The 71,318-nt window shown below is 40.6% G+C and overlaps 3 protein-coding genes and 1 pseudogene across 6 annotated transcripts; all 4 read left to right on the forward strand.

The window, feature by feature from the left end:
- The first annotated feature begins 3,140 nt into the window (after window positions 1–3,140).
- ZMYM6 (zinc finger MYM-type containing 6) lies at window positions 3,141–47,245 on the forward strand. 4 transcript variants are annotated; one of them, XM_065916704.1, is made up of 16 exons: window positions 3,141–3,280; window positions 4,396–4,562; window positions 14,136–14,220; window positions 15,034–15,283; window positions 18,939–19,113; window positions 19,210–19,401; window positions 24,270–24,420; window positions 25,042–25,157; window positions 25,994–26,266; window positions 26,431–26,581; window positions 27,167–27,339; window positions 28,786–28,936; window positions 31,495–31,629; window positions 32,071–32,111; window positions 43,220–43,364; window positions 45,325–47,245. In XM_065916704.1, the coding sequence occupies exons 2-16, from the start codon at window positions 4,470–4,472 to the stop codon at window positions 47,154–47,156; spliced, it is 3,963 nt and encodes a 1,320-aa protein (XP_065772776.1). In that variant the 5' UTR covers window positions 3,141–3,280; window positions 4,396–4,469; the 3' UTR covers window positions 47,157–47,245. The 4 variants fall into 4 exon arrangements, with proteins under 4 accessions (XP_065772776.1, XP_065772783.1, XP_065772779.1 ...); XM_065916711.1 differs by lacking the exon at window positions 3,141–3,280 and adding an exon at window positions 3,380–3,469; XM_065916707.1 differs by lacking the exon at window positions 3,141–3,280 and adding an exon at window positions 3,387–3,683.
- LOC136153898 (ribonuclease P protein subunit p20-like) lies at window positions 12,032–12,438 on the forward strand (annotated as a pseudogene).
- Window positions 47,246–48,706: 1,461 nt separating the features above from the next.
- On the forward strand, window positions 48,707–52,033 carry TMEM35B (transmembrane protein 35B). Its single transcript, XM_065930388.1, has 3 exons — window positions 48,707–48,887; window positions 50,325–50,505; window positions 51,457–52,033. The coding sequence occupies exons 1-3, from the start codon at window positions 48,780–48,782 to the stop codon at window positions 51,552–51,554; spliced, it is 387 nt and encodes a 128-aa protein (XP_065786460.1). The 5' UTR covers window positions 48,707–48,779; the 3' UTR covers window positions 51,555–52,033.
- Window positions 52,034–56,502: 4,469 nt separating this feature from the next.
- On the forward strand, window positions 56,503–57,861 carry LOC136151853 (platelet-activating factor receptor-like). Its single transcript, XM_065913320.1, has one exon. It carries the CDS (start codon window positions 56,503–56,505, stop codon window positions 57,859–57,861), a length of 1,359 nt encoding a protein of 452 aa, XP_065769392.1.
- Window positions 57,862–71,318: the final 13,457 nt, after the last annotated feature.

The raw sequence follows: 71,318 nt of genomic DNA on the forward strand, positions 1-71,318 counted from the left end.
TGAAGTCTTAACCACTGGACCACCAGAGAAGTCCTGAAAAAAATCTTAAAAAGATATGAGTTTGCTACACTTAAAATGTATAAAACATTATTGAAATTATATACATTTTAAAAAATGGAGAGATATACCATTTTCATGGACTGGAAGAGTCAACCCTATATAGTGCTATCTTAGACTCCTGGGCCTCCTGTTATAAAGTGCTACAATAAAAATTTACCGTCTCACAGTTCTAGAAGCTTAATATCCAAAATCAAGGTATCAGTGGAGCCATTCTCTCTCTGAAATCTGTATGGGAGAATCTTTCCTTGCCTCTAACAGCTTCCGGTGTTTATCACCAATTCTTGACTTTCCTTATCTTGTAGCTACAGCACTTTAATCTCTGCCACAGCTGTCACCTGGTGTTCTTCCCTCATGTGTCTGTCTCTACATTTCCTTTTCATATAAGGACAATAGTTATATTGGATTAAGGGCCAACTCTACTCCAATATGACTACATCTTAAATAATTATATCTGCAACAATCCTATTTCCAAATAAGGTCACATCTGAGGGTTAGGACCTCAACATATCTTTTTGGGGGACACAATCCTACACAGTGAATAACAAATGCCAATTCTCCAAAACAGGCCTACAGCTTTAGTGTAATCCTAAACAAAATCCTAACTGATTTTAAAATGCATATAGATATGCAAAGGATCAAGAAGAGTCAAGACAGTCTTAAAGAATATAATGGGATGTAAAGGACCAAGAAGAGTCAAAACATTCTTAAAAACATAATGGGAAGAAGGATTTTTACTGCTAGATATCAACATTCAGTGGATCTTCCCAGGTGGCTCAAATGGTAAAGAATCTGCCTGCCAATGCAGGAGATGCAAGAGAGTCGGATTCGATCCCTGGGTTGGGACGATGCCCTGGAGTAGGAAATAGCAATCTAGTTCAGTATTCTTGCCTGGAAAATTCCACGGACAGAGGAGCCTGGTGAGCTATAGTCCATGGGACTGCAAAGAGTAGGACATAATGGAGCACATACATCAAGATTTGTCATAGTTATTATAGAAATTAAGCCAGAATCATATTTCTACAAAAAAAGACAAAAAGAACAGATTACATAGTCTTCAAATAAGCTAACACATTTATAGACAACTTATATATGTAAAGGTAATGATAAAGAACAGTGGGGGAAAGGATAGAACTTTAAAAAATAGCACTTAATCAGTTTAATATTCACATTGAAAAAATGAAACCTGACTTATCTTACACCCATACACAAAACGCAACTGAAGATGGACTGTAGATCTAATGAGAAAGGCAAATTAATGATAATTCTATAAATTAGTCAGAACCTTTGGTAGGAAAAAATTTTTTGACACAAGACACAAGAAACACTTAAACATAAATGTCTTTTATATACATCAAAGTGAAAGTCACTCAGTTGTGTCTGACTCTTTGTGACCCCATGGACTATATAGTCTATGGAATTCTTTAGGCCAGAATACTGGAGTGGGTAGCCTTTCCCTTCTCCAGGGGATCTTCCCAATTCCAGGGATTGAACCCAAGTCTCCCACATTGCAGGTGGATTCTTTACCAGCTGAGCCATAAGGGAAGCCCATGTTCATCAAAGGACACCAATAATAAAGTGCAAAGGCTGGCAACAGAGTGGGAGAAGATAGTTGCAACACACATATTCAACAAGGAACTCATATCCGTAAGAAAATAGCAGACAATCCAATACAAAAATGAGTAAGACACATGAACAGGCACTTCATGAAAGAGGCTATCCAGATATCAAAAAACAGAAAAATGGGTTCAGTCTCATGAGAAATCTGGGAAATCCAAATTAAAATCACAATAAGATACCACTATCCCCACCAGAATGTTTAAAATTTAAACAGTAGGGTCAGGGAAGTCTGGTATGCTGCAGTTCATGGGGTTTCAAAGATTCAGAGATGACTCAGTGACTGAACAACAACAGTAACAGTAGTAATTATCTGCAGGGACGTGGGGCGACTGGAATTCTTGTAAATGGCTGATGGGAGTACAAATCAAAACAACCATTTTCTAAAGTTGTTTGAGGACCTCCCAAAGCAGGGTGCCCAGGTTCAATGGAAAGTAGATCTTGCATGTCACAGCTTAAGATGCTTCATGCCCCATTCAAAAGATCTTGCACATCTTAAGGAAGATCCCATGTGGTACAACTAATACGTGTGTCCAACTCTTTGCGACCCCATACACTGTAGCCCACCGAGACCTAGGGCAACTAAATAAATAAATTAAATTAAATCTTAAAAAATAAATTTGAAACTATTTGTTAAACTTTCATATAAACAAAACAAGCAATTTCACTGCTACGTATAAACCTAGCATATGTGTCACAAGAGACAAGAATGTTCACAGCAGTATTATTTCTAATAGCCAAAAATTGGAAATAACTCAAATGGCCATCAGTAGTAGATGGTTAAATTGTATCACATTCATAAAATGGAGTACTATACAGCAGTAAAAATTAATCAATGAAAGCCTCACAAATCATAGCTGTATCTCCAAACCAATGTTGAATGCAAAAGTACCAAATCTTGACTTCGAACAAGTTCATTAATCTCTTCATTTACAACTCCCAGAGAAACATTTGTACCATTGGAGTTGTGGTCAGGAAGAAGTGGAAAGATTCATATCAAGTGTTTACCAAACACTTGACTTAATAAATATTAGCTATTACTTATTCAATTTATTGAATAAATATTCAGTTCAGTTCAGTTCAGTCGCTCAGTCGTGCCCGACTCTTTGCGACCCCATGAACCCCAGCACGCCAGGCCTCCCACCAACTCCCAGAGTTTACCCAAACTCATGTCCATTGAGTCGGAATAAATATTAGCTATTACTTATTCAATTCAACTTCTCTTAGTAGGTCACCTTTCCCGAAATAAGAATGGTGCAAAGCACTTACAGTGTCATCTTACGCCCCTTAGGTTCTCCCACAAATCCCTTCCTCTACCTTCTCATTATTGGGTCTCTGTGTCTTTAAGAAGTCAACCATAAATGAGCAGAGAGAATGCTGGGAAATCTGCTCAGCTCTGATCTGAAGCATGATGGGAAAGGGCGAGGGGGGCGGGGCGGTAACCAGGGCTGCACACGCGCAGCTGTATGGTTGTTGCGTTGCAATGGATAGTGCAGAAGAATTTCAGTAAGAGAAAGTAATCATTGTCCCGGGGTGGGGCCCCCAGGTTCTATCCCCGTTTCCCGGAGCGACGAGGGTTCCCCAGGAGCGACGAGGGCAGCAGAAGGTGAGCGCGGTCGATTGCAGCGGGAGGGGCCGTATGGGGCGGGGCGTTGGCCGCTCCACGTGATAAGGCGGGCGCAGGGCGGAAGCAGCGCAGACTGGCTGGGTGGCTAAAAGGTTGGGGTTTCGCCGCAGAGATGGGCTGACAGGCATATGCGGGTCGTGTTCCCTCCATCAGATACAGCGATGCAGTGTTTGTACTCAGTGACAGGCGTGGGAGTTACTGGTGGGGGACGAGATTTGGGGAGCGAATAAGACATGAGCGCTCATAGATTGTTATAACTGTGGCAAGTGGGCATATAAGTTCTCATCTCTCGCACTGGCTTTTAAGCCTGGCGTTGACCATTTCCATGCCTGGCTTGACTGTTTGGATCAAGACAACTTCGCAGAGTTTTCGTTTGCTTCAGGTGTACTACGTTCTGTTTAGTATGTTGACTCCTAGGGGAAGGGAAGTCTGCTGAATGACTAATTTTGTTTACAAGAAGACGATTGGGCAGTGGAGCTCAGAGGGGCTGCTTTCTGGGCATGGACCCCATGAGACCCTGAAAGGTGCAGGTGGACCATTTTAAGGGCATACCAGTTCATTTGGTGGCATCTTGAGCTTAGAGCTTGTTGTAAGGCCAGAGATGCGGCCCCTGTGGAGACCTCCAGTGAAGGCTGAGTTAGACGTGGGGGTGGGGAGCTTGGTGTGCCCCATTTGGAGACATCTAAGCTGGAGGTGTGCTTCAAGTACTAATTCTCATGGTCTCAGAAACTATATTTCTAGGTCCTTTCTTCCAAGAGCTTGGTAACTTCCTCCCCCGTCTTGGTCTTCTAGTCTCAGTTCCAAAGTAACTTTCAACGTACAAAAAATCAAGTGTTTCTCTTTAAAGATATCAGGGAAGTGGGAACTATTGTTCTAAGACTTTTTTTTTCTTTTTTTTTAATGTGAAGGCAGCTACTGAAGGAGCAGAAGGCAGGAAGGAGTATAGTCATGGCCTCAGAAGAGTTGTTTTTTCAAATGCTTAGCCCTAAAACCTTGCGCTCAACACAGAGCTTTTGATACAGATAAACATGAAGGAGAAAAAAAAAAAACAACAAGAATAAGCTTGAGTACCAATCCTTTATGTTGTGTTTTAGGAATCCAGCTATCTACCACCAAGAAGAAATCTAGTAATTTTAGACTGAGGAATCCCTTTACTTAAAAAATTAGGATGAAAGAACCTTTGGATGGTGAATGTGGCAAAGCACTGGCACCACAGCAAGCCCTTCTGGACAAAATTAAAGAAGAACCTGACAATGCTCAAGTAAGCATTTCAGCTTTCATTAAAAAATTGTTGTTTTAAATTTCTTTTCTTCTATCTGTTGAATTGAAATTTTTGGTTAAGTTTCTGCCTTGTAACCCAAATTGATTCCCCCATCCCCCATTAGATGGGTAAATTACCTCATGTTTCTTCAATGAAAAAAGATCTTGATAACGCTTTCTTTTTGTGAGAGGAAAGTAATGTGTATTACCCTTTTCCCATTATTTGGTACCTTTACAAAGAATTATCATGTATCTGATAGCAGTTTTCTTTTATTCTGTAAGTATTTGTGGTCTACTCTATGCCAGGCTTTGGAAATCCAGCAGTGAGCAAGGTCAGTTTAATCTCTTCCCTCGTAGAGCTTGCAGGTTAGTAGAGGAAATGGACATTACACAAGTAATTGACCACATCGTATAAATATATATAATTACAAACTGTGACAAATGCTGTGGAAAAAAGGCCTAAAGTGGGGAATCTGGCCTAATTTTGATTGGCGGGTGTGGGCTGGAGGAGGATTTGTAAGCTGAATTTTGCAGAATGAATTGACTAGGCAAAGGCATGGAGGATAGTGTTCCAGGCAGAGTGATCTGCATAGAGGAAAGCTCTGATTTGGGAAGATGCATGGTTCTTTTGAAGAACTGCAAGACCAGTGGGCCTGGAACATAAAAACTGAAAATGGTGATGACTATGATAATGGTGATCATAATGACAATACTAATAGTGGTATTGATATATCAGTATGTAGAGTATATCATAATAACATGACATTGTAAATACTAACTTGTTAAAACTTACATGTGCCTAGACTGTGATGAGCACTACTCTTACAACCTTATCATTATCCCCATTTTTGAGATGAAGAAACCAAAGTACACAGAGACCAAGCAGTTTACCACAGATCATCGCTCCTAAATGGCAAAAACTGAATTCAAATCCAGGTATCAGACTTCAGAGCCTGTGCTATCTTGCTTCTAGGATGAGGCACTGTAAGTAATTTGAGGCCAGATTATGCAGGACTTTGTTACAAATTTTGGTCTTATGTCGGTCTTATCATGAGAACTTTGTGAAGCCATTGTAGGGTATTACTTGGTAGAATAAGATAAACATGTTTGGAAAGATTGTATGGCTACCCTTTAGGGACCCAGATTAGAAATCTGTGGAGATCAGCTAGTTGTTTTGGCAAAAGGTGATTTTTTTCTGTCTTGGACAGTTCCTTTGCTGTATACTCCAGTTACTGGCTTTATTGCGTAAGCAAACCAATAATACTGAAAATATAAATAATAATGATAATTTTTTCTTTCTTATTTTATCTCAAAGGGCAGTATCATTCCAGGACAGGGATGTGAAATAATTTATTCATCAACTCCATGCCTTCCTAAAGGGCTGTGCTGTGAAGTGTTCTAAGGGAGTGTCTGCAGGATGTGGGGTGGGGGATGGTGGTATCTGTGACACTTATTTTCCCTCCAGATAGTAATTCTTCGTCTTCCTTTGCCAAAAGTAACCATTTGTTTGCCAAGTTTTGTGGATTCTACCTTTTAAGAGTTTTCCACTCTTCCTCTCTGTTTCATTATTTCTCATCTGGACTTTTATAACACTGAGTTTCTTATTAAACATCATCTCTTCAGTCACATTCAATGAAAATCCTGTGTAGTGATACCATGGTACTCTTTCTCTCTTTTTTTTTGAGTAACAAGAGCCAAGTTTTTAATTAAATCATTTCTTCTATTAATATTAGAAGTGCCCCTCCATGACATCCTTTGCTTGAGACTCTTTGCTATAGTCCATAACCACCACACAACTGCAACTACTGTTTTACAGGGTTTTTTCCCCCTTCTCTTGTCAGTTATATAGAGGCCTACCTGTTCTTCCTTGTGGCTCAGGTGGTAAAGTGTCTGCCTACAGTGCAGGAGACCTGGGTTTGATCCCTGGTTTAGGAAGATCCTCTGGAGAAGGCAATGGCAACCCACTCCAGTACTCTTGCCTGGAAAATCCCGTGGACGGAGGAGCCTGTTGGGCTACAGTCCATGGGGTCAGTGACTTCACTTCACCCGTTCTTCTGGTTTTCTGTTATCATTGTCCTTAATTAGGTTGATTTGTCATTCATCACAAGGGCCTTCATCAACTTGAGATAAGCTCATCAGAGTTAGATTCAAACACAAAAAGATGGGCTTCAAACACAAAAAGATGTCCAAGGCTTTGGTAGCTTCGAAATCCCCCATGCTAGGCCATCCTGGGGAAGGGTGGCCTCCAGCAGCTCTTGTAAAGCAGCATTAATGTCCGTTACAGCTCCAGCAGGAATGCCTTCCTCCACCAAGGTGCGGTGGGGTATAGCTATGGTGCCGTGGCAGTGGGTGGAGCCGAATCTTGAATGCACCTAAACCTCTGCCTCTCATGTGACTCCACAGCCATAGGGAAAGAGCTCTATGGTACTCTTTACAAATTTGATGACATTGCTCTCTCTAAAGACCTTGTCTCCTCATGTGGGATAAAACATAAACTTTTTAGTGTTACATCCAAACTATCCATATTTAGACCTTTGTTTCCCTCTTCACTGTTGTCACTCATCCTTCCCACCTTTTCTAACACATGATCCTGCAAACTGTTTGCATTTCACAAAAAGGTATATTCTGTTAATTTTTGTTTCCTTGCCTTTGCACGTGCTATTTCTTCTGCCTTTGTATCCTAAACTAGATAGCTCGGCAGAAAGTTTCTCCTCTTTTAAGATAATAATTTAACTGTCTTGTCGCTTAGAATTAGCCAGTCTCTCTTTTTTCTTTAAATTGTGTCTAGTGCTTTCACTTTTATCATGGCATCTGCAGCTCAGTGCGTTTTGTTTTCAGAGTCTGGTCTTATTTGGCCTCAGCTCCTGGCACAGTGACTGCACATGCTCAGTAATTAAAATAAAAGAGCCTACGTTTCACAGATGAGGAAACTGAGCTTGAAGGAGTAAGTGACTTCATCAAGGTCTCATGGCAAAGCTGGCATACAAAACCAGTTCTTAAAAATTCCAAATCCAATATTTCTTTCATTGTACCTTGCCTGTAGTCTAAAAATTTAAGAAATATTGAACTATGACTTAATTGAGTATTCTTTCTGAATATAAAAATTGTGGTAAAGAAAATCCCATTGACAGCTTACAATGTACATTTAAGTGGATGGGGGCTTATTCAGTTCTCTTTAGATTACATTAATGCATGAAGGTGAATGGGCTATAATTTTTCATGATTGTTGGCTATGATGGAAAAGCCAATTGAACAAATAGTGTGTGCTCCTTTTCATGTTTGCATGTTGGAAAATAGGAGAGAAGAAACTGAAAAGGTTGGAATATTTTCTGATGTACTAGGAGTCTGCCCTGGATACTAAAGCTATATGAATTGTCATTCAGTTATCCAGTGAGCTTTTATTCCTGCTTTTATGACCTACAGCACTTGTTGAATACTGTTGTAAGCAGTTTACACATGACACTCACAAATCCTGTGAGTTAAGTATGTTATTACTGTTTCACACACAAGGAAACGAGACACAGATAAAATGTAACACAACCTAGTAAATCCATGAGCTAGCATTTGAACCCAAGTGGTCTGTTTCAAGAGCCCAAATCCTTAACTAGGATGTTAAGCTATGTTAGTTATTTTGTTTTCAGAGGAGCTACAGAGATGAAAAGATAGGGCCTCTGCTCTCGAGTGAATTGATAACATGAAGGGGAGTAAAGGTATGGAAATGGGAGAGGTAGTTATCTGTGGGTGACTGTGCCCTGCCAAAAGGTATGCTGACTGTGTCTTACCCATTCTCATTTAAACTCTACAAACAGAGGAGGGAAGTACCCTTACCCCGTTTAAAAAGGAGGGAACTGAAGGAAGGACAGGTTCGGTAACTTACTAAACTCAAAGGAAGCATCAGAGTTAGAATGGGAACTTAGCTGGGACTGACTTCAAACATGTGTTCTTCCTGTTGCTTTGTGCTCCCTCTGTAAGATACAGATACAGAATCTGTAGAGATATTCTGTACAGATCCTGAATCAGGATATGATATAATTACCATAATTTTAAATATTGTGTAAGGTGCATGGGGGGCATAGGGAAAGGATGCCTTATGTCTGTCTAGGGAGAAGAGGAAGGTTTCACAGGGCGGGTATTGATTATAACAATTATAATCAGTTGATTAAAACCTTATAGCAGTTGATTAAAACCTTCAGACAGAGAAGAGAGCGTGTGCCAAGTCATTGAGGGATGAGAGAATGTGATATGTTCAGTGGTTGGGTATTTCAACAGTAAAGTGGGAGAAGAGAATAAATTTTAGATATTTAGATAGAATTGATCCGACTTGGAGATAGTATATGAGGTATGAGGGTCAAGGAGGATCCAGGAAAACTCAGAGATTTCTGGCTTCAGTAAGTTCAGTTTGTGATGATACTATTTACTGAGGGGCTAGGAACAGGATTTAAGAGGAAGTAATAAGTGTAGTTGGAGATCTGTTGTGTTCAAGGGGCTCATGGGACATTCAAGTGATAATTTTGCCCTGGGAGGCACTTGCACATATGAATGTGGTATTTAGAGATTAGAGAGTTATCTGTATGTAGGTATTGTGTTGCCAGTTAAAAAAAGAATGTTCAGTTACATTTGACTATCAAATGAACAGTGAATATTTTTTCATGTAAGTATTGGTGGAGCTAGTGGTAAAGAACCTGCTTGCCAATATAGGTAGACGAAAGAGATGTGGGTTTGATCCATGGGTTGGGAAGATCCCCTGGAGAAGAGCATGGCAACCCACTCCAGTATTCTTGCCTGGAAAATCCCGTGGACAAAGGAGCCTGACGGGCCATAGTCCATAGAGTTGCAAAGAGTTGGACATGACTGAAGTGACTTAGCACGTGTGTTGCATGCAGTATTTGGGACTTATGCTAAAAAATTATTTGTTGTTTATTTGAACTTTAAATCTAACTGGTTTTATATTTTTATTTGCTATATTTGGTCACCCTGTATAGGTGATGGTTGGTCATGAACTTGGATGAGATTGTTCAGGGAACAAAAATAGAGAGGAGAGTAGAGCTCAGGATAGAGCGCTAGGAACTGAATTAATTTAATGCTTCAAAATGGCTTCAAGTAATCCCCCAAGCAGCAGCCTTGTTATTACCTGGGAACCTGTTAGAAATGTTTATTCTTGGGCCATGCTCCAGACCTGCTAAATAAGAAATTCTGAGGCTGAAACCCAAAAATCTATGTCTTAATGAGACTTTTAAGGGTTTCCAGTGCCACTGAATTTGGAACCATTGACTTTGTTGTTGCTTAGGTACTAAGTCGTGTCCAACTCTTTTGTGACCCCTTGGACTGTAGCCCACCAAGCTTCTCTGTCCATGGGATTTCCCAAGCAAGAATACTGGAGTGGGTTACCATTTCCTTCTCCAGAGGATCTTCCTGACCTAGGGATTGAACCTGTGCCTCCTGCATTGGCAGGCAGATTCTTTACCACTGAACCACCTGGGGAGCCCACCATTTACTTGGGGTGAGTATAAGATTAATGAAGGATACTAAGAAATAGTAACGATGAATTGAAATAACATAATCAGAAAGCAAAATCAGAAAGCAACCAATAGAATTATTGGTGATGTCAGATGTTTCTGAGAGACCAAGAAAGATAAAACCTAAAATTGTTTATTGAATTATGTAATTTGAGATAATTGGTTATCTTACTTTCAGTTGAAGCAACAGCCTGATTGCATTGTGTTCAGGAGGGAGTCAAAGTGAAGTAGAGAAAGAATGAATACTTTTTCTCTTAAGTTTGGTTGTAGAGAGAAAGAAGAGAGGGCAGTAGTTCCCTACAGAATAGTTTCCTTATAAACTGAAGGGAAGAAACCAAGATGGAAATTGTAAAAGGAACAAAGGCAGGAATGACTGAGACTCCTTGAGGATCGTCATATTTGGTACCCATGCTGATCTCTTGTTGAACTCTGTAATGTAAAATTGCTGAATAGTTGCTGAGTTGCCGAAAGGAAAGAACAGTGCTAAGAACTGGACTATTTCTGGACTAAGGAAACCCTACCTTTCTCCAGTAACAGATGAGACATGCTCGATAACCCAATCGAATGTATAGAACAAGATTTATCCTCCAATCCAAATTCTTAGTCAACAGCTTGTGTAAGCCTGCTTGAACTTCCTCCTTTTCCCCGTAAAATCTCCTATCCGTTCTCCTCCACTGGGACACTATTCTGGGTTCCTCTAGAATCTGTGATCCCTGAATTGCAGTTCTAAGAACCCATATAGACTACCTTTTGGCCTCTTTACAGTTCATGCTGCTTTCATTGACAAGGTGGAGAGAGGCTGAGGATACACAAAGTTACAAAAAGATAGCATGAAGTGCTGTAAGAAGGGAGAGGGAAAGGGACTCTGAACACAGGGATTGTTTCGGCCATGGCTGAGAAGGTTGCCTTTTCCTGTAAGGTTCAAGGACAGTTTGCCAATCCGTGTGTAGGCATGGTGGAGGAGGGAATTGGGATGCTGAGGAAATTCTTACTTAACTGCTTCTATTTTCTTGGTGAAATAGAAACATTACTGAGTCAGAAACATATGGGATTTGGACTTATGAGTGATGGAGGTGTGGAAAAGTTACTTTGTGAAGTAAGAGAAACTGACTAGGGAAGTGTAGCAGGCATATTAGAAAAATATTCAGAGATTGAGTTGATGATAGACAATCTTATTGAGTCTTTAGTGTTCTTTTTGGTTAAGTTGAAGGCAGTCTATATATGTACTTTTAACTTCTCCTTTTTTACAAGTGCCAGTAAATAAATATTTTTACTTAAGTGTAATGTTTAAGAATGTCCACTTTGAATTGCCAGGTTGTTCAGTGGTAAAAGACTCTGCCTGCCAGTGCAGGAGATCACGGAGATGTGGGTTCAATCCCTCGGTTGGGAAGATCCCCTAGAGGAAGAAATGGCAACACCCTCCAGTATTCTTGCCTGGAAAATTCCATGGACAGAGGAGCCTGGTGGGCTACAGCCCATGGGGTTGCAAAGAGTCGGACACGACTGAGTGACTGAGCACACACACATACTTTGAATGAATTTGGATTCATTCATCCAACAAATATTTATTTGGTATTATAATTCTGAAAATAATAATAAGAGCTAGCATTCTGATCATGAGTCATATTTAACTTTTGGCTAACTGTAAGGCGCCATGCTATGTACTTTATTTGTATTAAATCATATATCCCATAAATGTAGTCCAGTGGGTTAGGTTATACTATCTTTTTAGATAAGGAAATTGGAACTGAAAAGGATTAAATAACTTGTTCTTAAATACTAGGATTGCTAGCATTCTGTCATTTCTGCGGTGCACCCTTTCCTTCTCTTCCTTTCTTAGAGCCTGGGGGTTGTGGACAGCATCTTGTATCCCAGCTGATTGCTTGAGTGGCCTGGCAGGGGAGTGGGCCACAAGCACGTGGAGGGCACTGTGGACTGGAGAGAGATACACAGCATGGCTGAAAATGGAGAGCCCTTCGGGGTGGTCAAGGCTGAGCCTGACCCAGTGGAGTACGCCCTGTGGGAGCGGCTTCCCCACTGCCTGCTCTGGAGGCCCAGTGACATTTATATCCACAGGAAGACTGGCTTTATGGTCGAGCTGGCCTGCTGCCAGAACCTGCTAGGCTGAGGGGCTGGGAGTCAGAATGCCTGCACTGAGATCTACATCCACCACTTGGGCCTGCCTATCAACCGTGCCATTCACATTACCCCACAGCTGCAGGCTAGCAGCTTCAGGTCTTTGCACAAGGCTGCCAGTACCTCCGACGAGGGACGGATACAGGAGAGCCGCTGCTCCAGATCCGCAACAACTCAGCCGTCCACATCCATGTCTTTAGGGTCACACTCAAGAAATTGAAATGAGGCTGGCCCATCTTAACCACCTACCCGCCTACAGCTAGGCTCAGATGTGGCTCTTCTTATATTGATTGCTGTCATGGACCTTCTACCAGAGCCATGTAGGAAAAAGCCTGTCCCCTTGTAGCCCAGAGAACTCTGAACTGAGAAGGCAAATAGTGTCGTCGTTGGGCCCGAGCAGTAGGTTTTCCTGAATCTTTGTGGCCTGTAGCCATTGTCCTACACAATAAAAAGTTTCGAGTTGCGTTGGTGCCTGGCCACCCCACTGCAGAAACAGAAGCAGGGGCACGCTTGCTTCTGTCTGCTGTCAGAGCCCACAGTCTCCTCGGTTGTGTTATGTGACTGTGCTGGGTGTTGACTGTACAGACGTGGAAAAACAGGGAGCATCCCTGCCTATAGTGGACGTGGTCCTTTCAGTCTGGTGTGGGAGGAAGAGGGATGTTAGACATTAAACAGATTATCACCCAAATAAATATGAAATGGTGTATTATGACAAGTGCTGTGAGTGAAAGGAGATGGGAGAGCCTACACCAGGGAAACTTAATTTCAGTTGGGGGCCAGGGTTTGAATTCATTATTGTAATTATGCTATATTGTATTTGTACATTTATGAGGGAGAGAGCATGGGTTTTGAAACCGACGTAGATTTGATTCCCATTTGTGCACTTGGTATTTGTGTGACCTTGTGCAAGTTGATGAAAGTCTCTAAACCTCACTTTTCTCATCCATGGAGAAGTTCAGTAGGTCTTATGTTATAGGCAGTAGCTTGTTTGGTACCATGGAAAGTGGTAAATTAATGCAGTGGTTTTTAATCTTTGGCATTTAATATTCCAGAGAAATGCCAAAGTAACTTTGGGAACTGATATATCAGTTATTTTGCTAAGTAAGGGAGATTAAAAATACAGTTAGCACATATTATCACCATTGTTTCTAAAAAGTAAGACTATTTTTAAAAAAGCTTTTTATTTTGAAATATGTAAGGCTATTTTAACATCCCTTCCCTCCCCCCAAATGTAGGATAATTCATATCTCAGAATAAATGGCAGTCTTTTTTTAAGGGAGATTTGTGTATTTAAATTTTTTTCCCATGATTATATATTATTTTAAAGCATTTTGAAGAATATATTAAAGATAAGTCTGATTTAGGCTGTGATGATTTTGTATATAATGAGCAGATTGCATTGAAACACGTATCTTTTCTGCCATTAACAGGTATGACAGCTTGCAGATCTGTTGGATAAAATTACTAATTTGATCCAAACTCTAAATCACTCAGATTTAATTTCATTTATTGCTCCCTTATAAATGTAGCCTAAAAAAAAAGTAGTGCTCAGCATTGAAATAGCTGTGTATAGCAAGATTACATTAAAAATTTTTTTCAATTGGAGGATAATAGCCTTACAATACTCTGTTGGTTTCTGCCGTATAGCAACATGAATCAGCCACAGGTATACGTATGTCCCCTCACTCCCAAGATTACATTTGGTAAGTAAATGTAAGTATCAAAAGATTCTCCAGTTACAAAATCCTTTTTGTAAAGATTAAATCAGTCTAATAACTTGTACCTTTTGACTTTTAAGGCATCTGTGAAGGTGACTAGGATTATAAGGTAGAAGAGATAAATATGACATTTTTTTTTTGTTTGAATTTCTAGTTTACTTAGGTACTCACACTATATTGTTTCTGTCTCTCTTTTTCTTTAAGGAATATATACATGCTTCAAGGCCAAAAGCTCAAGAAAGTGAACTGAAAATCAGTGCTGTGTTTTCCGTCAGTGACAGCCCTCTTGGTAAGAAGCAGAACTGTAAGTTAGTTATGATCAGTATCTTGTTATATTGACTAATAGAATGGATGGAAAGTACCTCCTCATATAAGTCTGTTTGCTTCCTTGAGACAAAGCAGTGCTTTTCAGTCTGGCTGGCTGGTCTTGACCACAGTTTTAAAAAGTGGAATATAATTACAGTTGATCCTTGAACACATGGATTTGAATGGGTGCAGGTCAACTTACTTAGGTGATTTTTTTCAGTAAATATAGTACCAGTATTTTCATTTTATAGATCTGTAAATTAAGTATGGGGAAATTTTTATGTTCAGTTGGAAATCGCAGTATGTGAAATCAAAAGAATTAGAGACATCCTGATTCTATCCAAACTTTGAGCTGCCTGCCTTTGGATGAGTCATTTGTCTGTTCTTTTGTTTTTGAGGCAGAGATGGCAGGACACGGACTTTCGACTGCATGGGGTTGGCACCTCAGCCCCTGAGTTGTTCATGGGTCAACTGTATATCAGAGTGTGATGCATATAGTAAGGAAACATATTATTTCATAAAACTGTTGTTTCAGCTATTTAATTTTGTATGCCTGTACACACACATACAAATCTACGTGTGTGTCTCCTGGGTTGTAATGTGAAATGTGGTTCTTTCTGTGTCTCATGGTTAAATAAATTGGAAATCACCTGCTCTGGAGTAGTTCATTGTCTCAATACTGGATTTCCAGACTGAGGGAATTTGTCCTAAAAAATAGAGAATGTATATATGTTCATGTTGATATGAAAACTTTTTTTTTTTCTGTTTGTTTCTTTTTCTTATTTTGTTTTTATAGCCCAACAGTTGACCCCAGGCTTTCAGCTTTCTCTTGCATCAACTGGCCCAAATGTATTGCTTCCTTCAGTTCCAGGCGTAGCTCTTCAGGTTTTTTGCTCTGGTTGTAAAAAAATGCTTTACAAGGGGCAAACTGCGTTTCATAAGACAGGATCGACTCAGCTCTTTTGCTCTACAAGGTGCATCATTGGACATTCTTCATCTGTCTGCCTACCACCTCCTCCCAAGAAAACCTGTGCAAACTGCTCGAAGTATGAGATTCTTAATTATATCTTTTAATTTTTTTAGTGTATTTAGTTCAAACAGACTATTGCTACTTTAAATCTCTTTAGCACATTTCTTTGGAAATATTTTTTAGCTAATTGAGAAATTTGCAAATTCTAAAGTTCTGTAAACTTAAATAAGTGACTTGATGTAAAAAAGGATTGCCTAAACCAGTTTTCCTATGTCTTTCAATTTAAATTTTACTAGAAAGAAATAAAACTATTTGTGAGAAATTGCAGGACCACTTATATATTGTATGTCTTTTGTAATTGTAGACAACCATTCCAAAATTATTTGTTATCTTGAAAGTTACTGAAGTATAGAATGAAATAATATCACCCTTATAATAGTATATGAAAGTTATTTAATTCTTTAGAAGGTAATTGGCCACAAAAGTAATGCATTTATTCCTGAGAAGTCCTTGTGAGCTTTTGTTGGAGGTCACTGTTGCCTTATAATAACACGTAGATGCAGAGAGAAGAAGAAATAGCAAAAGAGTCCTGTAAACTTCTTTCTTGGGAATTACTTGGTGGTCCAGTGGTTAGGACTCTGCGCTTCCACTGCATGGGGGCATGGGTTTCATCCCAGGTTGGGGAACTAGGTAAGATCCTGCGTGCTGAGCACGGTGTGGCCAGAAAAATAAAAAATAATAAAATTAATAATAATTAATCATAAACTTACCTCAGTAGGTTTGAAGAATTTGGCATGCTTTGCCTATTTGTGTGGTAGTGTAATTCTAGGAATGTAGTGAGTTGTTGAGTAGTCACTAATGTAGAGCAAGAAAGGAGCTTGGTTTTAGATTGTATTTATAGCTCTGTCACTTACTAGCTGTATGACCTTGGGCTAGATATTTAACTTTTCTCAGTCATAGTTTCTTCATTAGTAAATAGTATCTACTTCCTCAGGTTTTAATGAGAAAGTGTTAGCACAGGACCTAGCACATAGCAAATGCTTAATAAGTGGGATCCTATTATTTTAAATAATAAATTTGATATTATGTATAGTTAACATAATTTGTGACCTCTATTTTGTCTTTGGAGACATAATGCTAGTTTCTTTATCTGCTTGGTTGTGTTGACCTTAGGTATCTAAAAGTAGATCCTATTAAAATGGAAATCCCCAAGTAAAAGGAAAGAGAAATTTTAAAATATTTTACTTAAATATTCAGATTTACTTTTGTTCCAAAATGCCCAATATCTTACTTTAGCTTTTTCATGCATTCTCGTGAAACTGCTCTGGAAGAATAAATTCTCCTGTCCCCCAGAGTTTGCTCAAATTCATGTCCATTGAGTTGGTGGTGCTATCTAACCATCTCATGCCATCTCATTCTCTGCCGCCCCCTTTTCCTTCTGCCTCAGTCTTTCCCAGCATCAGGGTCTTTTCCAGTGACTTAGCTCTTTGCATCAGGTAGCCAAAGTATTGGAGCTTTAGCTTCAGCAGTGGTCCTTCCAATGAATATTCAGGGTTGATTTCCTTTAGGATTGACTGGTTTGATCTTGCAGTGCAAGGGATTTTCAAGAGTCTTCTGCATCACAGTTCAAAAGCATGAATTCTTTGGTGCTCAGCCTTCTTTATGGTCCAGCTCTCACATCCATATATGACTATAGGGAAAACCAAATTTAGTTTTCTGTTTTTAGGTATTCAGCTTCAATATATCAAATATCAAGAGCAAATTAATTAAATTTTACTTTATTTTTTGACCAAGTCATATGCTACGTGGGGTCTTAGTTCCACCCAAGGATTGAACCCATGCCCCCTACAATAGAAATGTGGAGTCTTAACCACTGGACCGAGGAAGCCCAAATTAATTAAATTTGAAAGAATATAACATGACTTATACATCCAAATACATATTGTTCTCTTAAAAGTAGTCACTCTTGTCATTGGCATTTTACCATAGTACTGTTGTTGAGAAAAATTTTTTGTCTCCTGATTTGGCATTGCCTTCAGAGATTGTGAAACATTCCTTTAGGCTAAGTTAGGTGATAAATCTATCTTTTCAGCTGGGGTTTGATTTTTGTAAGTTGCCAAAAGTTACTTGATGTCTTACCAACTGACTGTTGTAGATGATTAAACTGAGCCATACTATTAAACATGATATCTGATGGTAAAATTAAAAAGTTGTGCTTAGAGTTCTTATAAACTAAATGAGAAATTAGAAAAAGTGTTTGAGCCATGTTGTTGTTGGAAGAGGTATAGTTTTTCTAGGGTAAATATTTAGGTGTGGCATATATGTTTGGATGTGTGAGGTTTAGAATGCGTTTGTATTCATGTGCACAGATTTTCATTAAAACGTCATTCTCATTGGTATATGTATGTATACATGGTACTTGTAGGTTTTCATTATTAAATGAAATTCTTAATTGCTTTGATTGTAGTCGAAGAATCACTTTTCAGTATTATTATTTCGTGTGCATATAAGCATATCCACTTAGTCCTCAAGATTCACTATTTTTTTATTAAGGCTGAGTTATAGAAAGTTAAAGTAGTGCTCTGTCGCCTTTGAAATTCTTTTGTAGTTTACCGTAGAATAGTTGAGTGTGATGAAGGTACAGGATGGAAGGTAGAATAGTGGAATGATGAACTGCGTGGATGGTAGAATCAGACTGCCTTGATTTATGTTCTGGCTTCACTGCTTACCAGCCGAATGACTTTGACAAGCTATTTAACCTTTCTGATTTGGTCTCCCAATAGTACTTACTTTATAGAGTTTTTTATGATCATTAGATTGGATAATTTGAGTAAAGAGAACAATATCTGGCACATCATCATTACCCAGTACCTTATTATAGTACATAATATTATTGCCATTGTTATTCTTTACTATGTGGCCTGCAGTAATGTTTCTAATTAATGACTATTTCCTTCAGTTTTTATACTTGTCAGAAGAATGGCAGTAACTGAGCCTTTGTTTTTACCGGCAGTGCTTATTGTAACAGTGAGCGCTTCCGAAATAACTCTAGGAGTGTCATAGAACAACTCAGTTATTTCCGTTCTTTTTGTCTCATTCTTGTTTCCATCTGTCCTCTGATACTAAGCCTTAATAACCCTTTTGTTGGTCATTTGTTTCTTGGATCTCTTCAGTTATAGTGAAGTTTTATATATCATGCTAATTTTTAACGCAAATCTTTGATAATTTATGTTTCTCAAATCTTACGTTTGAATAAAAAATTTTTTCATTTGTTGTTTCATTTATGTTTCTACTCTTGGCAGCTACTGGCTCATAAGAGGACAAGTGTTTTGTGGTCTGGAGTTGTGGGATGGACACTTGTTCTTTTTGGCTCCAGTAGACGAAACTTGGTTGGAACTGGAAGCCTCAATGTTTTTTTCATGAGCATCTGGCTGGATATCTTTTAAATGTAATTCTCCCTCAACACGTCTATAAATTAAGTTTTATGAACTCCATTTTATACATGAGGAAATTGAGCCAGTAATTGCCTGTTGCCTCACTCATTGTCCCTCAGCTGAGAAGTAATAGAACTAATCATCAAACCCAGTTTTCCAGATGCCTTTCCCAGGGCCAGCCATTTTCTGCTTATACAATAGCTGCCCTTAGTAAATGTAGTTATTTTAGCTCACAAAGAGGAAGAAATTACAATTACGAAGAACACATTTCATTTTGCCTTTGTTATTTATTTTTAGAGACATTTTAAATCCAAAGGATGTGATCACAACCCAATTTGAAAATTCCTCTCCTAGCAAAGATTTCTGCAGCCAATCATGCCTTTCTTCTTACGAGCTAAAGAAAAAGCCTGTTGTTACCATATATACCAATAGCATTTCGGCTAAGTGCAGCATGTGTCAGAAGAATGCTGATGTAAGTTCCATTTCGTCTATTGAGATTCTGTTCACAGATCAGAGGTCTTCTCCTGGCTCTGCTTACTTTGTATCTGTGTGTGTTTTTCTTTCCTAGATTCGATTTGAAGTTAAATATCAAAATGTGGTACATGGTCTTTGTAGCGATGCCTGTTTTTCAAAATTTCATTCTACCAACAACCTCACCATGAACTGCTGTGAAAACTGTGGGAGCTATTGCTATAGTAGCTCTGGCCCCTGCCGTTCCCAGAAGGTTTTCAGTTCTACAAGTATCACGGCATATAAGCAGGTACGAATATCAGGCTCTTGTGCACTGTTAGGCTTCCCCTTTTCAGATGGTGGCAAAGTGCAGAATAGAAGAGTGAGCTCTTCCCATCAGTTGATCTTGGTGTGTGATTTCCCCTCCAGAAAAATGAGATAGATTCTGAAACTGTAAGGGTTGATTTTGATAGTAAAATAATATAGATGAACTAGATCATTCTTTAGGGGTTCCTTCACGGCCACAAATTCACAAACGTAATTTCATGGTTTGCTATGAGTCTGAAATACTTTGTGCTCTATTGATAGGGAAGAAAACCTCATATTATTGTAGATAAACTATGACCAAGAGTTAAAAGATGATACAGTCAGCAAATATAAAACATATCTTTTCATTTTAGAAAGTATGTATTTTAAGTGTGTTTTGGAATTAATTGTCATTATTTTGGCAACATTGCTTTATTAGAATGCTTTAGGTATTTTTTTTTTTTGCATTTTTCTATTTTCCAACTGCCTTTTTTTTACTTTAGTTAATTTTTGTTTATTAGTTTTGTTATTAAATATATTAATTTGTGTCAGTTTAATTGTTGCTGAATAATATGGGGTCTTTAAAAAGTTACTTATTTAGGAAATAAACTGAAAATTTATTTTTTGGCCTTACCATGTGACACGTGGGATCTTAGTTCCCTGACCAAGGATTGAACCTGTGCCCCCTGCATGGGAAGCACGGAGTCTTACTCACTGAACTCCCAGGGAAGTCCTGAAAAAAAGAAGTTATTATTTTCAAAAAACATGTAAATGATAATTAAATTTTTTTTTCAGTTAGGGAGTTTGGTTTAATTCCTCTGAGCAGTTGGTAATGGACATTCATCTTTATAGAGTATCCTTTTTCTAGGAATTTAGCCACTTTTGGCAGTCTGCTTACTATTTTTGCAAGAAAAGAACCCATGTTATATGTGTATGTATGTGTGTGTGTGTGTATACATAGTCCCCAGATCAGTTCCATTCCTGATTTTGTTACTGGTATTGTATTCTGTCCACTGCGTAAGTGGTGTTCCTCTTTCACCCAGAGGATTATGTAAAGAAGCTTTGCAATTTATGTTTTCCTAGCTTTTACTTCCCTGTGTAATTTATTAGTGAAAGATTTTACAACGTGCCAGTGACATGGTATGGTAGTGGTTAGGAGCTTGGACTTTGGATCCAGATGAAGTAAGTTAAATCTCCTACTTTCCTGTTTTTTGGTTTTTTTTGGTTAAGTTAATTAAAGCTACAGTTTGTTAATGTAATTTTTTAAAGTATCTCACTGTGTTATTGGAAGGATTTTACTCTACAGTGTATATAAAATTGCTTAGTATGGGGCCTGACTCATGATGAGCACTCAGTAAGTAATAATATTTTTAATTTATATAAATGGTGGCCACTATTATTGTGTTTCTTAAAACGTGAATAAACTTAGAGGCAGATTTTATTGTGAAACTCAGCTTGAAAAACAGGTAGTTCTGCAGAATCTCCTAATATGCATTGAACATCTTTTTTGTCTCCTGCTAAAGAGTTTTACTAGTTAAGTAACCTTCAAGGGGTAGACTGTCTCTTAGACTGATGTCCAAGTCTCTCCTGGGGGTGGTCCTTAGGTTTGTGGATTACTTGGTCTCTGATTATTTGTGATGAGAAAAGTATGTTATGACTAATTAATTCATTGTTTTTAATGTATTTTGTTGTTGCTAATATATTTGAATAGTTACTAATTTTTTTCAGTTTTTATTTTACAGACATACTTTGGAAATATTGTGAGTTTGGTTCTAGACCACTGCAATAGAGGAAGATTATATTAGCAAATCTCATATACATATATACACAAGTATAATGTATATATATATACACACATATATATCATTTATATATATTTGGTTTAAAGAGGTATGTTTCAGGTCTTAGTGGGTCCTTTCAAAAAGTGAACAACTTATTCTTAAATAATTCCAAAATGGTGTTTATAGACTTTTCATCAGTTAAGAGTTTTAGAGGCATAATTGAGTTCATCCAGTTTCTGTAGCTAGGAAAGCAGCTTACTAGATAACTAACTTACTCAGAATGTGTCTTTTCCTTACCTTTAGAAAGAGAGAGCATTTATAGGCATACCTCAGAGATATTATGTGACCACCACAGTAAAGGAAATATTGCAATAAAGTGACGCAGGAATTTTTGGTTTCCCAGTGCATATAAAAGTTTATTTACACTATACTGTGTAAATGCTATGATGTGTGCAATGGAATTATGTCTTAAAAAATAATTTGCACACCTTAATTTAAACACACTTTGTTATTTAAAAATGCTAACCATTCATTTGAGCCTTCAGTGAGTCATAATCTCTTTGCTAGAAAAGGGTCTTGCCTTGATGTTAATGGCTGCTGATTGCTCAAGGTGGTGATTACTAAAGGTTGGGGTGACTATGGCAGTTTCTTAAAATAAGGACAATTAAGTCTGCTGCGTGGATTGACTCTTCCTTTCATAGACAGCTTCTGTCTAGCCATACAATGCTGTTTGATAGCGTTTGACCCACAGTAGAACTTCTTTCAAAATGGGGATCAATCCTGTCAAACCCTGGCACTGCTTTATTAACTAAATTTACATAATATTCTAAATTCTTTGTTGACATTTCAACGATCTTTGCAGCATCTTTACAGGAGTAGATTTCATCTCAAGGAGTCACTTTTTTTGCTCATCCATATGTAGCAACTCCTTTGTGCATTAAAGTTTTATGATGAGATTGCAAAAATTGAGTCACATTGTTGGACTCCACTTCTAATTCTGGTTCTCTTGCTATTTCTACCAATCTGCAGGGGCTTCTCTGGTGGCTCAGTGGTAAAGAATCGCCTGCAGTACAGGAGCCTCAGGAGACCTGGGTTCGATCCCTGGGTTGGGAATATCCCCTGGAGGAGGGCATGGCTACCCACTCCAGTATTCTTGCCTGGAGAATTCCATGGACAGAGGAGCCTGGTGGTCTACAGTCCATGGGGTCGCAAAGAGTCGGACATGACTGAAGCGACTTCACATTCACAGTTACTTTATTCTCTGAGGTCTTAAATCCCTCAAAGTTATCTGTGAAAGTTGGAGTCAGCTTCTTCTAGACCCTTGTTAATGTAGATATTTTGACCTCTTCCCATGAATCACTATCTAGAATGGTGAATCCTTTCCAGAAGGCTTTTCATTTACTTTGTCCAGATCTATCAGAAGAATCACTGTCTATGGCAGCAGTAGCCTTATAAAATATATTTCTTAAATAATAAAACTTGAAAGCCAGAATTACTCTTTGATCCATGGGCTGCAGAATGGATGATTTGTTAGCAGGCATGTTTTCAAACAACATTAATCTCATTGTACATCTCTGTCAGAGCTCTTGGGTGACCAGTTGCATTGTCATTGAGCAGTAGTATTTTGAAAGGAATCTTTTTTTGTGAGGAGTCGGTCTCAGCAGTGGGCTTCGAATATTCAGTAAACCGTGTTGTCAACAGATACGCTGTTATCTAGGCTTTGTTGTTCCATTTACAGAGCACAGGCAGAGTAGAATTAGCCTAATTCTTAAGGGCCTTAGGACTTTTAGAATAAGTGAACATTGGCTTCAACTTCAAGTTACCAGCTGCATTAGCCCCTGACAAGAGAATCAGTCTGTCCCTGAAGCTTTGAAACCACACATTGACTTCTCTGTAAGATGAAAGTCCTAGATGGAATCTTCTTCCAACGGAAGGCCATTTCATCTGTGTTGAAAATCTGTTGTTTAATGTAGCCACCTTTGTTAATTATCTTAGCTAGATCTCCTGAATAGCTCATAGTTTCTGCATCAGCATGTGGTGCTTCACATTGTACTTTGATGTTATAGAGATGGTGTCTTTCCTTAAAACTCATGAACCAACCTCTGTCAGCTTCAAACTTTTCTTCTGAAGCTTCCTCACGTGTCTCAGACTTCATTGAATTGAAGAGAGGAAGGGCCTTGCTTTGGGTTAGGCTTTGATTTAAGGGAATATTGTGGTTGCTTTGATCTTTTCAGACACTAAAACTTTCTCCATATCAGCAGTAAGACATTTTTGCTTTCTTAACATCTGTGTGTTCACTGGAGGAGCAGTTTTAATATCCTTCAAGAGCTTCTCCTTTGCATTCAGAACTTGGCTAACTGGCACATGAGGCCTTGCTTTAGGCCTGCCTCAGCTTTTTATGTCTTCCTCTCTAAGTTTAATCATTTCTAGCTTTTGATTTGAAGTGACTCTTCCTTTCACTTGACTATCTGAAGACCTTTGTGGGGTATTAATTAGCCTAACTTCAATATTATTGTGTCTCAGGGCATAGGGAGGCTTGAGGAAAGGGAGAGTGATGGGAAGCAGCCAGTCAGTGTAGCAGTCAGAACACATACAACATTTATCAGTTAAGCTTGTCTTAAATGACTGTGGTTCATGGCAGCCCCAAAATAGTTACAATGGTAGCATTAAAGATCACCGATTATAGACAACCATAACAAAATAATGAAAAGGTTTGAACTTTGCGAGATTTACCAAAAATGTGTCACAGTGAGCAAGGGCTATTGGGAAAATGGCACTGATATACTTGCTTGACGCAGGATTGCCACACACTCTTCAATTTGTGAAAAATGGAGTATCTGCAAAGCATAATAAAGTGAAGCACAATGAAATGAAGTATGCCTGTATTATTAGTTGAAAGAACTTATTTTTCCCACATCCCAGTTTTAGGAAAGTCTATACTTAGTGTAGCTGCTATCATTGTCAAATATCATGCTCAAATATTTTAGCCAAAGGCTTTGGTTGTAAGTAGCTTTTCCTTTTTTCTTTCCTTACAGCATATGTATATATGTATGCTTGTACTTGGTATTTAAATGTTATTTTATTTTAACAGAATTCAGCCCAAACTCCTCCGTATGCCTTGGGGAAATCATTGAGGCCCTCAGCTGAGATGATTGAGACTACAAATGACTCAGGAAAAACGGAGCTTTTCTGCTCTATTAATTGCTTATCTGCTTACAGAGTTAAGACAGTTACTTCTTCAGGTAATGTTTAATTCCATAAATTTATAGATTTTGTAACTATTGAAGAGGAACGTAACTGCTTTTTTCCCCACTTTATTACAAAACTAAAGCAATCTGTGTGGTTTAAATAAAGACCTAAGGTTGCTTTAGTTTCAAAGAGCTGATTTTTTTAAAGATTTTTTTGATGTGACCATTTAAAAAAAAATTCATTGACTTTATTACAATATTGTTTTTGTATCAGGTTTTGTTTTTTTGGCCACAAAGCTTGTGGAATCTTAATTCCCCAACCAGGGATCAAACCTGCACCGTCTGCATTGGAAGGCGAAGTTTTAACCACTCAATGCCAGGGAAGTCCCTCAAAGAGCTGATTTTTAAGCAACAAAGTTTTTCAGTGATTTTCTTGATCGAAGTATTTATTTTGTAATTTCGTATATGAAAAGAGAGAAAAACACATCTAAGTTCCAAGTTAACTTTTGTGTAAGTGGGACTTAATTATAGTTAGCTTTACATGTCACTGTAAAGTTCTTTCATTTTTGTTTTGTATATTATTGAATATTTGATATTTTTACTCCCCTAATACATTTTTGGTTTATTTGTTCATGTATGTGACTTAGTCATTGGTTTTTATTTTTTGTTACCAAGGTGTCCAGGTTTTGTGCCATAGTTGTAAAACCTCGGCAATCCCTCAGTATCACCTGGCCATGTCCAATGGAACGATACACAGCTTCTGCAACTCTAGTTGTGTGGTGGCTTTCCAGGTACGACCTAAAGTAGCACTGTACCCCTGCAGTTCTCTTAGGCAGTGGTCTATGGCAAAATGTTAACCGCTGAAGGGACAATTCTTATCAAAGGGTAAGCTTCAGTTAGGAAGAAAAGAGATTCTGTTCAATTATAGTCCAAGAGGTCATTTCTGCAAAATGCCTGAGCACAAGTTTTGAGCTGCAGTCCTCTTTTATTCAGCGTTCTCACCTAGACTGCCTTTCTCTCCCACTTTCTCCCTTGGCTGTCTCCCTTTCAAAAGAATGGAAGTAGGCTGTGGTTTGGATAGGTGGCATGGTGCTGGGCTCCTGTGTCCCTTCTGCTCATCCTGGGCCAGATCCATCACGACTCCTGGCACAGAATTGGAAGCCTCCACTCGTCCCATTCTCTCTTTACTCTAATACACAGAGAAAGGGTAGAGTTGAGTGATCCTCCTGGGTGGGAAGATCCCTGATGTGGTATCCTTGGCCCCAGGGAGAAAGCAAAGTGGCCCCAGTGCTCTTAATAGCTAGGAGAGGCTGGTTGGTAATAGGTGTGCAGGTGGAGGGAAAGGAGAGGACTGCTCTTATTTATTAGAATCAGGTACTAGAGATCATTGTCTAGAAAGCCTGGGTTTTAGTCTGCAGCTTTTTTTTTTTTTTTTTGGCAACCTTTTAGTGTTACATTCCTCAGTCCTGTTCTGGGAATATGCAGTTTCAACTCTTCCTGTGAGCTCCTTAAGAAAATCTTGCAGAAACATTGGGGGAAATTAATTTATTAAAATGAGAAAATGAAAATGACCAAGTTATCTTATTTCTCACTTGATACAATCTTTGCCTTATCTGTATTTATTCAGAATGTATTTAACAAGCCAAAAGGAGCAAACTCTTCGGTGGTGCCTGAGTCTCAGACCCAAGTGATTGTAAGCCTACCCTCTGGGTCAGCAGTGTCAGCCGGAAGAGCTTACACCTCCGCCTTCCCCCCCAGCTCCGTCAGTGGCTCCGCTGCAGCTAATCTCCAGCCTCCTGCTCAGTTCCAGCAAGTTGCTTTAACCCATAGGATTGTCAGACTCAGGTGTCAGCACTGTAACCATCTGTTTGCGACAAAACCAGAACTTCTGTTCTACAAGGTAAAGAGAGATCATGAAGGGGATTGAAGATGAGTTTATCCAAAAGAAGCATTTTTGTCTTTTCATCTTTGACAGTCACTCAGTTTGCTTTGAAGTGAGAAAAAGATTTCTTAAAAATAAAACAGCTATTTAATTAGATATTAATGACTGTTCTTCCTCTCCAGGGAAGAATGTTTCTGTTTTGTGGCAAGCTTTGCTCTGATGAATACAAAAAGAAAAACAGAGTTATGGCGATGTGTGACTACTGTAAACTCCAGAAAATTATAAAGGAGACTGTACGATTCTCAGGGGTTGATAAGCCATTCTGTAGTGAAGGTAAGAAAAAAGCTCAGTTGTAGCCACAGAGCATGTGGTGGTTATGAAGTAATTCGTGATGAGTTGGGCTATTAATCCACAATTAATTTTCAAGAAATTTCTTTTTTGAGGTATAATTTGAAGCTTTTTTATTGAGTTTATACTTAACTCACTTCTAAGTCTATCCTTTTAAATGTTAACAATAATCTCAATAAAGAAAACCTTTCCAAATATAGTTAGATCAATGGTATTAGTACAGAGTATAGAAAAATCTCTTTGTAAGTTTAACTTCAGAGATCTTTTTGTTTTTGTACCTCTTCATAAACGGGGTACTGGGCAATTACTGCTTCTTGGCTTAAGGAACTTTTATACCTCTTATGTTTCTGAATATAGATAACCTCATATTTAGAGAGTATGTTTCAAAGGTGATATGAGTTTGTTTTGTGAATACAGGTAGGACTGTCTTTTAACTGAGAGCCAAATAATTGTGTCAAGATTTAGAAGTTAGCTTAAGACTGGTATTATTGAAGACTGTAGAAATTCACTTCACTGCCTGCTGGTTAATGTAAACATGATGTTTCTTCCTTTTATCCTTCTGGTTCCCAGTTTGCAAATTCCTGTCTGCCCGTGACTTTGGGGAGCGATGGGGAAGCTACTGTAAGATGTGCAGTTATTGTTCACAGACATCCCCTAATTTGGTAGAAAATCGACTGGAGGGCAAGTTAGAAGAGTTTTGTTGTGAAGATTGCATGACCAAATTTACTGTTCTGTTTTATCAGGTAAACATGATATACCTCTTTGACTTTCTGAAGTTGGTACAGTTATTTTCTATTTAAAATATATTGAGATTATGTGAAGAGAAATTGGTTATTTAGAAGTAGGTAAATAAATAAACTATGGGCTATGGGCTCCTAAAGCAAAATTTCAGTTGACTACAAACATGAAATCTCTGGGGTCACGAAGATAGGATTTCTGGAGATTTTATTGTTCGGGAACTGTTCCTTTTATTTTTTGCTTTCTTGTAAGGCACACGGATCTTACTTATAACTTTTAGTTCTTTCTAGTTGGAATTTTACACAGTTATGTTGCCTTAAGTGGCTCTCTCATTCACAAGTAGTTCTGAGGAACTTGAAGTGAGCCTTTGTTCTCACTTCATAAGTTAAATGACTCTGACCTCCTTACCCTTCATCTGCCTTCTTTTTTAAAAAATTACTTTTTTGAAAGGCTAACAACAAAAGCTGCAATTAATTAAACCACTAGTACATGTCTGCTGCTTCATAAATATTATTTCATTTAATCTTCACCACATTCCTTGGTGGCTCAGATGGTAAAGAATGTGCCCGCAATGCAGGAGATGTAGGTTTGATCCCTGGGTCAGGAAGATCCCTGGAGAAGGAAATGGCTACCCATTCCAGTTTTCTTGCCTGGAGAATCCCATGGACAGAAGAGCCTGGTGGGCTACACCCTATGAGGGCGCAAAGAGTTGGACACGACTAAGTGACTAACACTTTCACAGTCCTAAGAGATAGGTAGAGTATTGCTATTGTTAGGTTGTTCTGGTATTGCCTGTTTATAAATACGGAAAAGCAGTAAGGTTCAGGGAGGTTATGTAATGTGCCCCTGACGAATCTGGTAGGTGAGGAACAGCACCTGTAACACTCCAGTAAAATCACCTGTTTACTTGTCTATCTACCTAAAATATAGTTTTTCTTTGAGAGAACGTATGTCATTTTTATAAATATGTGACTAGGACCTGTCTCAATGCTCAAGACGAAGGAAACCTAGTTAGATATTTGTTGAATGAATCAAAGTCTTTATGACTACAAACCCCATATTCTTTTTTTAACTTATTTTATATTGGAGTATAGCTGATTAACAATGATGTATTAGTCCAGATGCACAGCAGAGTGACCAAAGCCCATATTCTTTATACTGCAGTAGGCTGCCTCTTAACCTTAAAAAAAAAAAGCCTATCTTTTCATTCCTTCACCAGTAATTTTGAAAATAGGAGATCAATTTTTATATCCTCTTGATTGAGGGCATCTATATAAAACAAATAGTGTATGTATTTCTGACTACAATATCTTAAGGTAGGAACCTTACATTTTGTGATCTCAACTGACTCATACATCCTGTTTTCATAGTTCCTTCTGGTTTTATGATTAGTGTTATATTTTCATTATTTTATAGTTTTCAGCCTATTCTGTTTCACATTTCTTTCTCAGATGGCCAAGTGTGATGGTTGTAAACGACAGGGGAAGCTAAGTGAGTCCATCAAATGGAGAGGAAACATCAAACATTTCTGTAACCTACTTTGTGTCTTGGAGTTTTGTCATCGTCAGCAAGTTATGAATGACCCTTTTTCACAAAATAAAGGTAAAGTTAAACTTAGCTAATGGGATCTTTCTGTCAGTGCTAAGTTTTTGTCAGCACTCAAAGTTGTAAATAATATAATAACAAAATTTCACTGCATTCAGATAGCCAAAATTTACTTAAATTTACCTTTAAGAATCCTTAAAGATTGCCCTAGTGGGCAAATTAATCTTCATGCTTTTTGTTTTCAAAATCAAACATACCAAGGAATCAATAAATATGTAAGCAATAATTTTTTAGGAAAATTAGATTGGTTTGCTTTTGATTGAATTTATCTGTATATAAATAATTTACGCTAAGTGATATATTGCTATTCAGTTAATAAAGCAGAAATAAAAATAGAAAATCAGGGCAAACAAAGGAAGAGGATATGTTAATATGGTGGCTGTTACTGGTGTAAGATTTGATTCAGAGCTTGCTTGTAGCCAAGGGAAAAAAAACAACACATTAATTATATCAGAAAAAATAAAGTAGACCAGTTCTTCATGGGTAGCAAAGTTTTTCCTGGCTAAGAATAAAATAATTTTGCAAGTAGGACAGCTAATGTGGTCAAAATATCCAGATGAATAGATACGTGGCATGTTCTGAAAGTAGCTCTCTGAAGTAGCACTTCTCTTGAGTTAGACTAAAAACATTTGATGTTATGTTCTCTCATCAAAGCCTGGAGTGCTCCTGAGTTGACAGAATTCATATGCTCTGACTTTATGGTCTGGCCTTTGTCTGCTTTTGCAATCTTATTAATCATCACCTTAACCACATATGCCTTGTGCTAATCTTTTGTGTTATCATCCATTCCCTAAGACCAGTCTGGGTAATGGTGGAATTTTTGTTCTATAATGTGGGTTAACAAAACCAGTGTTTTTATGTGGATGGAGAGCTACGTCACCAACTTACTTATAAAAATTATCAGGTTAAATTTTTATTTGAATCACGCTTTCGGTGTAGAAATTTTAATATTCACTAATGGAAAAGTCCAGTTAATCCTGAAGCCAGTAACTGTATTTTTATGCATTAAGTATCATTTGAAGTTTCTAATTTTAGAGAATTAGGCACCCTTTAAGTCCCAGTGAACACTAATCTAAACAGGATCACCCAACCCAACATTCAGTTCAGTTCAGTTCAGTTGCTCAGTCGTGTCCGACTCTTTGCGACCCCATGGACTGCAGTACGCCAGGCCTCCCTGTCCATCACCAACTCCTGGGGTCTACTCAAACTCATGTCCATTGAGTCAGTAATGCCATCCTACCACCTCATCCTCTTTCATCCCCTTCTCCTCCTGCTTTCAATCTTTCCCAGCATCAGGGTCTTTTCAGATGAGTCAGTTCTTCGCATCAGGTAGCCAAAATATTGGAGTTTCAGTTTCAACATCAGTCTTTTCAATGAATATTCAGGACTGATTTTCTTTAGGATGGACTGGTTTGATCTCCTTCCAGTCCAAGGGACTCTCAAGAGTCTTCTCCAACAGCAGAGCAAAATCATCAATTCTTCACTGCTCAGCTTTCTTTATAGTCCAACTATCATATCCATATCATGTATGGATATACATGACCACTGGAAAAACTGTAGCCTTGACTAGATGGACCTTTGTTGACAAAGTAATGTCTCTGCTTTTTAATATGCTATCTAGGTTGGTCATAACTTTCCTTCCAAGGAATAAGCGTCTTTTAATTTCATGGCTGCAGTTACCATCTGCAGTGATTTTGGAGCCCCCCAAAATAAACTCTGCCACTGTTTGCACTCTTTCCCCATCTATTTGCCATGAAGTGGTGGGACCTGATGCCATGATCTTAGTTTTCTGAATGTTGAGCTTTAAGCCAACTTTTTCACTCTCCTCTTTCACTTTCATCAAGAGGCTCTTTAGTTCTTTTTCACTTTCTGCCATAAGGGTAGTGTCATCTGCATACCTGAGGTTATTAATATTTCTTCCGGCAATCTTGATTCCAGCTTGTGCTTCTTGCAGCCCAGCATTTCACATGATGTACTCTGCATATGCATTAAATAAGCAGGGTGACAATATACAGCCTTGATGTACTCCTTTTCCTATTTGGAACCAGTCTGTTGTTCCATGTCCAGTTCTAACTGTTGCTTCCTGACCTGCATACAGGTTTCTCAAGAGAGGCAGGTCCTGTGGTCTGGTATTCACATCTCTTGAAAAATTTTCCACAGTTTGTGGTGATCCACACAGTCAAGGCTTTGACATAGCCAATAAAGCAGAAATAGATGTTTTTCTGGAACTCTTGCTTTTTTTGATGATCCAGCAAATGTTGGCAATTTGACCTCTGGTTCCTCTGCCTTTTCTAAAACCAGCTTGAACATCTGGAGGTTCATGGTTCATGTATTGTTGAAGCCTGGCTTGGAGAATTTTGAGCATTACTTTACTAGCATGTGAGATAAGTGCAATTGTGTGGTAGTTTGATCATTCTTTGGCCTTGCCTTTCTTTGAGAAACCCAACATTGTACAGTTATATATTTGCATTGCTTAGAAACTTAGTTGTTAAATAGAGTTTTTTAAATGTGTGCATGTGATCCTTTTGTCTTACCTTTTTATTTATTTTAATCAGTAAATGTTTCTAAGGCACACATTGCTTCAGTGGCGCTCCCTGCTGCAAGGACAAATACTACACCAGTTATAACCAATGTGGTGTCACTGGCAAAAATATCTCCTGCTCAGCCCACAGGGAGTGGTGTTTTAAAAGGTATGACTTGAAGTAAAGGCATTTGGGTAAACTGTAGAGGTTTTTTCCTAGTGTAAATAGCGCTTACTGGTAATACTCACATGTACATTTATATGAAGAAACATGCCTCTCTGTCTCTGAGGGAAGTGGGTAGCAAGCAGGGTGGCGTGCATAGGGAAGGAAGTGGTATGTATAATTTATTTTTTAAAGAACCCCAATGATTTAATATTGCTGCCTTTAACATCAGAGATTCTAACACAGTAGGTTGGGATTGGGGCCCAGAAATCCTTTGCCTATACCAAGCACTCCAGGTGATATTGATGCCAAATTTCCTTGTACTACTTTTTGAGAAATTCTGGACTAGACTCTAGACCACCTTAGAGAGAGAATAGTAACCTCTTGGTTTCAATGTTTACTTGTGTATATTCTAGGGATAATAATGTATGTTTTAATTTATAACAGGTGCAGTTATTACTAAAGAGGCAACAAAGATCATTGAAAATGTAAGTTTTATTAATTATCTTCCTGATTAATATTCCTTGGGTTTGGTTTCATTTTGAGATATAGCCTTCTAATGTATGTCTGAGTACATTTCTGTTTGCTACTTAGTTGTTTTAAAAAGTGGAGTGATATATTATGCACTAATTTTTGTTTTTGAATTTTAAAGTTAGATCAGTAATAAGAATGCATTTCTGATTTATTTTACTGTTTGTATTCTGGTTCCTTAGTTTCTTTAAATACTTGTTAATTCCATCTGGTTGCTTATTTTTCTCTTACTACTTTCAAGTATTTTTCTTTTAGGCTAGAAGGTTCTGAAAAAGTTCAGTGTATTGTTGTTTTATGCATCCTTGAATTATGTGAAGCTGAAAATAGTGCAAAGTAAAATAATATTTAAATTCTCTCTTAAAAAAATAAAATTCTCTCTTTATTGTGAAACTTCCTGAAATTAAAAAAAGAAATTTAAAGAAATGCATAATTTCAAATCTGGCAGTTTGAAAGAATTATAGACTATGTCATTGTCTTATGTCAGTGTCTCTTTAGCAAGAAAACAAAATTCCTATCATCCTTTATCAATATCACACAAAACCTAATGTGTCAGATATTGGGTTAATGTTTTCACTTTTGTGTTGCTCTCTTAACATTTGCTCTTGATACAATTAAAAATCTTTTAAAAAAAATATCATACAACAGTGTGATTCAGGTTCATTAAGTGATAGTGCTGTACTAAAAAGTGGATCCCAAATTCAATAAATTTGGAGAAGTTCGATGTGATAAAACTGTGAAGAAGGCCAGACCATTGCTATATCTCATGCTGTTAATTTAGGAGAGCGCACCCTGCAGGGTATTAGAGATAATGTTCAAAAAACCCCAAAGTGGTTTTAGAGCAGATACACCCTTTAGTTCACAAAAATTATCTTGTAACCAGGCAAGGGGGATGGAATAAATGGAAAAAATCCTGGCAGCACAGGTGAAAGATCAATGCTGCCATAATGTACCCCTGAGGCCAAGCGCTCATCTGTGCTAAGGCATGAAGTATTTTTGATTATTTGAAAGGAGGCGACACTGAGGCAAGAAGGTTTACTACAAGTCTGGCATTTCAAGTTTAAAGCCCACCAAAGTTTTAAGAATATAAAAATGAGCAGGCAAGCGATATCTGCTAGCACTGAATCTATCAAAACATTTCAGCTTGCAGTCAGTCAGTTCGGTCGCTCAGTCGTATCTGACTCTTTGTGACCCCGTGGACTGCAGCGCACCAGACCTCCCTGTCCATCACCAACTACTCTCGGAGTTTACTCAGACTCTTGTCCATTCAGTTGATGAGGCCGTCCAACCATCTCATCAGAAATCCTCAGTGGGGAAAAAAAGGGAAAAAACCCAAACCACGTTAGATTCATTAGCTTCATTCTTTAGCAAAAGTCTTCCAGGAAATCAGACCAGCCTTCACCATAGTGTGAAGAGTTTATCTTACTTAATTTGATATCTCTTAACTCTTCCATTGTTAAGGTTGTTGGAAGAGGATAATGATAACACTAGTTAATTATTTTTAGGCAGTATGCCACATTAGTTAATGAACTGTCATTAAGTTAATTTCATATTTATACATATATTATGTATTGTACTTTCAATTATATTTTAAAATTATGATTAATAAATCACTGTGTTATAGCATTAATAATTTTATTAACTTCTTAATTATATAATGAATTATTAATGTATTGTGTCTTAAATTAATAGGTATTATTATGAAATAAGTATTGTTATGTATTATGTTATGAATTATGAAAATATTCTATATTTGTTATAAGTTTATATTCTGTGATAATGCATCCTTTCTCGATATATATGGGGCAATTAGTCTTAAATTATGTTGGCTTTGAATTTTTCAGGAGCATATCTCTCATATTAAATGTGACTGCCCTATATATGTTTTCCCTTTATGGAGTACTTCTGTAATTCACCAGTCATTTAAACTGTGTTACAGAAGAGTTCTGATTAATATTTTCAGTGTGGTCTATAAAAAGTATAATAATAAATAATGTAATATTTTTATGATTTTAAAAAAAGGAAAACCAGACTGTTTAAGAATCTTTTTCTTTGTTTCTCTGGGACTTTGGTCTGGATTCCTTCAAGTTACTTACTTAAGTGGTCTTAAATTTGGGGGAAAGGTGAGGTACTGGAAAGTGCACAGACGAAAGCATACCGCAGATGTCAGCAAACTTCTGTACAGGTCTAGAGAGTAAATTAGCCTTCGCAGGCCGTGCAGGCTCTGTTGCAGCCCCTTCCTTCTGCCCCTGTATATCAGAAGTAGCCCCCGACCGAACGTAAATGTGTGAGTGGTTCTGTTCTGATGGAACTTTAAAACGCGAATGACGGGCCATGAACCAGACTTTGCCAACCCCGTGTTCTCCTGTATTCCCTGCATCCAGAGTTAACCGTTGATAGATTTGGCTTATTTGCTCAGTTTTTTTCTTTTCTTACCCTCCCTTTTAAAAAATGAATCACACCCTCAGTCCTTTTTCACGTCCCTAGATGCAGCTACTGTACGAATTTGGTGTGTGTCCTTTCAGACCGTTTTTAATCTTTTACATTCATATGTACACATCCATGGAAAATAATAGTATTTTTTAAAATACGCATCTGATTCTTGATAGATTTGGTACCTTTCTACTGCTTCTGTATAATATTGTATATTTTGTTGTTGTTCAGTTGCTAGGTTGTGGTCTTACTCTTTGCACCCCCGTGAACTGCAGCATGCCAGGCTCCTCTGTTCTGTTCTGTCGCCTGGAGTTTGCTCAAATTCAGGTCCATTGAATCGGTGGTACTATCTAACCTCTGCTGCCCCCTTCTTCTTTTGCCTTCAATCTTTCCTAGCATCAGGGTCTTTTCCAATGAGTTGGCTCTTCATGTCAGGTGGCGAAAATATTGGAGCTTCAGCTTCAGCAGAACTCCTTCCAGTGAATAGTCAGGGTTGATTTCCTTTAGGATTGACTGGCTTGATCTCCTATATTGCATATAGATACCACATTTTATTTATCTATTGCCCTGTTGATAAACATTATGTTGCTTCGCTATCAAAAATCTCTGCCACAGTGAACATTCTCGTATATGTCTTCCTGTGCATGTGTGCAGGCATTTGTCTAGGGTAGACATGGAAGAGTGGAATTTTGGGGACAAAGGGTATTTGCATTTTTAGTTTTCAAATTGCCCTATTGAGTGGGTGTTCCAGTTTTTATTTCCACTGGCAGTTTATGTTTGTACTCATTTCCCACAGCCTTACTATCATTTTATGTTGTCAGATTTAAACTTTTTTTTGCCAGTCTTCAGTAATATCTTATTATTTAATTTTATATGTCACTGATTACTATTTTATATGTCACTGAGTTTGCTTATATTTCTGTTTCTGAACATTTGAATTTTCTTATCTTGGAATTTCCTGTTTTTAGTTATTCCCCATTTTTGTGTTTGTTTTTTTCTTATGGATTTTTTTTTTCTATATTCTGGATTTGTCTTTCTTTTTACTCATCATTTTTATCAACACAAAAACATGCAGTAATATTTCCTACTTGAAAAAAAATCCTTCTTTAATACCATGGCCTTTCAGTTACTGTCCCATTTTTCTGCTTTTCATTTTGGGAAAAAATCCTCTAAGGGTGGCCTGTGCTTGCTGCATCATTTTTTTAATCTGTTTTCTTTTCTTCACTCACTCTAGTCAGGCTTTTGTTTGTACCACTCTGCTGAAATATTTCTTGTCAAGATCTCTATCAGTCTTTATTTTGCCAAATCTAGTGGTCAAATTTCAGTTCTCATTCTCTTCATGCTTTCAGTAACATTTGATACAGTTGATCTCTCCTTCCTTCCTTGAAATATCTTCAACTTCTAGGTCATCATACTTATCCCTTTTGCCAATCTACACATTTCTTTGCAGGGGACTCATCCAGTCCTCTGGTTTTAAACTACCTAGATGGTGGCTGATTACCAGACTTATTTCTCCTGCCTTGACCTCTGAGCTCTAGGTTCATGTATCCTTCCAACTGTCTGCATGACGTCTGCTCTTAGATGATGAACAGCCGTCTCAGGTAAAGCAGAGTCCTTTTATTTCCTCCACATTTCCCTCTGCAGTGTTCCTTACTTCTTACTGCTCCTGGTGCCAGATTCTTAGTCTGAGCCGCCATCGTCTTTCTTCTGTATTATTGCAGTGACCTCCTACTTGTCTTTCTCCTTCCATTCTTGCCATTTGCAGTTTTTTTCTCCACAGTGTTGCCAGGATGGTCATTTTAAAACACAAATCAGATTGTCACTCTGATGCTTTAAAAACCTTCAATGAAATTCTGAAAAAGAAGAATAAAGAAGGGGAAGAGCTAGTTCCCCAAATTATAACTACAAATTTTTAAAAAACCTTTAAAATTTTTATTAGCATATTGTTGATTTACAATGCTGTGGTAGTTTTAGATGTACAGTAAAGTGAATCATTTATACAACAGATTTTACAGAGCTACATAGTTGAAACAACAGTTGTTTCATAGTTGAAACAGCGAAGCCATGGATAGACAATTCGATAGAAAAGAAGTCCAAAAATAGACCTAAATATATATATATACACACACACACACACACGACTTTAGAAACAATAAAGGTGGCAGTTCACATCATTAGAAGAGATCTAGATTATTCAATGAACAGTGCTGTGACAACTGAGTAGACATATGGAAGAAAATACCATAGGACTTCTACCTCCTAAGTTAAACCAAAATGATGCCCAGATGGAGAAAAATTTGAAGTTTAAAAAGTAGTGAAAGTATTAGGAAAAAGTATAGGAAAGAGTTTTAATGCAGAAGTAGGGAAAGTCTCTCTAAATATGTTATAGAACCCTAAAGCCATAAAGATTTGTGAGGAAAATTCAACTACATTTCAAAGTCAAGACACATAGGAAAAATGAAGAAGTTGCAATTTATGTTGTAGAAGGCTGTTTTTTTTTTCCATATGTAAAGAGTTTCTGTGAGTCAGAGAGAAGACCCAATACCATTAGGAACATGGGTAAAAGTATGATCCATAATTTTACAGACTTGGAAATAAAAATAGTTCTTAAACATACACAAACATAATTCAGCTTCAAGATTAGAGAAGTACCATTTAGAACCATAGTTTTCTCAGATGGCAAAGATAAAAATGCCAAAGCAGTTGGTAAAACTGCTATAGAGGGCAACTTAGTAAAACCTGTTAAAATTTAAAATGTAAATACTCTTTTACCCAGGAACGCCAATTTTAAGAATTTACCCTTCAGATATATTTTGCACATTTATGAAATGATGTACAAGGATAACAATTGCAGTATTGTTTGAAGTAGGAAAAGCCTGTAAACGTCCTAGTTGTTTCATCAGTGGTCAGGGCTGTTGTGAGTTCATCCTGAGATATTGTACAAATTAGGAAAAAAAAAAAAAGAATGCCCTAAATAGAGAGTCTGAAATGCACCCTGTCCAATCCCACACTTAGTCACATGTCCTGGCAAGTGGAATCCCTTGCACGCATACACAGCTGCTCCATTTGGACTGTAGTTAAATATACCATATCCCGTGTGGTGGAATATCATGCAGTTAAAAAGAATGCGGTAGCTCTTTATGCACGGACACAAAGCAGTCTTATATATGTTTCGTGCCTGTACGTTTGTATAGAATACCTCTGGAAGGCAGCCAGTAAAGAGACAGCAGTGATTACCTTTGAGGAAAACTGAAAGACTGGGGGAGAATTTTAACAGGGAGAATTTTTTTTTTTTTATCTGCTATTTGAATCTTTGGATTTTGTCCCATGTTATACTGCCCATTCAAAATCATGCATAGAATTAAAAGATAAAGGAAAACTGGGAAAAGGATATGAATAGACAGTTCACAGAAGAGGAAATATAAATAATGCTTAAACATGAAAAATATCTAACCATACTACTATTATATAATTGCTCACTTATTGAGAAACAGCAAAAAATAATGTTTAAGAGTATTGAGAAGTAGGCTCCTATACATTGTAATATACAGATTTTCATATATTTTGACCCACCAAATAGCACTTATACGACCTTATTCTAGTCAGTGTGCCTGGCGGTCCTGCGGATCTGTCTCTTGTTTCAATAGGGTCTAGCTGGAATAGACCCAGAGATGCCTCTTCTTCCAGCCTCTGACCACCCTCCAACCTCTTTTCCAGTCCTAACCTTCAGAACCATCTTCTCAGCCATCCACTGTCTCCGGGACCAGCCAACATTGGTTTTATTGCCAGTCAACCAAGAGCCCCCAGATTAATCAGAATTATTCCACCAAGGTGGAGGCCAGCATGGAACACGTGGCAGCCCGCATCTGCAGGCCTCCTACACGTACTGCTCTCTGAACATCCATGTCCACCGTGACAGTGTGGCTCTGGAGACTGTGGGCCGCTTCTCCTGAGAGCTGGCCTCTTGAAGATACTAAATCGGTGCAGTGGCTGTACCCTCTTCCGGGTGTGCTGAACCTGTCCCAAGATGAGTGAGGTAAAACCCTGGACACCATGGACACCGCTCTGGTCGTGGAGAAGAACCTGAACCAAGCCCTTTTGGATCTTCATACCCTGGTTCTGCCTGTGCAGACCCCCATCTCTGTGACGTCCTGGAGAATCACTTCACAGATGAGGAGATGAAACTCAGCAAGAAGTTGGGCATCCACCGGACAGACTGGCTGCCGTTGGGCCAGCGAGTATCCCTTTGAGGGGTCAGCCTCAACTCAAGAAGGGCTAGGAGCCTCTGGCCCAGCTGCCTTTGAGGGGACCCTGTGCATCCCCCAGGTGTCAGGACTTCTGCCTGAGCATCTTCCTGCAGCCACTAGGCAGCTTTTTAATGACCCAGGAGCCCTCTCCCAAACCATGAACCAAATGGAGACAGTAAAGGCTTTGCAGGAAAAGAGAAAAGACCTTAGTCTGTAGATATACTAGCACATGCAGAATCAGTTAGTATGTAAGGATATTTATTTGTTTATAGTAGCAAAAGATTTGTAACATTTAGTGTTCAGCAGCAGGGACTCTTCAAATTACATATAGTGCAGTCAGTGTATAAAAGTGTTAACAGGCAGCTTTGTATAAAGTTACATGAAAATACCTCCAAGATTGTTAACTAAGTGGCAAAGCAGGTGCTGAACCTTGCTAATAATGTGCTACCATGTGTAAAGAGGGCTGAGTGCTGAAGAATCGATTCTTTCGAACTGTGGTGCTAAGAAGACTCTTGAGAGTCCCTTGGACAGCAAGTCAGTCCTAAAGGAAATCATCCCTGAATATTCATTGGAAGGACTGATGTTGAAGCTGAAACTCCAATACCTTGGCCACCTGATGTGAAGAGCCGACTCATTGGAAAAGACCCTGATGCTGGGAAAAATTGAGGGCAGGTGGAAAAGGTGGCAACAGAGGATGAGATGTTGGATGGCATCATCAACTCAATGGACATGAGTTTGAGCAAACTCCAGGAGATAGTAAAGGACAGGCAAGCCTGGCCTGCTGCAGTTCATGGCGTCACAAAGAGTTGGACATGACTGAGTAACTGAACAATGACGTCTGTGTAATCAGAAGCAACTTAATTATGCAGCCCATCTCTAGAAGGATGTATAAGAGACTGAGAACATTGTGTTCACGACTGAGTTTGGATACATGGCACACAGTTGTAGAAAACTTACTTTTCACGAGTATGCTTTATGAATTCTTACATCATTCAGAATTATTGCATCTGACATCTATTGTGGCTTTCCCTGGTGGCTCAGAGGGTAAGGCGCCTGCCTGCAATGCCAGAGACCCATGTTCGATCCCTGGGTCAGGAAGATCCCCTGAAGAAGGAAATGACAACCCACTCTAGTACTCTTGCCTGGAAAATCCCATGGACAGAGGAGCCTGGTAGGTTACAGTCCATGGGGTCGCAAAGAGTTGGACATGACTGAGCGACTTCACTTTCACTTTCTTTCAACATCTATTTAAAAAGTAAATTTAAATAACAGTCTCCCCTTTATCTGTGGGGAATATGTTGCAAAACCCTCAGTGGATGCCTGAAACTATGGATAGTACCAAACCCAATATATACACTAATTTTTTTCCTATACATACATATTTATGATAAAGTTTAATTTATAACTTAGGCACAGTAAGAGATTGACAACAGTAGCAATAACATAGAACAGTTATAACAGTATACTATAATGAAAGTTATACTAACGTGATCTCTGTCTCAAAATACCTTATTGTACTGTATCACCATTGTTGTGGTGATATGAGATGATTAAGTGAGGTGAAGTACGTAGGCATTGTGATGAAGTGTTAGACTTTTCCCTTTGCACTTGAAGGATGCAATTTAGGACTTTGGTGTATCTGAATTGCTGCTCTTGCGCTTTGGGGCGCCATTATCAAATACTATAAAAGTTATGCTGTGCAATGCTTAATCACATGTCTGAATCATGTCTGACTCTGACCCTGTGGACTGTACTCGCCACGCTCCTCTGTCCACAGGATTCTCTAGGCAAGACTGGAGTGGGTTGCCATGGCCTTCCCCAGAGGATCTTTCCGACCCAAGGATTGAATCTGCATCTCTTATGTCTCCTGCATTGCAGGCAGATTCTTTACCCACTGAGCTATCTGGGAACCTAAGTATAGCAACAGTTACTTGACCACAAGCACTGTGATATCATGGGAATCGTTTGACATCCTTGATGGCTGAAAGTGAAAAAAATAGTGGAAGTGTTAATTGCTTCAGTCATGTCTGACTATGCGATCCCATGGTAGCTTGCCAGGTTCCTCTGTCAATGGATTCTCCAGACAAGAATACTGGAGTGGGTAGCCACTTCCTTCTCCAGGAAATCTTCCCAACCCAGGGATCAAACCCAGGTCTCCTGCATTGCAGGCGGATTCTTTACTATCTGAACCACCAGAGCTACAAAATGGCTAATGGGCAGGATATGCCAGACAAAGGAATGGTTCACTTCCTCTCCAGGACAGAATGGGACAGCAGGAGATTTCATCGTGCTACCCAGAATGGTGCACAGTTCCATAACGTAAACTTGTGAATTGTTTATTTCTGGAGTTTTCAGAAATACTGTATTTTCAGACTGCAGTTGACCACCGGTAACTGAAACCACGGAGAGCAAAACTGCAGATGAGGAGGGACTACTGTACCATTTGGTGGTTTCCCATCACTCTTAAAATACAATCATAATTTTCTGGTGTTTGTCTTTAAATTAAGATCTTCCGGGCTAAGAACAGTGCCTGACTTGTAGTAAACATTCAGTAAATGTTTACTGAATGAAAGAACACGTTTTAAATACATGTTCTTTGCCCATTCTGTTGTTTATCCTTCAACTTTAAAGGTCACTGTTTGCAAAAGTTTAAAATTTCAAGGTAGTCAATTTTATCAGTCTTTTCTACTTAAGTCTTTCGTGTTTTATTTAAGAATACCTCCTCTGTTGTTGTTGTTCAGTCAGTTGTGTCTGACTCTGTGATCCCAAGGACTGCAGCACACTGGGCTCACCGTCCTTCACTATCTCCTGGAGTTTGCTCAGATCCATGTTCATTGAGTTGGTGATGCTATCTGACTGTCTCATCCTCTGTTGCTCTCTTCTACTTTTGCCTTCAGTCTTTCCCAATATCAGGGTCTTTTCCGGTGAGTCCGCTCTTATCAGATGGATGAAGTACTGGAGCTTTAGCTTCAGCATCAGTCCCTCCAATGAATGTTCAGGACTGCGCTTTAGGATTGACTGGTTTGAACTCCCTGCTGTCCAAGGGACTCTCAAGAGTCTTCTCCAGCACCACAATTCAAAAGCACCGATTCTTTGGTGCTCAGCCTTCTTTATGGTCCAACTCTCACATCTGTACATGACTACCGGAAAAACCATAGCTTTGACTATATAGACCTTTGTTGGCAAAGTGATATCTCTGCTTTTTAATACACTGTCTAGGTTTGCCCTAGCTTTGCTTTCAAGGAGTAAGTGTCTTTTAATTTCATGGCTGCAGTCACCATCTGCAGTGACTTTGGAGCTCATGAAAATAAAATCTGCCACTGTTTCTACTCTTTCCCCTTCTGTTTCCCATGAAGTGATGGAACCGGATGCCATGATCTTTAGTTTTTTGAATGTTGAATTTTTTGCCAGCTTTTTCACTTTGCTCTTTCACCCTTATCAAGAGGCTCTTTGGTTCCTCTTCACTTTCTACCATCTAGTGTCATCTGCATATTTGAGGTTGTTGATATTTCTCCAGGCAGTCTTGATTCCAGCTTGTGATTGATCCAGCTTGGCATTTGGCATGATGTACGCTGTGTGCATGCGTGCTAAGTCACTTTAGTCATGTCCAGCTCTTTTGGACCCTATGGACTATATCCCACCAGGCTCCTCTGTCCATGGGACTCTCCAGGCAAGGGTAATGGAGTGGGTTACCATGCCCTCCTCCAGGGGATCTTCCTGACCCAGGAATTGAAGCTGGATCTCTTATTTCTCCTGCATTGGCAGGTGGGTTCTTTACCACTAGTGCCACCTGGGAAGCCCTGTGTTCTCTGCTTTTAAGTTAAATCATCAGGGTAACAGCATTCAGCCTTCTCATGCTCCTTTCCCGATTTTGAACCAGGCACAGAAAAAAGGGAAAGGAGAAAGAAGGCAACAGAGAAACGGAGAGAGACACCGAATGCAGACTTCCAGGGAACAGCAAGGAGAGATGAGAAGGCCTTATTAGATGAACAGTAGTTTCTCTGATTTCTGATTATTTGGAAATTCTCCATTAATTTCAGTTTTATTTTTTTCGTGTTGAGGTCTTTAATCAGTATGAAGTATTTTTTTGCATATGGTCTGAAGTTTGATCCAATTTTTCTGAATAGCCAGTTGTCCTAATCTGCAGATTGTTTTCATTTTACTTACTGTAGGCAGAGTATTTTTAAAAATCAATAAATGGTACTGATACTGATTGAAGAATTAGTAGTTAGTATATATTTTCCAAAGCAATTTTATTGTACCACTCTTTCAGAGAATTATATTTCTTTTTATATATATCACCTTTCGATCGATAGCAATTATAGTCAGTGAGAAGATACTAAAAAAAAAAAAATCTCTCTTTGGTTTCTGAATTTGTTTTTAACTAGGGAAGTACGCAGACAGATGCCATGAAACTTCTGTCTTCCCAGTCTTCAAAACTTTTAAAGAACAAAGCATTATTGTGCAAACCTGTCACACAGACCAAGGCTACCTCTTGCAAACCACATACACAACACAAGGAATGTCAGACAGGTATGTGTTGTGCTTTCCATGTGTAGTAAGTTTGTTCTCTGTTTTATGTGCTTGTTTTGATTTTTGCAGAAAGAAAAGTCATTGATAGTTTCTTAAATGTGAAAACATTAATTCTTGGATCACCTACTTTGAACATTTAATTTATTCCTTCGGTATTTATTGTCATTAACACTAATAACTGCTAAATTGAATGCATATGTACTCAAAGCGTTATGTGGACAGTATCTTTTTTGTTTTTTTTTTTTTGGACAGTATCTTCTGAATAAGCATCTTCTGTATATGCACATTGCTCTTCAGATGTACTGACAGTCTATTATAATTACTAAATACAAATTTAGTTAAAATTTAGTTAAAACTTAGTTAAAAGCATTAGTGGTTTAACCTTGGTTCTTTTTTAAACACTGTGAATTAATTTACTAGAAGTATAACTGTATGTCTGAGGTATTGGTGATCAGGAAAATTATTTGAAAATGTTGTACACTCTTGCCCCAATCCATGTTAACTGCTTTTAATCCCACTACCCTTATATTTTCAGGTACCTTGATAGCCTATTCTGCCTGAAACTTTTTTTTAAAACTTTTTATTTTATATTGGCGTATATAGCCAATTAACAATATTGTGATAATTTCAGATGGACAGCAAAGGGACTCAGCCGTAAATATACTGCCCAAAGCTTTTTTTGTTATTTCTTTTTAATGATAATTTTACTTCACAGAATATACTATATTTAAAAGCTTACTCTGTCAACAGCTAACCATGAGATTTTATGTAGGATGCCTTTCTTTTGGTAGGAGTCAAGGAGAATTCTGTTTTCCTTTCTCAGTAAATCTGATTTGTTTTATATTCCTGTTAAAATGATACACTCTTTGTTTACCTGAATTTATATTAAATACACATCCACATATGGAAGGTAGTAAGGGATCTGTGTTCAGCTACATATGTGGGTATGTGTGTGCTTATTACATTTTTTGAATTTCTAGATTAAGTATTAGGATGTTTTCTATATACTGTTGTAAACTACTTTTTTACTTGACATTGCATGAAAACATTTCATATCAACATAAATTTAAATATATATTGAGATTCTTAATGGATGCATAGATTCCAATTTATATAACATACAGATATATATATATATATATATATATATAAAGTATATCCATCCTCCTAAGGTTGAACATTTAGATTGCTGCTGGTTTTTTATAAACAGTATCGAGTTAAGGGTGTATAAACAGATCTTTCTTCACTTGTATAATTGTGTCCTTAGGATAAATCCTAAGTAGTGGGATTACTGATTCAAAAGCTATCATAGATTTTTAAGGCTTAGATTTTGATGTGTTATTGCAGAATTACCCTCCTGAAAAGTTATATCAATTTATGCTCCAGCCAGTAATGTTTGAGAGCATCCATTTCTTGCACTTTCATTGACACTGGGTATGAAACCCCTTTCCCCTCAACTTTAATTTTGAAAAACTCAAAATTTGGAAAGATTGAAAATACAGCACAATGAACACCCTTGGATGAATATATGAATATACACAATGAATATACCCTTCATCTAGATTCACTAAATATTAACTTTTTTCAACATTTTTTTCTCCTCTTACTCCCATCCCCACATCTTTTAAAAAGTAAAATAGTTTATTTTTAACTTGGTATATTCTGTAGACATCAGCCCTAATTCCACTAATGTATTGAATACATTGCATTGCTAGGACATGTACCACTGCCTACAGCTTTATTAATGCTACTGTGAGTGACCAAGCTTTGAACAATTAGAAATTCAGCTAAAAGCTGAATTAAAAATGGCATCATGGAAGTATTATGGTTTGTGTTTAAACCTTAATTAGTATATGCTCTTGGCAAATATAAATAGTAACAAAATATAAATTTTAAATGCTTGGGGGATAAATATAAATTGCTTATTCTTGAAAATAACTGATTCAAATATTTCATTCAGATTTATCTATGCCTAATGAGAAAAATGATGTGGAACTTGATTCTCCACCTGCAAAGAAAAAAAGAATAGGTTTTTTCCAAACTTATGATGCGGAATATTTAAAAGTTGGTTTTATTATCTGTCCGGGATCAAAAGAAAGTTCACCAAGGCCACAGTGTGTCATCTGTGGAGAAATTTTATCCAGTGAAAACATGAAGCCAGCAAATCTTTCTCATCATTTGAAGACAAAGCATTCGGAATTAGAAAACAAACCAGTAGATTTTTTTGAAGAAAAATCTCTTGAAATGGAATGTCAAAACAGTGCTTTAAAAAAGTGTTTACTAGTTGAAAAGTCACTTGTGAAAGCTTCTTATTTAATTGCTTTCCAAATTGCTGCCAGCAAAAAGCCATTTTCCATTGCTGAAGAATTAATTAAACCATATTTAGTAGAAATGTGTTCAGAAGTTTTGGGTTCCAGTGCTGGAGACAAGATGAAAACCATTCCTCTTTCTAATAATACAATTGGACACAGGATTGATGAACTGTCTGCAGACATTGAAGATCAGCTGATTCAAAAAGTCAGAGAGTCAAAGTGGTTTGCCCTTCAGATAGATGAATCATCAGAAATCTCAAATACCACACTTCTTTTGTGCTATATTCGTTTCATTGATTATGGTTGTAGTGATATGAAAGAAGAATTATTATGTTGCATTGAAATACCTTCCCAAATGACGGGTTTTGAAATATTTGAACTAATAAATAAATATATTGATAGTAAATCTCTGAATTGGAAGCATTGTGTTGGTGTCTGTACAGATGGGGCTGCAAGCATGACTGGTAGGTGTTCTGGTTTAAGGGCAAAAATTCAAGAAGTTGCCACGAATACAGTGGCATTTACACATTGTTTTATTCACCGTGAACATTTAGCAGCAGAAAAGTTGTCTCCATGCTTACATGAAATTCTTTTGCAGTCAGCACAAATTTTAAGCTTTATAAAGAGCAATGGGTTGAATTCACGAATGTTGACAATTTTGTGTGAAGAGATGGGGTCTGAGCACGTGAATTTACCACTTCATGCTGAAGTACGTTGGATATCAAGAGGAAGAATTTTAACAAGATTATTTGAATTACGACATGAAATTGAAATATTTTTAAATCAGAAGCATTCAGATTTGGCCAAGTATTTTTTTGATGAGGAATGGGTTGCAAAGGTGGCCTATTTATCAGATATTTTTTCACTTATAAATGGATTAAATTTAAGTCTCCAAGGAACGATGACTACTCTCTTCAATTTGTATAATAAAATCGATATGCTTAAGAAAAAGTTAAAAATGTGGTTGAAGCGCACACAGGAGAATGATTATGACATGTTCCCTTCATTTTCTGAATTCTCAAGCTCATCAGGCTTAAATATGAGCGGTATGGCAAGCATTATATTAGAGCATCTGGAAGGACTTTCTCAAATGCTCAATGACTGTTATCCACCAGAAGACGACTTGCGTTCAGGAAATTTGTGGATAATTAATCCTTTTACAAATCACCAAAATAGTAATCTCACGGACTTTGAAGAAGAAAAATTAGCACAATTATCATCAGATTTAAGGTTACAATCAGTATTTAAATCAATGTCTGTAACTCAGTTTTGGATAAACGCAAAGGCAAGTTACCCAGAACTCCATGAAAAGGCAATGAAATTCTTACTACCTTTTTCAACTATTTATTTATGTGATGCTACCTTTTCAGCTTTGACTGAGTCAAAACAAAGAAATCTGTTGGTTTCTGGCCCTGCACTACGACTTGCTGTCACATCTTTAATTCCGAGGATAGAAAAGTTGGTAAAGGAGAAAGAATAGTAATCTGCATATTCCTTATTATCAAAGTCTATAATTTTGTGTTAAATTTTGTATGAGATGAGTATCCAAAAATATAATTTCCTAATGTGGATATGTGTTCTTGGTGATTAAATATGTGCTTTAATAATTTTTCTCTTTTTGTTGAGGAATTTAATAATTATGCATTTATACATAATTATATATAATTTTAATAGTCCAAGGTAGAGAGTTTAGCTATTTTATTGATGGATCAGCCATTTGGATTAGTGACAAAGGTAATGAAAGGGCCAGTTTTTTTTTTTGGTTGGTGTTTTTTTAAACTTTTTATTTTTCGTTGGGGTATAGCCAATTAACAATGTTGTCAGTAGTTTCAGGTGGACAGCAAAGGGACTCAGTGAAAGACCCAGTTTATAATGTAATAGTTAACACACCTGGATGTTCAAACTGCTTGGCCTTTAGAAACACATGGGACATTTCGGTTTCAGCCAGCCGGCTACCTACCCAGCAGGTTGTGGGTAGATAGAAAACCAGATCCAAGCAGCTTGGCTAACAGGAAATGGAAGCAGCAGGAGAATTTGAGACCCCTGTTAGGGGCCTCTCTGACTCTCTACACCTGGTTTAGCAAATCTTTCTCATAAGAGGCCAGGTAGTGAATATTTTAGGTTTTGCAGGCAGTAAGGTGGGAACTACTCAGATCTCTTGTTGCATCACAAAAGCAGCGGTAGACAGTACACAAAGTGTGGTTCAATAAAACTACTTATTTATGAACACTGTAATATGAATTTCATATATTTTCAAGTGTCATGAAAGCTACCTTAAAATTTTTTTTAAATCATTAAAAAATGTAAACAAGCATTGTTAGCTGGGGGAGAGGGAGTTAAAAAAAAAAAAGTGGTTTCTGAATTTGTCATAGTTTTCTCATCCAGGTTTAGATAGATTTCGGTAAAAGAAAATGGGCCAGGAGTGGATTGTAGGCTTTTGTTCAGTGAAAACGTCTCTACCCACCGCTGCACATAGCTGAATTTTCAAACACCTTTCACATTATAATTTCACCGAGAGATATTAGAGGGAAAATATATTTCAGGCAAAGATAAGGAACAGCTTATTTTATAACCAGTAGCAATTGATTTATTCCTAATAATTTCACAAATAATTTACAAATAATTCTTCGTGCCAGGCGTTGTGCTGTATCTCCGCATTTCAGATGGGGACACCACTGAGGCCCGCTGAGGTTAGGTGACAGCTCCGATCGCCAAGCTAGCGTGGCAGGGGCAGGAGCGACCCCCTCTCCCCCCGACCCACCAACGGCTTTTGACCCAAATGGAGCTCTTTTGCAAGCCACGTCCAGATACCCATGTTTGAGTCTTCGGCTCTGTCCATATTGGCTGGGAAACTTTCCCTGAATTCAGAAGGGACCGTCTAGTGTCAGCTAAGAGCACGCGGGCGTCAGCGTCCCCAGCTGTGAGATGGGGACGCCCTTCCCCAGCGCCGGCTCTTCTCGCAGCGGGTGTGGGGCGGAGGCAGGGAGGCAGCCCCGCCGGGAGGCGAGGCCGCCCGGGGAGGGAGGCAACGCCCGGGCGGCGCGGGGCGGGTTTTCGGCGGCGCCTACCCCGGGGCGGGCGCGGCCCGCGTGCTTGCGCGGCCATGGCGCTCCCGCTCACCGCTCTGCGCGTGCTGCTGGGCAGCTTCTTCGCGCTCACCGGGGCGGCCAAGCTCTCGGAGCAGATCTCGGCTCCGGTGTCGGAGCAGATGGTGAGCGGCGCGGCGTGGGCGGAGGGCGTTCGGGCGGGGGATCGATCGCGCGGCAGCGGGGGCTGCAACCCCGGACGTTACCCCGGTGTCCGGCCGGCCCCCGCCCCGCCTGCCCGCGCCCCGCGGACCCGCCTGCCTTCTGGCTAGACGGCGCTAGCGCTGGGGGAGACCGCCTGCCCCGCGGCGTACACCTGGGCGCCGGCCTGGGGAGTTCCTCCGAGTTCTCTGCCATCCCCTTCCCGTCGGCTATCCCCTTCCAGGCAGATCTCGAGCCGGAAGAGAAATGCTCGGGGACCCTTTGCGGGAGGGAGAAGGACCGAGCTCCCTCGCTGCCCTCCTTGGTTTGCTTGAGTTCTCGGAACGCTCAGGAGGCAGAGGTTTAACTAATCCCCGCTTGGCCGGGTAGGAAACTTGCCCTGAAGGTGGAGTATATCTGCTAAAAGTTACACAGCTGGTCAGTCAGGAAGCAGGGCCCAAACTTTAGACCCTCCCGACTAACAGGGAAGCCTGGCGTGCTGCCGTCCGTGGGGCCGCAGAGACCCGGACGCGACTGAGCGGATGAACTGAACTGAACTGAGAACCCGAAGTCCTTCCCAGAGCCTGAGAGGGAGGCCCAGAAGTCACCTTTCGGCTCCCAGTCTAGTTCCACACTCTCGGGAATGCTGAAATGTCTTGCCCACCGATCCACCCCTAGCCCCTTAAACCAGTCAGACTTCTAGACAAAGTACACCCCACCTCCCCGCCGCTGCCCCCATTTGGCCTGACTTAGGGTGAATTGTTTGGGGAAACATCTAAACAGCCGGACGGCTTCGAGTTTCTTCCTTAGACCCCTGAGTAGGGGAGGTAGGACTGAGGTTGGGGAGCAGGAAAGAGTAGCCACTCTAAGGGCCCAGGTGAGACATGGCCCAGGACAGAGTGAGACTCGGTTGTCATTCACTCTGAACCCCTCACCTCCTCTTCTCTCTGCTGCAATGAGATCCGGGTCCCAGCAGATGATATTCAGTAGAGTCTGTTTAACGAACAAAAAAAAATCTCTCCTTCCATCTCCTCCCTCATCTCCAAATATTCCCTGCGTAGTAGCCTGAAGAGAAACCAGGCCAGGCAGAAGGAAAGAGAAGTCATCAAGTTACGAAGCCTTGGTACTAGATGAAAAGACCCGAGCCTCGCTTCCTCTTCCTGGAACCTGGGGCTGGGTTGTAATCTTGTGAGAAAGTTCAGCCCTCTTTGGAGCATAAAGTCTGTTTTCTGATGCCAAAGCTCAGCCCCTCAGGGAGGCCCTCTCCTTTCCAGGCTGGCTGATGTCAGCCCTGGCCTTGGCCTAGAGTAGCGGCCCTTTGCTGGGGGAGTTAAGGGTGCTGGCACAGAATGCCCCTGCGGAGCATCTGGGCAGTGGATCCTTGGTGACTGTGGCTGACAGGCATTCCCTGCCACCCCTAGAAAGCCCTGTTCGTGCAGTTCGCTGAGGTGTTTCCACTGAAGGTGTTCGGCTACCAGCCAGATCCCATGAGCTACCAAGTGGCTGTGGGCTGGCTGGAACTGCTGGCGGGGCTGCTCCTGGTCCTGGGCCCACCGATCCTGCAAGAGATGAGTAACTTGCTTTTGACGCTGCTCATGATGGGTAAGGGGGGTGGGGCACAACCGGGCTGGTGAATTGGGGATTTCTGGGGGAGGGTGATGGAAAAAATATGACTGTTCTCTTTACTGTTGCCACCCTTTTTTCTCTGGAACCAGAAGCACTTTCTGCTCAATTGCTGTTTCCATGGTCTTCAGACTAGGATAGGTGCTTTTAAAACTTATAACAATTGTCAGCAGTTCTATTGACTGCATGGTATTTCTGTCATAAGGATATATTGGAACCTAAAAGCCCCTACCCCTTTCTCTTCACCCCCTACTCTGAGATGAGGGGATGAAGTAGCAGCTGCCACTGGACTCATGTGTCTGGCAGGTGGGAACAGCAAGAAAACTGGGCCCCCTGAACAGAAGGGCGGATGATTCCTGGAGGGCCCCCTTTTAGTGGCTCTCCCCACAGGAGCTGCCAATGTACAAGGACAGCTGCTGCTTCAAAGGCTGGACATGTTCAGGCTCTTCTGTATCCCTGGCTTTGTGTCACTCTTGCTGCTGGTGTTCCTGCCCTTCTTCCAGGCTTTCTTTCCATCTCCGCAGCTTGCCCCATTTTCAGCTCTTCCCCACCACATCCGCCACCAGTCCCTGGGCCTTCCCTTCCCTTTACTGGGGTTGAGAAAGGAGAAGGATCAGGGACCATCTGATCCTTCAGAAAATGCCCACCTACTCACTCCCTGCCCTGTTTGGTTGGATTGTTCCTGTTTTCTTTCCTGCCATCTGAGAAGGGCTGTGTTAGTTTAAGAAACTTCTGATTTCTGGTTCTGCTTTTTCTGGGGGATCAGAGGGTTGAGAGCAGCTAGTTGAGGGTGTGTGGTGGGGGGGGGGGATGGGCAGTGTTCAAGAGAGGGCTTAGGCTGGAGTGGGTCAGCCTTGGCTTGAGGGCTCTGATCTCCTGGATCTCCCAGGCATTCCCAGGGAGCCTCAGGAACCTCATTTTCCATTCTAGGGGCTATCTTCACTTTGGTGTCTCTAAAAGAGTCACTGAACACCTGCATCCCAGCCATCGTCTGCCTGGGGCTCCTGCTGCTGCTGGATATCTGTTAGCTCTAAGTCCTAACCAGAAAAGATGTCCAGACCCACTAGGAAGAAGTCTCCAAGTCCATTCACGGAATCCTGGGAGTAGAGTGTCTCTTGCCCCTTCAGGTCATGTCACTGTCAAAGCAGAACATGATGGAACATAGAATATCACCTTGTTGCCCATAGAGACTGGGATGGCCAGTGTTGAAGTAGATATCTGGTCTACCTGGCCCTGCTTTCTCTCACACATTTTACTGCTCTTTTTTGAAGAGTTCATGTTACACACCCTTAGCATTCCTCATGTCATGTGAAAGTAAATTTAAATCACCCAAACTTTTAATGCTCCCAAATAACTATTGATACTTTCAATTCCTTTGTATAACTGTACCCCCCCCCCAGCTTTTTGCTGTGTCTTTATTCAGATATATTTTTAATGAAAATGAGACTGTATGTACTACTTTATTTTACTTGCTTTCTAAACCTAATACACTGTAACTAATACCATCGCATGTCTATTTTACCTCATTGATGTTAATGGTTGCATAGTATTCCATTGTAAGGGTGCAGTGTGACGTATTTATAAAAGCCCCCACTAGGAACATTTGGATTGTTCCCAATTTTTTAGCTATTGTAAACCTCACAGTAAATCACCTCTACATACTTATTTTCTTTCCTTTGAAGTGAGGGTGCTGATTCAAAAGGCATGCATGTTTTTAAGATTTTATTATAAGCTTAGAATTTACACACTGAGTATGGCCGAATATTAAGAATACCTGCTTTTGCCTGCTGAGCCACATGAGATAATCCCTCCCATTCCTTTTTATCTCATGCACTTTGGAGTCACAAAGCTAACAAAAATGGGCACTGAGTCGTCATTTTACAGGATCTGAAACCGCCAGGGCACTCAGGGCAGTGCTCCCCGGACATCTGTGTAGAGGCAGGGGACAGCCAACTCCAAAAGGTGCTGCATGTTAAAGCAGTGCCGGAAACCTGGGATGAATCCCAAAGCCCTAGGGAGTCAGAAGTGTGTGTGTGTGTGTGTGTGTGTGTGTGTGTGTGTGTGTGTGTGTGTGTGTGTGTGTGTGTGTGTGTGTGTGTCAGAAGTGTGTGTGTGTGTGTGTGTGTGTGTGTGTGTGTGTGTGTGTCAGAAGTGTGTGTGTGTGTGTGTGTGTGTGTGTGTGTGTGTGTGTGTGTGTACCTGGGATGAATCCCAAAGCCCTAGGGAGTCAGAAGTGTGTGTGTGTGTGTGTGTGTGTGTGTGTGTGTGTGTGTGTGTACCTGGGATGAATCCCAAAGCCCTAGGGAGTCAGAAGTGTGTGTGTGTGTGTGTGTGTGTGTGTGTGTGTACCTGGGATGAATCCCAAAGCCCTAGGGAGTCAGAAGTGTGTGTGTGTGTGTGTGTGTGTGTGTGTGTGTGTGTGTGTGTACCTGGGATGAATCCCAAAGCCCTAGGGAGTCAGAAGTGTGTGTGTGTGTGTGTGTGTGTGTGTGTACCTGGGATGAATCCCAAAGCCCTAGGGAGTCAGAAGTGTGTGTGTGTGTGTGTGTGTGTGTGTGTACCTGGGATGAATCCCAAAGCCCTAGGGAGTCAGAAGTGTGTGTGTGTGTGTGTGTGTGTGTGTGTGTGTGTGTGTGTGTGTGTGTACCTGGGATGAATCCCAAAGCCCTAGGGAGTCAGAAGTGTGTGTGTGTGTGTGTGTGTGTACCTGGGATGAATCCCAAAGCCCTAGGGAGTCAGAAGTGTGTGTGTGTGTGTGTGTGTGTGTACCTGGGATGAATCCCAAAGCCCTAGGGAGTCAGAAGTGTGTGTGTGTGTGTGTGTGTGTGTGTGTACCTGGGATGAATCCCAAAGCCCTAGGGAGTCAGAACTGTGTGTGTGTGTGTGTGTGTGTGTGAGAGAGAGTTCTCAAGGACCAGTGACTGTGTTAGGATGCCTACTGTCATATCACCAACCATCTTCACCTAGGTAGGGAAATGATGTGCTTCCTATCAAGGGAAATAGTGAAGAATAGTGAAGAAAAAAGTGAAAAGAAATAGTGAAGAAAAAAAATCATTTATATATACAAATACCCTAGCCACCAGCCTACAAATTGCTTTTGGGGGTAGGGACCGTGGCTTTTGGGAGCCCACAGAAGTAAAAGAAATCTGTGTATATCACTCCATTTCATCTTCACTATAGAATGGTAATTTCTGCTCTGACACTGACAAGTTGGGAACCTCAGGCCAACTGGCACTCTTAGGTCTGGTGTCTGAAAACACAGTGATGCAATCTATCTATAGTAGGTGTGTGTGTATATATATATATTACATATGCTGGTGCTGCTCAGTGGTGTTTGACTCTTTGTGACCCCAAGGACTGTAGCCTGCCAGGCTCCTCTGTCCATGGAATTCTCCAGGTAAGAATACTGGAGTGGGTTGCCATTTCCTTCTCTGGCGGATCTTCCCAACTTGGGGATCAAACTTGTGCCTCCTACATTGCAGGTAGTTTCTTCAGCTGCTGAGCCATCTGGGAAACCCACTACATATACAGAGTGTCAAAACAATAAGGAAACTTTTTCTGTCATGCCAGGTCCAGAGATAACCTAGCTTCAGTTTCAGTGTTGCATATTTTGGCTGCTTTACCATGACACCAGACTGATATTCTTTCAACTTTGTCCTCTGCTGCTTTCAATTTATTGACTACTGACCTCAGGGTTACAAAATAGTTGCAGCAGCTCCAGACAACACATTTGCATATAATATACCAAGATGAAAAGAGAGAGGAAAGCTCTTTTAGAAGACCCCTAGGTTTCCCCCTCATATCCCACTCTGCAGAATTATGTCACATTTCCATTCTTAGACCAATCACTGGCATGGGGAATAGAATTCTCATGATGGACTTAGACTAGTTAAGATTTACCCACACTGGTCAAGTGGTCAGCAAAGAGAAGGGAGAGAGTAGGTAGTGCTTCTTACCACTTATTTGCAAAATATGGATAATAATGGCAAATATTTTCATAGAGTTGCTGTGAAGACTTAGTGAGTTAAAGTGCTTACAACAGTGCCTGCACATAATAAGTGCTCAGTAAATGCTGTTATTAAATAGCGGGTTCTACAGATGGGAAAATGGATTCAGAAAGCTTAAGTGCCCACGTGTCAGTGCTGAGACTAGAATTAAGGCTTGATTGACTCCAGAACCCACACTTCCCACCGCACCAGCTGCCAAAGTCAGAAGTGGGCAGGCGTGGCACCCCTGCTCCTCAACTTGAAGGTAAATGGGATGATCGGTCTAACGTAATTAAATCTGTATTGCTTCCCAGAATTGCCCCTCTGCATGGATATTTTGAAGCCCTTGAAAGTAGAGCCTGGACACCCTAGGAGCCCGGCCTCTTCCCATCTCCACCCCTTCCAGGATTCCACAGCCAGCCTGTCTCCACCCGGGACTTTAAGTAAAATCTCTCACAGCTGGCATTAGGTTGAAGGTTCCTGTTTACCAAGGCCTGGCCTGTATACTGATTAGAAGCTACAGGGCCCTGCAAGCTTGACTCTAGGGCCCAACCAGCAGCTGCAGGAAAGGCGGGGTGCTGGAGAAGTAGGCTGGCCAGCTGGTATGGAGGAGTAGTTAGGATTGACAGCAGCAGGAGTATCTTCAGCTTTAGCGGTGCTGCCTCAGTCGGAGGAGAAGCCCGGCCTTAGTAAATGGCACCTCCCTCCCCAAACCACAGCCTAAGCATCGGCCAGGTCAGCCGAAGAACATTCAGCAGCAAGGCCTTCCTTATACATTTCCATCTTCCTCCCTGTGCCCCCATGCCTTGCAATGATACTGCTTTCCCTTGGGGCTCTGGCTGCACCCCACAAACCCCACTCATAGCTGCCACAGGTGGACCCCTGCCCCTCCAGCTGTTGCTCCCATTCTTCATGTCCTGTCTAGGATTAGTTGGTTGATGGGAGGGTCTAGGATGTGTGGGTGGGAGTGGATTCTGCTCTGTCTCAGCTCCTTAGACCCCCGGCCGCAGAGAGAGCTGCAGCAGCCAGAGCAACAAGAGGTAGGAGTGATTTGGTGGGATGGCAGGGAGAGGTTCAGGGTGGGGAAGTGGAGGGCCAGAGACTTGGTGGACAGAGCCTAGAGGGAGGGCGAGAAAGGAATAGACTCTTTCAGGATCCCAGAAAGGATGAGCCTGAGAAGTTCAAAGGCAGGAGTACAAATTTTGGTATCGGAGGAACCAAGTTTTGGGATACCCTAGGAGTGTGACTGTGTGCCAAAAATAGGAACAGGACATGGGCTTGTGCGCTTATCCCCCCTTGGGGAGAGGGGCAGTATGCCCAGATGTCTTTGTGCTGTTTGACTGAGGTGTCTGTCTCTAACACTGTGTGTGTGCCTGTGTGGGTGTACACATTTATCTGTGTGCTGCCTAGAGGGGAAGGGAGCTAATGGTTATGAAGTATCTCCCCAGTGTCAGCCAGGGCTCAAGAGTTTTACTTATGTTTTCTCATAATCCTCCGAACAACCCTGTGAGGTGGTAGGTATTTTAATCTCCATTTTACAGCAGAGAAGACAGGCTCTGTGAAGCTGAGTAATTTGCCCAAGGTCACATGGCAGATAAATGTGTGTATCTAGAATCTGCCTGATTCCTGGGCCTGTGCTCCATTTGCTTTGCTGTCCAAAGTTCCAAATCAGACCCTGGCCTTCTTTGTGGTCAAAAGACGAGGAGGAGGGAAACAAGCTGGAAGGCCTGAGATGTGAAACCTTTTCAGCCCTGCCCAAGGTGCTCCAGGCAAGCCCCAAAGAGGACATTCACCAAGGTAGGTCCAAGGTCACTGTGCATGGGCCTGTCTCCTGGGTCACTGCATCCTATGGCCGCAGCTCCATCCATGCCTCTCCCCTCCTGACCTGGGTGGCACCGGAGCTGGAGGATTGGGTTTTTTCGGGGAAGGAGTCTGTATTCCACCCTGGTTTCTCTGTGACTTCCTGTTGGCTCAGCCTGGCTGGGGCTTAATGCACATGCCTGTGTCCCACAAAGTGGAACCCTACTCCACCTATAAGGGGCCACTTCCACCTTCCCAGTCACCAAGGTGGGAAATTTCCAAGCTATCTGGGATTCCTGACCCGTCCTCATTTCCCACATCTTTCACCAAGCTCATTCTACTAACTCTGGAGTCCCCTCCACTCCACCTCCTGCGGGGGCTAATTCCTCAGCCCCTCACAGCGGCTTCCCGGCTTCTAGAATCCTCCCACCCTGGATTTTGGAAGAGAGGACGGGGGTCCGGCGAGGAAAGGCGGGATGCAGGGCTTCTTGTGCGGCTGGCCTCCACAGTGACATCTCTTCCTCTTGCTAGTCCACGGTCCGAGATGAACAGGAGCGCGGGGGACCTGGGTGTTGGCGGCTGCAGCCCCTGGGACGACCCTGCTCGCTTCATTGTGGTGCCCGCGGCCTATGCCTTGGCGCTGGGCCTGGGGCTGCCGGCCAACGTGGCGGCCCTGGCGGTGTTCGTCCGCAGCGGCAGGCGCCTGGGCCAGGCCCTGCGTCTCTACCTGCTCAACCTGGCCCTGGCCGACGTGCTCTTCACGCTCACGCTGCCGCTGTGGCTCACCTACTACCTGGGCCCGGCCCACTGGCCCTTCCCGGAGGCCGCCTGCCGCGCGGCCGGGGCCGCCTACTATGTGTCCACCTATGCGGCCGTGGCCTTCGCGGCGCTCATCAGCGTGTGCCGCTGCGGCTCAGTGCACCGGCCCGGGCCCAAGGCGGCCGCCCGCCCGGCCCTGCGCCGCCGCGGCCCCGCCCGCGCCGCGTGCGCCGCCGCCTGGCTGGCAGGCCTGGCCTGCGCCGCACCCTCGCTGGCCGCCCCGCACGCGCTGCGCCCCGGGCCGGGCGGCGCCTCTCGCTGCCTGGAGCGCGGCTGGGCGCGCGCCGGCCTGGCCTACGCCACCGTGGCCTTCTTCACCGCCGCCTTCCTGCTGGTGCTCGCGGCCTACGTGAGCCTGGCGCGGGCGCTCGCCTCGCCCTCGGGCCCGGGCCCGGCCCCAGCCGGTCCGCACCGGCGCGCGGCCAGGACCATGGTCCTGGGGCTCCTGCTGGTCTTCGCCCTCTGCCTGGCGCCCTACCATCTGCTGCTGGCGCCCTGGGTAACGGGGCAGGAGGTCGCCGCGAGCCGCGAAGGCGGCGGGTGCCGGGCCACCTCCACGCTTGACGTCCTGCACACCCTCAGCCTGGCGTTGCTGAGTCTCAACAGCTGCCTGGACCCGCTCATCTACTGCTTCTCGGTGCGCCGCTTCCGCCAGGACTGCTGGGCGCTGAGCTGCCGTCTGGGGGCGGGGGCACCTGGGGCGCACTCGGCCTCCTTGGCCTCCTCCTAGAAGGGTTCCTGGCCCGTTGCCTGCTTCACGCCTGCCACCCTCCCAGCCGAGTCCTGGGTGGTGGAAGCTCTTTGCAAGGACGTGGATTCCAATCCTGACACAGCCGCATACTAACTGCCTATAACTGTAGACCTCCAGGCTCTGCCCAAAGGGGAAAAAAACGATCTTTGTAGCCCGAAAGTTCCGTAGACTTTACCAGTGTTTGGATACGCATAGTAGGCCACTGCTTTGCAAATCTCTTGGGATAAACCCCAAAGTCCTTAAAAGGTCCTCCGAGGCCTGACTGGCTCCCGCATCACTCTCAGCATCCTCTCATCCACATATTCCCTCTTCTCTACCATGTCTGGCCGTCTCCGTGGGTTGAGTCACCGTTATCAGTCCCTGGAACAGACCAGTTTCCTGCCCTCCGAGGCCTTTGGAACTGACTCCCAGGAATGAAGTCCCTCAGTCTCCTTCACTAAGCTAATTCCTTTTCATTCTCACTTCCTCAAAGGTGGAAGCTTTCTTGATCAGCACCACATACACCATACCCTAGACTGGATTAGATATGATTGCTCCCTTATAGGTCTTTCCATAATTGCAATCAAGCAATTAACTGGGTAGTTCTTTCCTTTTTTTTTCCCCTTAATTTTTCTCCCTGTAGTTCTTTCTCTCTTTTCAGAATGTGTTTATGTTGATCCATAAGAAAGTGCCATTTTTATAGACCCAGAAAGGTTGAATAGTGACAGTTTTATTTTTATCCAATTCAATTTAATGAATTCCATGTTTGCCTTATTTACTGCTTGCTACTGTTCTTTGCACATGGTAACACTTCAGTATGTCAGATGAATGCATGAAACGTGAATATCATTAGCTTAAAATGCCCAAGGACTCATTCAGACACTCCAGTCTCAGATTTTCTTCAAGTGTTTCTGGGATTCTCTTAAGCTTGTATTACCCAGATGCGTTCCTGACTGAGTACTGATGATTGCTTCCTTCTGCTGTTGCTGGTTATCTGCAACTCAGCCATCTGCAACTGTGCCAAGACTCCAGGGCCAAGATTTGGTGATAACCAAGCTGAAGATCCATCCTCCTGTTACCTGGGAGAGGGATTGGCCAGACTTGCTGCCTTCAGCTTCAGCTGAACAGAGACTCTGTCACTGGGTGCAAATTCCTGCCAATGGTTCTGGTCTCTGGTTCTTTTTCCTTGTGCCTTGATGACTTAGCAGTTGGCTTCAAGTGGGAAAGGGAACCTCTCCCTCTCTTCAACCATGTTATTGGGGGCTCCATAGCAAGGCTGCTTGGGTCTCAAAGAGTTTAGTTTAATGAGTGAGGGCAGCATATTCACGTTGCCAAGTCAGCTGGGTCAGGACGAGTTCACCAATCAGCCACCATGTCTTACTGACTTTAGGTTCTATTACTGAATTTGCCTTCTAATAGTAAATTTGAGAAATTTCTTCTTTTGTTTTTGATAAATTACCTTTCATTGGTCCTTTATTCCTTATTTAAATGTTTTCTTTTGCATTTTAAAAGTAATACACGTTCATAAAAATAAATTCAAAGTAGTACAGAAAAATGCAAAATAGAAAATAAAGGTCCCTCAGTGGTAACCACAGTTCACAGTTTCTTGTAGTGTATATCTTTCCAGAGGTTTTCTATTTCAGTACAAATATATGTATAGTCAATTTCCTCCAAAAAAATCCAGAAATGGGATAGTACTACCAGGCTTTTCTATGCTTTCCTCATTTAATATATCTTGTGCATCTTTTAATATCAGCACATATAGATCAACCTAATTTTTAAAATAAATGCAAAGTATTTATTTTACTCAGTTGGTCCCCCTGTTATTGGCATTTGTTTCTACTGTTTTACTGTGATAAATAATGATGCAATGAGTGTCTCTGTCCACAAATCTTTGCATACTTGTAAATATATAGAATAAATCCCTGGCAGTGAAATTGCTGTGTCAAGGAGTATGTATGTGCACTTAAGTTGTTTAATCACATCACCAAATTGCCTCCAAAAATGAAGTACCAATTACATACCAATCAACAGCTTGTAACACTCCCTGTTTTACCACACCCTCACTAGAAATGGATATTTTCACTTGCCTCTCTGCACTTCTGTCTGTATTTCAACTGTGAGCATGGTTAATTTGTTGTGTTTTTTTTTTCCTAGGAGGCTTCTCAGACTCCTCCATATTTATTCAAAACCTGTCTGGGGCAGGAGTAGGAAGAGAAAGGGTATCACCTTAGACCTTGCACTAGCCAAACTTTACCCTGTCTTTCTCACTGGAGGAATTAAGCAAGAGCCCAAATACCCATTGGTAGGTCTGCAGTAATTGTCATCTCTCCTTCCCTGGGAGTTACGTTGGCTCATTCCATGCAACACTGACCACCATCTCAAGCCAAGGCCAGCAGAAACAGCTTGAGCCCACATCATGAATTCACTTGCTCTGGTGGAATGAATTGCTCAGCCCCAGGGACTGTGCAAAGCTGAGTCTGAGAAATGATCCTGTGTCCACACTAGAGCCAGCTGAATCTCCTGAGGCTGAGTTTTATTTTGTCCAAATAAAAAATGATTCCCTGTGGCATCATCCATCCCTGTGGTCTTGTACTATCTTGCTTTTGATGTGACTTTTCCCTTAGTGAAGTAGTTTCCTTTGGGAGATGTCTAACTTAGTCTTCTTTGTCTGACCTGGGGAAAAAGAACTTGAGAGTCGATTGCCTCTGGGAGGTTAGGCACAGTGGAAAGAAGGCATCTGTCTGGAGTTACTGTGTGTGGGAATCCTCTCCCTGCTGACTCAGAGGAGTTGGAACCTGGAGAGATAACCCAGAGACAAAGAACCTGAGGGATGAGAGAGACTAGACTGCTTTGCACTGTCAGTCCTTTTGGATTCTTGGTTGCCTTATTTATTCTAAACCTTCAAGAATTTGACCTAAGACCCACTCTCAATCCAGGATGAAAAAGAAGGAGCTCAGGTTGGTCCTTGATTAGATGCTGGACACTCGCTTTCTCTAGGATCCAGGAAAAACTCATTGGCCAACTGTTTGCAGAAGCTGGTGCCGTCTAGGGCATGTTTTCAGTACGCTCTAGGCACCTGTCCCTCTAGTGAAGCCAGAAATGCCCAACTCTCACCCCGCCCCACCCAGGCCACACCCTGTGGCTGTGGGGTGCACATGTGGTGCAGAGAAGCTGCTCCTGACTCAGAAAGAAGAAAGCTTCCCTTCTCTACTGACCCCCGCTCTTTCTCTCAGTTCAGTTACTATCCAGGTCTCTGGATCCAACCCCCTGGGCTCTGCAAACACCTGCTTAGAGTCCCTCAGCGAGCCCTGCATCCTTTGTGGCCCTGCTGGCTCCTCCTGAGTCCTCCCCTGGAGACCAGGCCCCACCTGCTCCTTCCACCTCTGTAGGGAAGCCTGTCAGACTTCAGCTGGTTTCTCTCTCATCTTCAGGCCCTGGCCCCAGGCCTGCTCTCTGCAGCTGATTCCTTGCCTTGGCATCTATTTCCCTTTCTTCTAGACTTAGCGGGAGTATAGCATTTCCCCCTGGGTCTCCTAGGTGCCCCTGTGGCTGCAGCTGTCCTTCACTGGCCCTGAGATCAGCTCCATGGACTACATCCCAGCTTCAGGGACTGGGACTTTCTTCCTAGAACAGTCATTCTAGGACTCTCCCAGGACTGTTCTGCCACTGGTGTGGCACATGTCCGCCACCTGGCCCTAATGCTATCATTTTTTTTTTTTTAGCATTAAAATATTGTTTTGGCTGCCCTGGTTGCTGTGTGCAGGCTTTCTCTAGTTGCGGTGAGTAGGGGCTCTTTTCTAGTTGTGGTGCACGGGCCTCTCCTTGTGGGGGCTTCTCTTGTTGCGGAGCACCTGCTCTAGGGCATGCATGGGCTGAGTAGTTGTTGGTACAGGAGCTCACTAGTTACGGCTTGCAGGCCCTAGAGTGTGCCGGCTTCGGGATTTGTTGTGCATGGGCCTAGCTGCCCTGCGGCATGTGGAATCTTCCTGAACCCAGGATGGATCCCATGTCCCCTACATGTGCAGGTGGATTCTTTAACCACTGGACCACCAGGGAAGTCCCCTACTGCGATCATTACTTCCTTGCCTCTAATTCTTAGTGAGCACCAGTCTACTTCTGAAATGTACTAGTTGGGCTGCTGGGCGCATGCTGGTCCCTAGCCTTTGTGGGATCCTGGGCAAAAGTATAGATGGAGGCCCACATATTATATGTCTAAATACTTACAAGTTATAAGTTAAGCAAGCAGTGGAAGTGTGCGTGCTCATTTGTGTCTGACTCTCTGTGACTCCAGACTGTAGCCCGCCAGACTCCTCTGTCCATGGGATTTTCTGGGCAAGGATACTGGAGTGGGTTGCCATTTCCTCTTCCAGGAGATCTTCCTGACACTGGGACTGAACACATGTCTCCTGCATCTCCTGCATTGCTGGTGGATTCCATTACTGCTAAGTCAAAATTAAGCAAATTAATTAAGCAAACACATTGTTAAATAAAATGTGTTCCATCCATCTATCTCGACAAACATACCTTTATAATGACAGACTAGAAAAATATGTTTAAAACTGGTTTTCAAGACTGAAAGTCAGCAAATGATCAAAGATGTTTGAATTTAATTCAACACATTATGCTTAAATATTATATTTGGGTGGTATTTAATAAATTATTATTACAGGAAATATGTTACTTTAATTTCATCATATGAGTTACTATAATTTATAATTTTTTATTTTTACCATTTCTTCAAGCCATTTGTAGTCTCACACAGAAATTCTTGAGTGTTTTTCAGTAATTTCAATAATTGAATTTAATTTTGAAATAACAGAAAAGGACACCTTGTTGCTAAATTTCTTCAACTCTCTCTTCAATCAAGGTTATAACTCAATCTACAGTGGCCACAAAGTAGTCTCTATAGAAATTTGTTTTGAGATTATTGGTCTGTGAATCTTATACATTGTCAGACAAATATTTTCCTTTCATTGTTCTAACTGCCTCATATTTTAGTGAGATCTCATTTTGGTTGTATATCTCACATGCCATGTTTTTTAATTTCAGAAAACCATTTTCTGATATGTATAGAAATAGAATACATTTTTGCAAAAAAGTGAAACGGCTGTATGAGGAGGCTGTACAAATAGCTGTGAAAAGAGGAGAAGTGAAAAGCAAAGGAGAAAAGGAAAGACATGCCCATTTGAATGCAGAGTTCCAAAGAATAGCAAGGAGAAATGAAATCTTCCTCAGCAATCAATGCAAAGAAATAGAGGAAAACAATAGAATGAGAAAGACTAGAGATCTCTTCAAGAAAATTAGAGATACCAGGGAACATTTCATGCAGCAGAGATGGGCTCAATAAAGGATAGAAATGGTATGGACCTAACAGAAACAGAAGATATTAAGAAGAGGTGGCAAGAATGCACAGAAGAACTATGCAAAAAAGATCTTCATGACCCAGATAATCATGATGGTGTGACCACTCACCTAGACCCAGAAATCCTGGAATGCGAAGTCAAGTAGGCCTTAGGAAGCATCACTAGGAACAAGGCTAGTGGAGGTGATGGAATTCCAGTTGGGCTACTTCAAATCCTAAAAGATGATGCTGTGAAAGTGCTTCACTCAATATGTCAGCAAATTTGGAAAACTCCAGTGGCCACAGGACTGGAAAAGGTCACTTTTCATTCCAATCCCAAAGAAAGGCAATGCCAAAGAATGATCAAACTCACATTTGCACATTGCACTCATCTCACACATTAATAAAGTAATGCTTAAAATTCTCCAAGCCAGGCTTCAGAAATATGTGAACCGTGAACTTCCAGATGTTCCAGTTGGTTTTAGAAAAGGCAGAGAAACAGGAGATCAAATTGCCAACATTCGTTGGATCATCAAAAAAGCAAGAGAGTCTCAGAAAAACATCTATTTCTACTTTATTGACTATTCCAAAGCCTTTGACTGTGTGGATCACAATAAACTGGAAAATTCTCCAAGAGATGGGAATACCAAATCACCTGACCTGCCTCTTGAGAAATCTGTATGCAGGTTAGGAAGCAACAGTTAGAACTGGACATGGAACAACAGACTGGTTCCAAATAGGAAAAGGAGTACATCAAGGCTGTATATTGTCACCCTGCTTATTTAACTTATATGCAGAGTACATCATGAGAAATGCTGGGCTGGAGGAAGCACAAGTGGAATCAAGATTGCCGGGAGAAGTATCAATAACCTCAGATATGCAGATGACACCACCCTTATGGCAGAAATTGAAGAGGAACTAAAAAGCCTCTTGATGAAAGTGAAAGAGGAGAGTGAAAAAGTTGGCTTAAAACTCAACATTCAAAAAACTAAAATCATGGCATCTGGTCCCATCACTTCGTGACAAATAGATGGGGAAACAGTGAGAGACTTAATTTTTGGGGGCTCCAAAATCACTGCAGATGGTGACTACAGCCATGAAATTAAAAGACATTGACTCCTTGGAAGGAAAGTTATGACCAACCTAGATAGCATATTAAAAAGCAGAGACATTACTTTGCCAACAAAGGTTTGTCTAGTCAAGGCTATGGTTTTTCCAGTAGTCATGTATGGATGTGAGAGTTGGACTATAGAGAAAGCTGAGCACTGAAGAATTGAAGCTTTTGAGCTGTGGTGTTGGAGAAGACTCTTGAGAGTCTCTTGGACTGCAAGGAGATCTAACCAGTCCATCCTAAAGGAAATCAGTCCTGAATATTAATTGGAAGGACTGATGTTGAAGCTGAAACTCCAATACTTTGGCCACCTGATGCGAAGAACTGTCTCTTTTGAAAAGACCCTGTTGCTGGGAAGGATTGAAGGCAGGAAGAGAAGGGGACATCAGAGGATGAGATGGTTGGATGGCATCACTGACTCAATGGACATGAGTTTGGGTCAACTCTGGGAGTTGGTGATGGATAGGGAGGCCTGGCGTGCTGCAGTCCCTGGGGTCACAAAGAGTCAGACATGACTGAGCGACTGAATTGAACTGAACTGATAGAAATATTTTTTAGTTTTAAAACTGAACTAGTCAGCTGTTTCTATAAACTTTTACTAACATTTTTAATTACCAAGCAATAGTACAAATCATGTAACCTGGTAATACCTATTTAAAATTAATATATTTTTCCATCAATGAGTATGGTTTGTTCTTTACTGAAGAATTTTAGTTGTTTCATTTAATTTTTCTGGTATATATCTTAAATAAATTAAATATAATTAATTTAATGGCATTTAGTTGAGATTTCTACCATGTGTCTGAAAGTGACACTGAGGTTATATTTGTTGTATTTCATCAATATATTCCATATTTGGGAATTTCTAGAAAATATTGTGTCTAATCTTTGAATTACTCCAAAAAAATGTCACTGCTATCAGAACAATTTGAAACTATCAGTTCATTTGAGTTCAGTCATTCAGTTGTATCTGACTCTTTGCAACCCCATGGACTGCAGCATGCCAGGCTTCCCTGTCCGTCACCAACTCCTGGAGCTTGCTCAAACTCATGTCCATCAAATTCCTAATGCCATCCAACCACCTCATTCTCTGTCATCCCCTTCTCCTCCTGCCCTCAATCTTTCCCAGCATCAGGGTCTTTTCCAATGAGTCAGTTCTTTGCATCAGGTGGCCAAAGTATTGGAGCTTCAACATCAGTCCTTCCAGTGAATATTCAGGACTGATTTCCTTTGGGATTGGCTGGTTGGTTGGATATCCTTGCTGTCCAAGGGACCCTTAAGAGTCTTCTCCAGCACCACAGTTCAAAAGCATAAATTCTCCAACACTCAGCTCTTTGTATGATCCAACTCTCATATCCATACATGGCTACTGAAAAAACAGTAGCTTTGGCTATACAGACCTTTGTCGGCAGAGTAATGTCTCTGCTTTTTAATATGCTGTCTAAATTTGTCATAGCTTTTCTTCCAAGGAGCAAGCGTCTTTTAATTTCATGGCTGCAGCCACCATCTGGAGTGATTTTGGTGCCCCCCAAAATAAAGTCTGACACTGTTTCCTTTGTTTCCCCATCTATTTGCCATGAAGTGATGGGACTGGATGCCATGACCCACAAAATATGATCCACTAGAGAAGGAAATGGCAAACCACTTCAGTATTCTTGCCTTGAGAATCCCATGAACAGTGTGAAAATTTGAAACTATGTCTTTTAGTAAATCCAAACAATGTACAATACATGGCCAAAGAATATTTCTGGATTTTTGGCCCAACTTTTGCCTTGTATACCTTTCCTCATTAATCACATCAGCATCATGATCACAGATTTGTCTCTGACAATCTTTTAAGTCAGCATTGAAAATTGAAAGCTGTTTTTTTTCACTCTTAATTAAAATCAAACTTGTGTTTTTGGATTCTGATTTGCATAGGATATGGCACCCTAATATTCCACTCTGTTTGTAATAACTAGAAAAAGCTAAATAAATTACAAAAACCATATGTAAAAGATACTGAAGAGCTGTGGGAGAAACAATGACCAGGAGAATGGGAATTCAGACAGCAAGTATTCCTTTTAAGTTGAGCTGATAGTCACTGGATGTTTTCTTCCCTGGGCATTTGCTCACTCTATGCATGAATTGAGCTTGACTCATGCAAAGAGCTTCTGCTGGTAGAAAAAGGAACCACAATTCTTTTGGCAGTTAAGTGGGGCTGTTGTGAAAAGTTTGGATCTCTAAAACATGCTAGTTATAATTATAGGACATTTTCTGAGTTCAGAGTTTGAGTATGAAAGGCTGGGAAGCTAGGAGAGGGCTTCCAAAAAGCCCAAGCGAAATCTCTCATAATCTTGAGATGCTTGGGACACAAAGTCCAACTAGAAGAATGAGGCCTGATGCAAAAACATTGCTGATATTCCTCTCAAGAAAGTTTCCGGACTTCGAAGATGTAGGGGTAAATAGGAAGTAGGAAAAGAGGCTAAAGGGCTAGGTGCAGAATCTTTAAAGGGCAGAGCTGAATCTCCAAGAGGTCTTTCAGGGTTGAGGAGACAGAGAACCTCTGGACTCTTGGTCAAAATCCAGGAAAACACCAGCTGAAAGCAGAAATGAATCATAGGTGGACTGAATCATACTAAAACTGTCACCCAGTCCTGTCTTAGCTAACTTCTGACTGGATTGAGGTGACTGGTCCTTTATCCTGTCTGCCTAAGAGATGGAATTTTCTATAATGGGAGATATCATACAGAGCTTCTACATGTCTATTATAATGTCTGACACACAATAAAGTCACTAGGCATGCAAAGAGGTAGGAAAATGAAACTGATCATCAAGAGAATAAACAGAAAATAGAAATGGATCCATAAATGATGTAAATGTTGGGGTATAAGACAAAGACTTTAAATATTTAAAATTAATTAAAATGATTAAAGAAAATAGAGGAAAATAAGGACATGTATTAAAAATATACATTAAAAACGTATTAAAAATAGACATTTTCAGTGGAGAATTGGAATTCTCAAAAAGGAATCCAATGATTGATTTGAGAACAATAGAGAGAAGGTAATATTGGCAACACTTGGGATTGTTTTATTAACAGAATAACAGTTAACAAGCAGAATTCACATATCTAATTTCTCCCAGTCAAAAACTACATATAAAAGTAAAACAAATTAATTAATCTCTTGCTAGAAGCAAATCTATCAATAAACATGAGTAATTAGTGTTACATGAAAAATTTTTACCATCGTAATTTTGGGGGGAAGAAAGAATCATTAGCCTTTCAACATTGATGGAAACAACATAGGGAAAGTCTGTCATCAAATAATTTATTGGCCTCTGGTACTCAAAACGATGAGGAGTCAAATAACCTTAGTTGTAACCCATCAAGGCTTCTGTCTCGGAGCATCAGAGGTAATCAGAGCTGGGGCTGAAAATTAAAAACTGGCAGCAGTTTTCATAGGGGAGGCGTAAGCCATATAAACAAACTGTCTTTGTAAAAGTGTCAGCTGAGGGGAAAAAATGATATATTACTATGATTTTGAAGAAAATGCAAAATCTAATATTCCAATAAGTTCAAATTATTTTGCTTGGATTGTTAAATTTTTCTTGGAAATTAAGGCATGACAGAAGCATGGGATACAGAGGGGGAAAGGCATGGGATCTGGGGTTAGAAAGACCTAGGAGAAAATCCCACCTTTACTGTGTTCCAAATACAGGACCTTGGCAAAATACTGCCCCTTCACATGATCAGTTTTACTCAGATGTAAAGGATGAGATAGCATCCATAAGGTGTCTCTTCTAATACTTGGATATTGGACTTTCCTGGTAGTGCAGTAGTTAAAAATCTGCTTTGCAAGGCAGGGGACAAGTATTTGATCCCTAGTTGGCAAAGTAAGCTCTAACATGCTGGAGAACAGCTACGCCTGTGTTCTGGGGATTCTGTGTGCTGCAATAAAAGATCCTATATGACACAAGTAAGACCTCAGGCAGCCAAATAAATGAGTAAATAAAAATTTTTAAAATACTTGGATATGGAAAGGTGTCAATAGATGGTGGTGGTGGTGGTATTGCTGCTAAGTCGCTTCAGTCGTGTCCAACTCTGTGCGACCCCATAGACGGCAGCCCACCAGGCTCCTCCGTCCCTGGGATTCTCCAGGCAAGAACACTGGAGTGGGTTGCCATTTCCTTCTCCAGTGCATGAAAATGAAAAGTGAAAGTGAAGTCTCTCAGTCGTGTCCGACTCTTCACGACCCCATGGACTGCAGCCTACCAGGCTCCTCTGTTCATGGGATTTTTCCAGGCAAGAGTACTGGGTTGGGTTGACATTGTCTTCTTCGAGATGGTGGTGCTAATTCTTGCAATTGTGATGAACTAGTAGTTGAAGATTAAATGCTCAGTTTGAAAATTTTGTTTTTAATTTGGACTTCTTTGAATAGATTTGCCTCTATAGTGCTGTAAGAATTAAGTGTAATATGAACGTGAAAGTCATTCAGTTGTGTCTGACTCTTTGGGACCCCATGGACTATACAGTCCATGGAATTCTCCAGGCCAGAATACTGGAGTGGGTAGCCATTCCCTTCTCCAGGGGATCTTCCCCATCCAGGGATCGAACCCAGGTCTCCTACATTGTAGGCGAATTCTTTACCAGCTGAGCTACCAAGGAAGCCCAAGTGTAATATAATGGAATATAAAATGTAGCATCTATCTAAACACTGGTCACACTCAGGACAGACACTGAAGCTGAATATTGAATAGGAAATTTGGATATGTAAAAATGAATTATATCCATATATTTTTCAACATGAAATAGAGAAGCTGGAATGTAACAATAAGAAGAAACTTATTGTTAGCACAATGTCAGAAGTGGAGATGTTTGAAATTTTGTGTTATAACTGATCTTGTGCATTTTGAATTTTAACTACAAGAGGATGTACTGAAAAAAACAGGTTCCTCTGGCTGACTCAGGTGAATTATCATTCTGAAAAGGCTGTTGTTATTAAGAAATGGGACAGGGTTAAACAAACAGGGGTAGTAGCTTATATCCTCTGCTAAAAGAAGTGCTCACAGATTTCCACTGCAAACGGAACAGAGAATGTTGTTAGAAGGGAGAGTCCCTTCTGGCACTACCTGCTGATGAGGACTGTGATTGGCAATGACTGGTCATAGCTGGGACTTCCAAGTTGAGATTGTAGCCCATCTTTGTCTAAACCCCTCAGCTATCACTATTTGCCAAGAAAAATGAAAACTAGTCTGAATTTCTTTACCTTAAAAAACTATGATGTTACTTTAAAAAAGAAAGAAAAGGAATCAAATAAACATTCTAGGACCTGAAATCAAAACCTCATTGGATGGACACAGATTGGACACAGATTATAAAATTAGCAAAATTTTAATATAATTAGATTATAAAATTAGCAAAATTCAAGAAAAGCCAATAGAAAATTTTCAAATAGAAGTACAAAGAGAATAAAGAAGAAAAAAAAAGTAAAAGCAGAGCATAAAAGATGAGATCAATCAAAACTCCTATATGCTTGTAATGGAAAGCCAGAGGAGAGGAGAAAGAAGATAGGGGTAGAGGGGCATATCTGAAGAAAATAGAGCTAAGAAGTTTTCAAAATTGATGACATACTTTGACTCACAGTTTCAAGAACTTCAGTAAATTCCAAGTAGGATAAATAAAAACAAACAACCAAACAAAAACCTCACAGACATATTTTAGTCAAAGAGCTTAAATCCAGAAAGTAGAAAATCTTAAAATCATACAGAAGACTCATTACACTCAAAGGAGCAATAATAAGATTAATATGCATTTTTCCAAAGAAAATGTGAGAGGTAGAAGACAATGGAATGACATCCTCAAAGTGCTGGGGAAAAAACTGACAACCTAGAAAAAAATCATTAAAAAATAAAGATGAGATTGGGACTTCCCTGGTGGTCCAGTGGTTAAGAATCCACCTGCCGATGCAGGGGACACGAGTTTGATCCCTGGTCCAGGAAGATCCCACATGTCAAGGAGCAAGTAAGCCTGTGTGTTGCAACTACGGAAGGCCACATGCCTAAAGTCCGTGCTCTGCTACTGGAGAAGTCACCGCAATAAGCCTGTGCACCATAATGAACAGTAGCCCCCACTCGCTACAGCTAGAGAAAGTCCACCTGCAGCAATGAAGACCCAGAGCAGCCCAAAAAAAAAGGTGAAACAAAGACAAACAAAAATTGAGGAAGGCTTCACTAGTATACCTCACTAGTATACCTACAATATAAGAAAAAGTAATGTAGAACTAGACTGTCAGAAGTCAAGAATGCATATTGCAATCTCTAGGCTAAACACCGAAAGAATTATAGAAGAATATATAGCAATAGAAGTTGATAGAAATGAAAAATTAAAAATAAGAAGCACCAATTAATTTTAAAAAGGCAACTAAGTAACATAAAAGAACAAAGAAATAATGGGACTGAGAGAGAAACTAACAGCAAGATAGTAGAGTTAAGCCAAACTACATCAGTAATTACATTAAATGTAAATGACTGACCAACCTAGACAGCATATTAAAAAGAAGAGACACTAGTTTGCCAACAAAGGTCCATCTAGTCAAATCTATGGTTTTTCCAGTAGTCATGTATGGATGTGAGAGTTGGACTATAAAGAAAGCTGAGTGCCGAAGAATTGATGCTTTTGAACTGTGGTGTTGGAGAAGACTCTTGAGAGTCTCTTGGACTGCAAGGAAATCAGCCCTGAATATTCATTGGAAGGACTGATGATGAAGCTGAAACTCCAATACTTTGGCCACCTGATGCGAAGAACTGACTCATTGGAGAAGACCTGATGCTGGGAAAGACTGAAGGCAGGAAGAGAAGCAGACGACAGAGGATGAGATGGTTGGATGGCATCACTGACTCGATGGACATGAGTTTGAGCGAGCTCCAGGAGTTGGTGATGGACAGGGAAGCCTGGCGTGCTGCAGTTCATGGGGTCACAAAGAGTCAGACATGACTGAGCGACTGAACTGAACTGATATA

Source organism: Muntiacus reevesi, chromosome 1 (genome assembly GCF_963930625.1).
Source record: "Muntiacus reevesi chromosome 1, mMunRee1.1, whole genome shotgun sequence".
NCBI lineage: Eukaryota > Metazoa > Chordata > Mammalia > Artiodactyla > Cervidae > Muntiacus > Muntiacus reevesi.

Excerpts from the sequence above, each read along its gene's own strand:
- ZMYM6 (XM_065916704.1), top strand. The coding sequence starts at position 4,470 with ATGAAAGAACCTTTGGATGGTGAATGTGGCAAAGCACTGGCACCACAG. Across the intron at positions 19,402-24,269 it reads GTATCACGGCATATAAGCAG|AATTCAGCCCAAACTCCTCC; the intron begins GTACGAATATCA and ends TTATTTTAACAG. Across the intron at positions 32,112-43,219 it reads CAACAAAGATCATTGAAAAT|GGAAGTACGCAGACAGATGC; the intron begins GTAAGTTTTATT and ends GTTTTTAACTAG.
- TMEM35B (XM_065930388.1), top strand. The coding sequence starts at position 48,780 with ATGGCGCTCCCGCTCACCGCTCTGCGCGTGCTGCTGGGCAGCTTCTTC. Across the intron at positions 48,888-50,324 it reads CTCCGGTGTCGGAGCAGATG|AAAGCCCTGTTCGTGCAGTT; the intron begins GTGAGCGGCGCG and ends TGCCACCCCTAG. Across the intron at positions 50,506-51,456 it reads TTTGACGCTGCTCATGATGG|GGGCTATCTTCACTTTGGTG; the intron begins GTAAGGGGGGTG and ends TTTCCATTCTAG.
- LOC136151853 (XM_065913320.1), top strand. The coding sequence starts at position 56,503 with ATGCACATGCCTGTGTCCCACAAAGTGGAACCCTACTCCACCTATAAG.